The sequence below is a fragment of the Phytophthora infestans genome, genomic scaffold (assembly GCF_000142945.1).
Source record: "Phytophthora infestans T30-4 supercont1.27 genomic scaffold, whole genome shotgun sequence".
Lineage (NCBI taxonomy): Eukaryota > Oomycota > Peronosporomycetes > Peronosporales > Peronosporaceae > Phytophthora > Phytophthora infestans.
This window is the reverse complement of record NW_003303732.1, coordinates 1,883,758-1,954,371: the sequence shown is the minus strand read 5'-3', so window position 1 is coordinate 1,954,371 and position 70,614 is coordinate 1,883,758. Positions and strand designations below refer to the sequence as shown.

The following is a 70,614-nucleotide window of genomic DNA, read 5'->3' as shown; positions in this document are numbered from 1 at the left end:
AGAACCTTGATTACTTCGAAGCCGTGAGTTAAGTAGAAGCGATGCGCGGCGGTATTGGAGCTCAGCACGTGCAAGTACACGTAGACCAGCTTGTCTCTGCGAGCCTGCTTGATGACACTCTCGAGCAGCAAGCTGCCTGCAAAAGAAAACAATGACATCAGTCAACAAGATGCATGGAATGTCAGCAGCTACAGCACAAGAAACAGAGTGTAATACTTCGAAGTACTACAGTACAGTAGTATATAGAACCACACCTAGTTTGGAGCGGCGATATTCATCCACCACGCCGATCGTCAGAATGCACAGACAATAGCGACGTTTGCCCGATATCTTCACCTTTTCCACCTCGCAGCAGACTGAGCCAATTGCTGCCCCATCGTCTGCATACGCTGTAGCAAACTCTTAGCATAAATCCAGCCACTAAATCAACTTCGGTAGCGTACCGAGTTTACAGTACCCCTCGGGTGCATCCGTCACATATTCATAGAACGCGTCATTATATTTGACAGGAAACAGCTTTTCGTTCATTTCGTGCAGCTGATGGACGTTATCCGGACCGACGGGTTGAAAGGACACGCCCCAAATCGACAACCAGGTCTCTCTCCTCTCCTGTTCTTTGGTTCGGTACCCAAATCTATTTCATCCGGAGTACAGTCCATTCGAATAGTGTGAGGTACGAAGTTGAAGCTCTCAGCGTGCAGAAACCCTGCCAACTGCTCGCGTAGTGGTTGCAATGTTTCGGGCGTGCGCAAGTTGGTACTGAGCAGAATGAGCTTTATCCGTCCGCTCAAGGGATCAGGCGCCACATTACTCAGTTTGGGTAGATTCAACAGGTGGCTCTGCAGCTTTTTAGCCACTTTACCGGCTTTGGAGGCTTCCACACGCACACCCACGACTTGCAGCGTCCGACGCAGCATCCTGCATTCATTCAACGCCACAAGAAGTTTGCTACCGGTAGTCCATCCCCTCAGACTCAATTTTATCCACTAATATTCGTGAAAACCCTTATGAACGATGAAATTCATCCAATCACACCTGTTTATGCGGCCTGACACCCGATCCAAGCAACCAAAATCTCATTTTGCAACAAGCGCCACGCAGTTCAAGAGCTCAGTTAGAAATCTCGATAGAAACGATGGACGCTGTGGTCCCCTCCGCTAAGCAGACGACGGCCCCAACGCTGTTCCGTCGCAACCGCATCCGCGTCAAGGAGCTTCTGGGCAGCGGCCTGGAGCACGAGGGAAAGACGGTGACCGTCAAGGGTTGGGCCAAGACGCTGCGTGAGGCTGGCGCCGGTGCCTTCGCCTTCCTAGAGCTAAACGACGGCTCGTGCTTCGCCGGCGTGCAGTGCGTCATCAACAAGGAGGAGACCGAGGGATTCGCTGATGCCATCGCGTCAGGCGGTGTCGGTGCCAGCTTCAGCGTGGAAGGTGTTGTAGTCAAGTCCCCCGCGAAGGGCCAAGAAGTCGAGATTAAGGCCTCTAAGGTTACGGTTTACGGTGGTATTCCCGACAGTGCCACGTACCCCATGAGTAAGAAACGTCACACGCTCGAACATCTGCGTGCCCACGCGCATCTGCGTCCACGCTCCAACATCCACGGCGCCGCCATGCGCGTCCGCAACGCCATGGCCTTCGCCACGCACGAATTCTTCAACCAGCGCGGCTTCCTGTACATCCACACGCCGATCATCACCGAGTCGGACTGCGAAGGTGCCGGCGAGATGTTCAGCGTCTCGACGTTGCTCAGCCAGCACCCGGACGGCAAACTACCGCTCACTAAGGAGAACAAAGTGGACTACACCAAGGACTTCTTCGACCGTCCGTCCTACCTCAGTGTGTCGGGCCAACTTAACGTGGAGACCCACTGCTGCGCCCTATCGGACGTGTACACGTTCGGCCCCACGTTCCGCGCCGAGAACTCGAACACGTCGCGTCATCTGGCCGAGTTCTGGATGATTGAGCCCGAGATCGCGTTTGCCGACCTCAAGGACGACATTGACCTGGCTGAGGACTATCTCAAGTTCTGTGTGCAATACGCACTGGACCACTGCACGGAGGACCTGGAATTCTTCAACAAGAACGTCGAGAAGGGCCTGCTGGAGCGTCTGGCAGCTACTGTGGAGTCCCCGTTCGTGCGTATCTCGTACACGGACGCCGTGGAGCTGCTACTGAAGCCAGAACACTTGAAGAAGGGCAAGTTCTCGGTCAAGCCGGTGTGGGGCACGGACTTTGGCTCAGAGCACGAGCGTTATCTGACCGAGACGGTCTACAAGAAGCCCGTGGTGATCTACGACTACCCCAAGGAGTTCAAGAGCTTCTACATGCGTCTGAACGACGACGGCAAGACGGTGGCGGCTGCGGATGTGTTGGTGCCGAATGTGGGCGAGATCATTGGCGGATCGGCGCGTGAGGAGCGTCTGGATGTGCTGGAGGCTCGGATCAGGGAGTCTGGAGCTAACCCAGAGGACTACAAGTGGTACGTGGAGCTGCGTAAGTACGGCACGGTTCCCCACGCCGGCTTCGGTCTGGGCTTTGAGCGCCTTATTCGCTACGTGACTGGCATTGAGAACATCCGTGACGTGATCCCGTTCCCAAGATGGCCGGGCAACGCCTCGTTCTAAGCAGATGGCTACAGTGTGAGGCTTGTGAAGGCGTAGGCGACCTGTATCTGTAGTATTCAGGTCTTTGATAAAGACAAAGAACACGTTTGCAAACCTACAGTTTTAGTCTTGTTGTTGTTCTATGGGTGACGGAAGAGTGTGATGCACTTCTTGCCGACGTTGAAGCGCACAAAGTTCTTGCTCTCGTACGTGAAGGCTGTTTTATACTCGGAGCCCACGATGCAGTGCCATGTAGGGCCGTACTTCTCCTCCATCCACGTCTTGATGTGCTTCGCGATCTCTTTTTCTTGCGTGAACTGCTCCAATGCGACGTGAGCTTGCGCTATCGCGTCGTTCTTCATGTCCCCGTGTTCGTCCACTACATAGAAACCATACTATTAGTCATATTTACATTGCATTAAGACCCGCCTCCTTACTGTCCGTCTCCATCTGCTTGCCGTTCTCGCGCGACATGGTGCCCGTCTTGCTCAGCAGAAAAGTGTACCCATTGCTTTTGGCGTCGCTTCATGCTATTCTCGTACTAAGTACGAATCGCTCTGTGATTCCTTTCAGCCAATCAGATATCAGTCGACAAGTGAAGCGCGAGGCCGAAGCCCGCATCGTCCGTGAGAGACTCAGCAGCTATGACCCACGACTTGTCGTCGCGCATCGAGTACTCGGAGAAGTACGTGGACGATACCCACGAGTACAGGTGCGTTGAGACTTCCACGTGGCGCGCTAAAGTGACTTTGAAAACGATAATCGGCAAGCATCCACGGTCTTTTTGTTGACTCTTCCATCTTGTTGCCGTTGCAGACACGTCATCTTGCCGAAGGAGATGCAGCGTAGTCTACCCGATCGCTTACTTACAGAGACAGAGTGGCGCCAACTGGGCGTGCAGCAGAGTCGCGGATGGGTTCACTATGCTATTCACAAGTACGTTCCGGGGTTTCCCAGCATTTCTAAAGATGCTAAGCCTTTCCCTGTGCTACGTTTGGTTTGGTGGTTGCAGACCGGAGCCGCACATTTTATTACTTCCGACGTCCACTGGGTACGGACCCTAGTACTGGCCGAACGTCGGACCTGGAGAGTGTGAGTAAGCATAGCCAAGGATACAATACTGCTCAAGGAGTTCAACTGATGTTGTCGGCATTGGAAACGTCGGTCACAGCCTGCACCTATACTGAGCAAGCGCATGTGAGTCACAGAAACGCAGCGGTATGATGGCGGGCTGCATCTGGTTGTACACTTGGTACGTTGAGGGATTAAGCAGATAAACAGCGTTCAACGGGGTCATAAAAAAATGGAGAGATAACAAGACGTTTAACACAACATTTATCAGTCGATCAGGCCAGAATTAGAAGGTACTTGAAGAAGTTTGCACCTTCCAGGTCAGGAGCCGGCCAAACCTCAAAGGAGTGTTCCTCAAGTGTCACTACATGTAGAAGTGAAATACTACCTGGTACGCAGGATATAATCGTTTGGAATGGCAGCGATAGCTGTCAAGACGACGATGCAGTTCAAAAATTGCCACAAAACCGGTAGTGATAGTACGAACTTCCGTCTTCGAGAGTGTGGGTTAGAATTTAAAACAATACTGTACTGCTCATTGCCGTCACAGCCTGAAGCCATGTTTAGCCACTTCATGTGACTCACAGAAATTTGCCTTATAATAGCGAAATGCAACGAATTATGCAGAAACTACCTTCTTTAATTAAGCAGATAAAAAACTTTTATAGCTTTTTAGACTTTATCTGTAATATTAATACCGTATCAATGGTATTTATTTCAGAGAATTCACATTAAAAGTCCTATGAGTTGCAATCATATTTTCACCACTTGATCGAATATTATGAGTGGGGAGCTCCTGTGAATGCATTTGTTAAGATCGCACGTAGCTCTAGGGAATCGTGGACAGAACTGAACTACACATACGCTAATGTAGGCCCATTCAGTACTGATCGTCCTCTCGTCGCTTCCGTGGTCGCAACAGCTTCGGCAATCCGTGCCTCCGTGGGTTTCCTCTTGTTGCGCCGACTGCAACTGTGTAGCTTGCGTTTGTCGGGTGGATTAGTCCCGAATCGTGCGTGAAGAGCGAACAGCATATGAGCGCACCAACCTTTATGGAGAAAAGAATTTGCACGGACAGCTTCGGCTTGCTCTATGGACAGTTGCTGTTGAGTGATGGTCGCTCCTCGGTTGCTCCGGGTGGTGACCATGACGATGAAGGAAGTAGTCGCAGCAACGCTTAGTTACAGGGACTGGAAGTCCAGCAGGGAAAATAGCCGAGTGCTGCCTGCTTTTTGCTCTTGACGGTGCAAGCTGTCGAGTGGGCAAGCACACGGAAAACCCCGGTAATATATTCTTAGGATTAGCAGTAGAATAGGGCTGGCGGCTTGCCAGCCAATGGTCCGTCGAAGTCCGGCTTCTGGACGGGAGCATCCCGCCCTCGAGGCACCTGAGCCTCAGGTTGAAGCTGGACGCAGTCCTGGCTCTCCCTCCACACTTGACACTCCCACTTGATCTTGTCGAAGCGCAGCTTCAACATGATAACCTTGTGGAGCTCACCAGGATGTCCCTGGCGTCTTCTAACTGCGCTGCAGCATGGCTCTTCGTTCTTGGCATCGCTCTTTCTCCTCCTTGTCCTTCGCATGCATGAACTGATAGTAGTAGCTTGCATTCACGCACGGCGATGATGTTTGGTTCCCACTGAACGAGCTGAGCCTTGCTGACAGTCGATGCACAGCACCTTCGTATCATCACGGCAATGCTCGAACTTGTCCTTCGGCAGCGGCTTCGTCATCGCGTCGGCGATCATGTCGTTGGTGCCAATATGGCGAATCCGTTGCTGCTCGTCCTCCACGAGGTGGCGCACCTAATGGAACTTGCTCATAATGTGCTTGCCTTGCTGTGCTTGCCAGGCTTGGCAGTCAGATAGATGCACGACTTGTTATCGCCAAGGATCTCCAGAGTCGCAAACTCCCAGCGTAGTTCTTCACAGAGTCCACGTAGCCACTGTAGATCTCTAGTACCTTCATTCGTAGCAATTTACTCTGCTTCAGCTGTGCGTCTGTGTGCTGATATCTTGCTTTCTTGATCCGTAAGAAACCACGTTACCGTTAGCGAACGTCACGAACCCGCTAACAATCTTTTGGTCACCAGGGTCATTAGCGTAGTCAGCATCGGTGTAGCACGTAAGCTTGACATTGTTCCCAGTAACAATGTTCATCACTAAGCCGTAGTCTTGAGTACCACTCAGGTAGCATAGCACCCTCTTTCCCATAGCATAGTGTATGTGAGACGCTGAACCGCAGTCATGAGCAGGGCTTCATATCATCGGCCTTTTCAGGGTATCTGTGATCCTGATACTGAGTGTAATCGTGCCAGACTGAAGATTTCCTGGTATTGACACTGGATCATGGCGATATCAGTATCATATCAGATAAATGATACTGTAATCGGATATTAATTTATAATTATCGAGCTGCGCTTGCGCTTCTTGGTTACCCCGATCTTACATGTAAATAGTGTGTGCTCGGTACTCCGACCGATTGGACTTTATAATACACAACCGTTTTCCACCCGGTCTTCGTCAAAACTGGTCCGCAGCTCGTTTACTACGTAGCTGCTGATACTGAAAAAGTGCTCCTGCCGAGAGAGGCTTTCCGAGTAGATTCTAGCTAAGATAGTTAATTCAGGAAACGAGCTCTCGTTCGGTCTGATCACGCCAGCATGTCGACATCGTGATACAGTTGTAGCACGGAATGCTTACCAGACTATTCTTTTTTGGCAAGGCCAATTTGCAAGCAAATTTTGCATGAGAGAGAAATGGAAACTGCGAAAATACGGGTTTGGCTACAGCGAAAAGCTAAAAATGGCGATTTATAATGTTCAGACCCGTCTGTTGGTTTTACGGTGAATCAAGACAAACAGAAATATTTGGTTTTGCGTATTTTTTATTTTGTGTCATCAGTGAATACTCCATTTAATATACGGGACCTGTGATCCTGATATTACAGACTACGCTGTATTATCGAATTCTGATATCAGGTATCATCGAATACGATATTAAAATTTTAATCTGGTATCTCTTATTGATATTAAGCCCTGGTCATGAGCGACGATGAACAAGATCCAGAGGCCTCAACGCATGAGGGTGATACTGCTTACGTCGCACAGAGCTCATTTCGGATTATCTCAACACTTTTACAGAAGATCACTCTCCAATCTGCGACGCAGTGGGAACATCAGTTTCCCGAGGCAGAGTATAACTTAAGGAAAACTTGGTGTCAACTTCGAGTGAGAGCGCGATCGAGATGAAGCCGCCACGGCCACCGCCACCGGACAGGGGACGAGGCAACTCGCCGCAGCCCAGTCAGCACGGTGGGGATGCAGGGACAGCTGCAGCAAGACGGGCAGCAGAGGACCTGGAATGCGGCCGAGAGAGATCGCCCGGGGAGAAAACACAGAAACAGAGAGAAAAGAGCGAAGACTCAAAGGTCGCGATCGAAGAGGCGCAAATGATTTAGTCCCAGGATTCGATCGTGCCAGAAACGCAAGAAACAGAGGATGACGACATAGAGATGCAAGCCAGCTCAAAGCCCAGTGTTGCACCGCTGACGGAGGAGACACACCAATCTGTGTCTCAACAAACAGACCTGTCCGAGCAACGTACAGAGGTACCCCAGGTGGCGTCGGAGACCGCAAATGCAGCAACATCCGAAATGCCCAGGGAGGATCACCACGTCCAAGTTCAGCAGACCGAGCAGGCAGGAGGGGAACCCCGACACTCAACCGGATCAGACCTGCCAGCTCGGCAGGCATCCTCGACCGTCACGGAGGAGGAGAGAGCGGCGGAACCGGACGAGATGTTTCAGGCAGTTGTCGAGCTGATTAAAGCGAATCCCAGAGAGCAGCCGAGAGACGAATGGGTCATGACGATCGTGGCGTTATACGTAACTGTTCATAACTCTGTAAGTATTGATGACGACAAAGTTCCGCCCAACAAAAAGCGGTATCCCAAGTTACATGGTGACGAGAAGGCGTTGTTGTACAACCTCTTCCGAGAGATGAATGTTGTGGTGGCCGGATCCTACTCAGAAAGGAAAACCTGTCTCACATCCGTGGTTCAGGACCTGCTGAGTACGCGATGGACGTTTAAGAACATCATGTACAGCAGGATCAGTAAGGTGAGATGGGCCAGGACACCACCGATGAATCAATGGGCGGAGAAGGTGAAGTCGGGCACCAGGGCAAAGGTAATGCCATCGCCATCTGCTAGTTCTCGTGGAGCGCAGCGAGATCAATACGAGCCCTTCATGTTCAACCCATCCTGCTACTCGCAGCAGGAAATCATGAAGCTGCGACGGCTCTGTGAACAAACGCACGTACATCATGGAGATCGTCGTCTACGAGAGGCGACGGATGAGGAATGGAGAATTATCGTAGGCATTGCGGAAGGAACAATCGCGTGCCGCCGGATGCCGGACTTTCTGAGCAGTGTGTTTGACTCGCAAGAAAGGCTACGGCTGCATACTACCATCCAGCAGCAAGTCGAAGGGGAACTAGTGATGCAACTGCGAGGTCGAGCAAGGGTGAACGAGTGCAGGCAGTAGACCAGGTTCATTAAGGAGGACATTTTGCTCGATGCGGCTAAAGCGCGGATCAATATTCAAGAACTCCAGCTCATGCTCAACTTAGCAAAGACCATCGCGTACAATGACCTGAAAAGAAGTATTCACATCTACTTCTTCGACAGAGCCACGGCGGTGAAATACCAAGAGGTACTGGTCCCTTTCAGAGGGGTCATGTATTCTCTCGCCAACACGCACCCCGCAGACACTGGCTCCGTTTGAGACCGCCAACTCCAAAGTGACGGAGTCAGACGTACAGCGCAGCAGGAGTATGAAATTGAGATCCACAACATCACGCGGTTTACTGACATCGGAAGACTATCAGCCTATTTGAAGAAGAAATTAGCAACTGCGTTCGAGCTTGTCGATATGGACTCCAAATTCGCTACGAACGACCGCGTGGAAGTTGAAAATCAAATCGGCAGAATGCCCTGAATACCTTCGGGAAATTGTACGTATCGTCTGGTTTGGACGAATGCTGATACTCAAGCACCCTTACGCGCTGAAACAGCTTCAGTGTTTCCGGTGCGGCAACCTTGGTCATCTGATGGCCCGCTGCCAACTATCAGCTGAAGAGTTGAGGGGAGTGGGAAGCCGAGTTGCAGTGGATCAGCAAGTAGCTGCTCTAGACAACTTAGCCAAGGCGTTCGAAAGCAAAGAAGACATGCAACGCAGTATGGCTGCCCGCTTGAAGGTGCGCCAGCAAGCGTATAAGCACGAGGAAGAAGCACTCAAGCCAGAGAGTGAGCCAGACCTGACCGGGTCGTCAGTGGCCGGAGCTAGCCCTCCAGCCAATACGCAGTCAGCGGAGGAAAGCAAACCGCAACGCCGAGCGCCGGGCGGACCAAACCACTCGTCATCGCCTACTCAGCAGTGGGTACAAATTCCTCTCCTAAAAGGCAGAACCCTGCACGCTCATCCAGCAGCCCTGCAGAATCGAGGAGTCCGAGTCACATCCCATTTCTCGGAGCTATTTGACGCAGAAGAAGACGAGTCAGAATCGGAGGGTAAGACGGAGGAACGCCCCCCCGAGCATCCAGTGATTGAGCTCTCGTCCAGTAGTGAAGCCGAGTCTGAACGGAAACCAGTAATTACCGCAGCGGATAAAGCGAAACTACATCTCGTGAAGGCAAAGCTGCCGAAACTGCCGGACACTTCTCAATTATTGGCCCTGAAGCAACGGCAAAGAGGAGTCATAGCCAAAGTCCTGCACGAAATGAAAGAGTGTCATGGGGACAAATGGCCGGCATCGCTGGACTCTCTGGCAGAAGTAACCACGTTTGAGCATGTAGAGCGTTATCTCGGAATCAAAGAGGTCACCACACCAGCATCCGGGAACTGCATGGCCATGGCGCTAGCTCAAGGCATAGCTAACCACAACTTAGCTGCGCGAGCAGACACTATGGAGACATTAACGGCAGCAATCAAGCGAGGGATCTGTTGGTCGGGACAACTCAACTGCATGGATCAATTTGACCATTTCACTCGGACACAAACGCTGGTGAATATGGAAAGAGGGTGGGAAGGCATGGATCCCAAGGAGTCAAGTAAGCAATTTCGCTGGTACCTGCAGGAATATGCTTTGTCCTCGTCGAGAATCCACGACTCAGTCCCGCGATATAATTGGGGCTCCAGTGAACTGATGGCCACGGCGGCCAACTTTCTCGGCAGGCGAATCTTTGTTTTGGCGTACGATACTGATGACAAAAAGCTCTGGTACTGCTCGGAGTACCGACCGAGCACTATGACCAGGGGAAGGAAGATCTTCGAGACTGGATGACAACGCCCTTTGCAGTTACAAGCGTGCCTACGAGCAATCCGGGAAGCCAAACAAGACACAGAGAAGGACGACCCACTCGTGCTCCGTTTCTGGGGACGTCATTACTCGGCGTTCGTCTATTCGGCGTCGCTAGCAATCCCAGTGCCGGTAGACTCCTCACATAAAGAGAAGCGCCCTGTTCTAGAGGATGCAGATGATGACATGACCGGAGGCGGTGCCTTGGTAGGGCAAGTAAACCGGGAAGCGCAAGATACTGAGGATCCATGGGACCCCACCATGTGGGCAGGAGACTTGACAGAACTCCGTCAGCGGCTTCTGGGATTGTCCATCCCACATGATCTCAAATGCGAGATCCACCACATCCTGGAAACTGCTGAGCCGGAACGCTATGATGAACTGCTAGCGTTTCTTGTCAATACCGCCTCTCAGCTCACGCTGTCCGAGCGCAAGTTTCTCGTCAACTCCGATTTGGCAGACGAGTCCAATGCAGCGACAACACAAATGCTCCAAAAGTATCAAATCTCCAGAGTAGTGCTCCGTCAATGGCAGTTGACCGTCCAGCATGAGCCCAATACAGAGCTGGAGCGGGACTTAGTAGCTCAGGATGCTGCTGACGTGGAGACGGGTTCTAATTACACGCCATCCAGTGCAAGTAAGCCGGACAACTCCCAGTCTAGCCAAACCCAGAGTTATCGCCAATCTCCGAAAGTGCAGGCGAAGAGGGCTCACACCCTCACACCAATGGAGTGTGAAGTCATTCGCCAAGAAGTCCGAGCGAAAACAGACCGCGCACAGCAAGCTGTAGCCCGCCCGGCAGCTCTCTCGGCGAGGGAGGAGTCTCTGGCTGAAGCAAATCCACCAGTCCGCGAGGTATGGCCGGATCTGTGGCAGCAAATGGTGGTCATCTGGCCATCGAACGCGCAAGCTCCCTTCCCGTCAGGGAGCAGCTCGGAAGAGGAATGGATTCTCACAGTGAAAACGGAACCGACAAAGCTTTTGCATATGGTGCAGAGATTCGCATTCCCGGATGAATTGATGGCGAGTTTAAGCGACAAAATACTCATGGAATGGACAGCGCAATGGAGACGAGATTGTGTGCTGGCGAGTCTCATTGCGTACCGCAGTAGATCAGACGACAGAGGAACACTCAAATGGCTAGATAATTGGAAAGCACGCTTTGCTAGAGCACCGCCCCACAACTTGGCCCCGTTAGTGGACAGTCGCGATGACTGGGTCAAGTTACGCAGCAGGGGCTACGGACAAGATGAGATCCTTAAACTATGTGACGTAGGCAACAAGCGCCGGCTGGCCCAGCATCTCATGTGCGCCCTAATTTTTGAAAAAGAAATTAGAGCGATAACAGCACGAGAATCGGACAGTGAGAACGGTGCATCGATGCGGCTCCAACGACACTTGTTCGCACTGCGGACAGTGTCGGAGTTCCATACTGCGTATTCAGCTGATAACAAGTCGGTGGATTGGTATGCCCTCGCGCGCTACTTCTCCACGGCCCTGGAGCAAGAGGGGCCAGAGCGCGGCCACCCATATTAAGGGTGGCGAGGAGCAGCAGCAACCTCAAGCACGGGATAAGAGTGAGGTGGCTGCTGGGGACGCCTACGGGCGTCTACGTGCACTGCGCGAGCCGGGGCTCGATGCAGGGAGGAAAAGAAAAGGAAGGGTAGGGGAGCAACGGTTCCAGACCCAGAACGTGAGAGGCTTCAAACAAGAGAGCCAAATGAGTTGGCTTCGAGCCTGGCGAAGAACGCCAGTCCGAGCAAGACCTGTGGCGTGGTTGCTGCAGGAAACCCATGTTAGTACTGACGAGGAGGTAACAAGGCTGAAGGAGTCTTGGCAAAGGCTGTGGGGTCGACACAACAATCAGGACGCACCTCAGCTCTCGTATTGGAGTGTGAATGCATCCAAAGTAGGAGGTGTAGCGATCCTCCTGAACCCTGACCACGCAGAATTAGCAAAACCATGGAACATAGCAGAATGGAGCGCCAGAGCCATCGCTGTACGCGTCGCTGGACAACTGCTAGTCAATGTGTACGCTCCCAACGCCCCAACGGAAAGGGAATCGTTTTTTAACAGAATTCGAGGTTGGAACTGGCCCAAAGATGAAGTTGTACTTGCTGGGGATTTTAACTGCGTACAGAGTCCGCCTCTAGATCGCATGGGGGGCAGATGCAGCCCCAAACCGGAGAGCAGGGCTCTACGAGATCTAATCACTGACCTCGACCTGGAAGACGCAGTCACCCTGGAAGGCGAAGCAGGAACTGATGACGCGGACCCAGACCCGACGGAATTTTATACCTATTGAGGAGCGGGTAGCGCCAGTCGGATCGATCGCTTTTACGTTCCGTCAGCTTGGACGGCAGACTTACAGTGGGTGGAAGCTCGAGAGCCAGAAGCACAGTCTGATCATCAGTGTGTATGCCTGCACCTGCAGCATGACAGGATACAACCGAAGCAAGGAAACCGGTCAACACGGCGTGTCACGTACCCCATCAGGACTTCTAGACACACTGTGTTGCAACGGGAACTCATGAAGGAACTAATAGAGCAGGGAGTTGGCTATCAAGTCACGAGCAAGTCATGGGACCACGCGGCCGAAGCTTGTGTACGCAGCATTAGGATTATCCAAAAGCGCGAACGCAAGCGTCGAAAACGAATGAAACAACGTTTGAAAGCCCAAAACTGGGCCCACCTCCTCACCAGGCGGGACTTCCTACAAGCAAATGTAGAAGATGCTCGTGAGGAACAGCTTGTACGGCTAGGTCAGCGCCTGGAACGGACAATGGACCAACTGCGTTGGAATTTTAAGCGGATCTCCAGCTGGGAGAAAGATCAATCCATTGCAGAGATTCATCACCTCCATGGCGACCGATTTCACAGAGAAATGAAGATAGCAGACAAATTTGGCTCTGAATGGAAACCAATCCTCGGAGTTGTTTACAGTACTGTTCCTCCAAACAGACTGCAGGAGGAATTCGACAAATTTGTACACATTCCTGGAGATCGGCAGATAACACCGCAACAAAATGGAGAATTAATGGCTGAAATCACGATTGATGAGGTTCTCGGGGCCATTGCCGAACTCAATCGACACAAAGCGGCCGGCCCAGATGGGTTAAACAATGACTTCTTCAAGGATGTTCAGCCGGTTCTTGCTCCAGCAATGGTAGTGATAGGTAACGAGTTACTGGCAGGAGCGGAACCGCCTCCCTCCTTCCTGGTGGGTTTGATTATTCCTCTCAGGAAGAAAGGAGACTCGGTAGATGCAATGGACTTCAGACCAATCTCACTTCTACAGACCGCGTACAAAGTCTTCATGAAAGTAATGGCGGGCAGGATGCAGAAAGTTATCGGTAAACCGATCGGCGACTCACAACAAGGATTCGTGCACGGCCGACAGATGATGAAGACTGTCATGATGATTCTGGCGGTGACCGCCACGGCTCGAGGAGAACCGGAACTCTCGGCATTGTTAAGTCGCGTAATTCTCCTTCTCGACTTCAGGAAAGCTTATGATACCGTCTCGCGGGAATTCCTGTTTCTGGCGTTACTAAAGTTTGGATTTTCGGTAGAATTTGTGAATCTCTTACGGCGGCTGCATGATGGCACAACGGCAAGATTTCTTGTAAATGGAGAACTCTCCGAATCGCAGGCAGTTGTCTCGGGTATCCGTCAAGGTTGTCCAGTAGCCCCGTTACTGTTTATAATTGCGGCGGAAGTATTAGCACTGGCGATGAAGCAGGACACCACACTGGAAGGGCTGGAAGTCCCAGGAACAGGAGGACAGCGGCACTTATTCTCTGCGTTCGTAGATGACTCGACAGTATTCCTGCAGCATGCCCACCAGATCCCTAAAGTAATGAATATCGTAGAACGCTTCGGTCAACTCTCGGGTCTGCAGGTGCAACCAGCCAAAATTCAGCTCATCTTCTTAAACAAGGCGATCGAAGAACACCAGTTCTTCGGCCTACCGGTCCTTAGACGAGGTGACACCGTCCGATATTTGGGTTATCAAGTGGGCACAGGGCCGTTGACAGACATCAACTGGGCAGGCAGGATTCGCAACATCCAAAGACGGTTAGCAACGGCAGCGAAGTTGGGAACAAGCATCGACCATCGGATCACCATCCTGAACGTCATTATGCTTCCCTCGGTTCTATTCACAGCAGCGGCCTTCGACATGCCTAAATGGGCAGACAAGCAACTTAGGAATCTGCAAAAACAATTTCTGTGGAGGCATGCAACGGCAACAGAGAGTACTCGTCACAAGGTCGCTCCAGGCCTAGTCTTCGCTCCTAAACAGGCAGGAGGAATGGGACTCGTCTCAATCCCGGTGGCGTGCAAGACCCAGAGGGTAAAACAAACGATCCTCTGGCTAGTCCAACGCAAAGACTTATACTGGCAGGCGTGGAAGCATTGGATGTTCCGAGGGACATCACTTGCTTGGAAGAATACACTTACGCCCAGAAACAAGCTCACACGACCCTTGCACTCAGCGGGAGTATCACCAGGAGACAAATTACACCAGCTAGTCAGTGTATGTTTTCAACCCACCGCAGAGTTGGAAGGCGAGCCTATACTGGAATACCAGATAGCGCTGAATGAACTAGAACTAGAATCGATCAGTTGGACTGCAGCGGGGACGTGGATCATCGAGCTACCATGGGAGCTCGGGTGTACACAACGCGAAATGAGTACACAAGAAGAACTCTACTGGCCGGCGTACACGTGGAATGACAACCCGTGGATTGTCGATAACGTAGGCAGAGCCCTGAGTACCAAGACGTTCAACCGAATCCAACCTTGCACGTTGGAAGAGCTTCAGATCACACGAATAAGCTCGAAAACGTACTTCCTCAACATACCGGTCGCTTGGGAGGAGGAGCACCAACAGGCAAAGCTACGGAGGTGGGGTCTGGCGATCTTGATGAACCTACCCATGGGAGCAACATTGGCAATTACGAAAGAGCTCACTTTACGACACCCGCCAGAACTGGAAAATGAATATCGGTGGGAGTGGCAACCGGACGGCCTTGCAATAGGCACGGTCGTCGTGGGGTCGGCGGCGGGAGCCAGTATCACCTTGGAACAGCAGAGCAACGGACTGGCTTGGACTCCAGTTGGAGCAGATTACGGAGGAGAAGGCACATCAGCAGACATACGAGTGCTCCAAGCAGTGGGAGCAGCAGGAAAGGTAGTGTTTTATGCTCACCCCAGCGTCCACAGTTGTCCGTGGAATGTTCAAGAAAATATCGCGAATAACCATGTGCTGAAAGCACTTAAGCAGCAGCCGTTTAAACGGTACCGCAATGAAGTAGAACAGCTTCAGCGACCAGTAGAGCGACTTCACGAGGTGGTAGCCGGAAGCACCTGGCAACGCGCAGCGATGCACCAGACGCCAAAGTAAGTCTGGGCCCACAGAAATCAGCTAACGGAGTATCAAGTATGGGTAGCGTATCGAGTTGCGGTACGGCAGCTCAACTTGTACCACGAAGGCAAGAAACATGACAGCAGTTGCAGAAAACTAGCAGCATGTCAAGGGCAAAAGGAAACGATGGAGCACATCTTCTGGGAGTGCTCCTGCGCCCAGGCTTGTTGGGTGAAGCTCATCCAGCAGTGGACTGGGGAAGCATGGGAGCCCCAAAACATCGAGAACTTCCTATTGAGCTGCGCGAACAGGAAATCGCCTCCCGTATCGCCCTCATTAGTGGAGAAGATGCAGAAAACATACCCGGACGACATTAAGCACATCATACTGGAATGGAAACGCATCTGGCATATCCTGTGCACAATTTGCCTTACCAGCCTGTGGACACAGCGCAACAGGGTCGTCTTTCAACAAGCCCAGGTGACAGAGGATTCCAGTGCGACAGAATTTTGGGGGACGGCAATGCGTCAGCTGAGAGCGCTGGGGAAACGTGAATGCCGACAACCGGAGACTCAATTGCGAGGAACTCATTTACTTCTATGCCTGCGGGTACTAGACCAAAAACCACGAGAGCACCCGAGACAGCGGGTGAGCCCCGTACAACTACCGGACTTGCAAGAGGAACCGGCGTTGCTAACCAGGCTTAGGAAATACCAGACAGCTAGTCGTCGTTAAGACCAAATAGAATGTCTGCCTCTCTCTCTCACACTTTTACAGAAGATGCTGCTGTTACTGCGCTACACAGTGCTGACACATCTGAATACAACCGTCTACGCACGTATGGGCCGTCAGAACGTCGCAAGAGCGTCTGCACTTGCATTTCGCATGAGGCGTGCTCTCGCCGTCTACGAAACCTTAAGATTTCAGAGCTCAGCTCTACTGATTCCACAACGACTTCTTCATACGAAGTAGGAGATAGTGGTACCTATAGCCAGGCGCTAACACACCAAAAGCGATCTGGTATTGACATGCAGATAAAGCCAGAGGTGAAAAGCGTGGCGCAAGTCCAAAAAGATGCATACTTCTACTACAGAAGAAATATGAACTTGTTAGTTAAGATTCCAGACGAAATCAAATTGGAGAACAGAAAAGCCAGTCTGGAGAAGAAATAAAAAAAACAATTATGATATTTCAAGGTTTTCAGCTCAGATGGAGTGGGCCCACCCGCACATGTGTACTACGGCTGATAAGATTTTTGGAAGCTTGGGGATTGATGGTTTTCTGGATTTGACGGTATTTACACAACAAAGTCTCGACTTTCAGAATGAATCACTCATATTGAACACATTTGACCACTAGTTCGATGACGACACCGGAAAAGAAACTTTGTTTGGTGTTATTTTCACATCGAGGCGTCTTTTTCGAAATCTCTCCATATGTATTTGTGATCAAAGAGAGATCGGTCTCATTGGAGGTACCGATGGCACCTACCGCATCGACTTTAATAAGTGTTACTACTAAAAAAGTTTTTTATATATTACAGCTGCTAACTCACGTATCTTATTCACGTTTATTAAATATTGTTGGACTCTTGTTGCACTATGCAGTTTTTGCTCGGCGTATGAAAGAAAGCGTTACTGGCATTCATTTTACGTTGGATGTACGTGTTTTGCGTACGGAGCATGAATTTGCCTACAAAGCGTTGTTCTCTACAGCTAAGCGATTCGTAGCTGATTACTTCATCGATTCTTTGGTTTTGAAGTACGGAAGTCAAGATCATGCTTCCTACATTGCAACATAGTTTTCCTCCATCTGGCCTGCCATAAAAAAGCTCATTGTTATCTACACTGTAACAGGGCAGTGGCCTGGAGTGAGCGATCGGCCTGTGGTGGTGACGCAGTGCGGATCCAGCAAGCCTGTGGAACCTTTGTGGGACGGGACCAAGTTAGAGAAGGGCGAGGCGAAGTCGGCGAACCTGGATGGAGTGCGAAGAGTCGCGATAAGCAGAGGGTTACAGTCGGTGGATCGCTCGCGGACGGCTCGAAGGCCGATGAGTACGGCCAGAGTGCCGAAGTGTAGGACGAAGTGAGGTGGGTGAGCAGCTGCGGACTGGCGTGCGGCCAAACGAAGATTGGCGGCACCAGGATGGTGCGAGCTGTGTGGCGTGCGGCCAAAACGAAGACTGGCGGCGCCAAGAGGGGGAGAGCTCAGTTCGGAATTGGCGGTGTCGAGCACAACCAGTTTGGAGATCGCGGGTGCACGGGAGACACCAGCGACGCGACAGAGCCGTACGACAGAGTGCGGCACTAAGTGCGAGACGTCGGCCAAGACTGGCACGAGTAGACGGACGAGTAAGCGAGTAGTGTGGCACTGAAGGGCAGTGACAGCACTGTCGAGTGCTACTGAGGCGGACGAGTAATCCAGGGCGCTGGGTTCTAGGCGGTGCGGGGCACTAGAAACATCTTCGTGAGCAACCGGGGCTTGCGAGGTTGTGCAGTGTGACGTGCGGGTTCTAGGGACGGCGCAGGACGGTTGCACGGACGGCCGAGGTGGTTGAGAGTCTCCAAGGAGACGAAAGCGAGAAGCCTCTGTTGCGTTCAGCAGCGGAGCAGCGAGTCGAGTCCGTACAACGAGTTGGATCGGTGGTCGTGCGGGTGTTTGTGTGCACCAAGGGCGGCGACTACGGGTCAAACGAGTGTACGGTTTTATAGGGTTGATATTAATAAATAGGGACAGAGTCCCGGCGCGGGTGACCGAGCCAACAGGTGTTATTACTAGTCGATATCGTACGAACCTGGGCCACAAACGCAGCAACGGCACCAGCTATACGACACGCCGTCACGTAGGCGTTACAAGACTTGTTACAACACCTTTTCAGAAAAGCGCTCGAAAAAGCTGGCCTATTGAATGACTCTGGATTCTACAGTTCTTAAGTCGAGATGAATATAGACCTCCTAGAGCAAGCGCGTTCCGAAAAACAATTTACGACAATGACTGAACGTATAGTTAAATATTGGAGTGACAAAAAATAACAAGTGGACGCAGATTGGTTTGAAAGCCAAAATTGAGGCTATGGGGTATCTGGTTTACCGCTTTTGCTGTGCCTGGTGTTTTACCGTCACAAAACTTCATCGAATCTCACAACAAAGTGATAAAAACGGTGTGCCCTCCGCAGCAACGTGCAGCGACATCAGTGGTATTGGATGACACTCTCCCAGCGATCCTTTTGCTGAACAGTGATAAAACGATGTCCTGATATATCCATTTCTGTGAAGGTAAGATTTAGAAAAGTCATAAGATGCTTGCCTAAATTTTAAGTTGTTTTAGAACCTACCCCCAGCGAAATGGCTGAACACGCACGAGTGTATTTTCGTGAAAAAAAACATAGGAAACAATACCTTCGTGGAGGCACCAACAAAACTGAGCTTAATTGTCTTCAATACATGGGAATACGCTGTATACCCTAAAAGTCAGTGCGGAGTTGAAGTCACCGAAGCCCGAGTCTCCAGTTTTTTTTAAATTTTCTCCAACTTATTTTATCAGTATAATTTTTAATGTATGTATGTCATACAGATACACTGCGCGACAAAATCTTTCAGACACTTGCATCTTTATCAATACCTTGGCTTCTAGAACGAGTTGAGACGTGCTATTTAGATATGTTTAACCAATCCGATAGGTCTATAGCTGGCATATGACACGGAGCTAGATTCCCGAGTATGCCGGTAGGCTGGCAGTCCAAAGCTCCTGATTTTAAACTGTATTACGCCTTATTGCACGAGGGTTTAGCACTTCCTGATGCCCCAACTTCAGAATTTCAGCTGAACTTGACCCCTACAGTACCGTCGGATCAGGTAACAATGTGTAAAATTATGAGATGCACAAACACATTTTAACCTTTGTTTTCTTACAGATTCTACACCTTTGCCAGGTCAAGATGGTGCTACTCCACTTCAAAACGGATATTTTTAAAAATATGAAAACAAAAATTTGATTAGAAAAAAGTAACACTAAAAAGGAAATTCAAAGTGGTGAAAACGCAGAGCAAAGTGGTTCTCTCAGGTTGAACTGCAGCTAGGTGCCGTACTGCATGTCCTCCATGCGCTCCGCGGCAGCAACGGCATGCTGGCAATGCAGTGCCATCCTGCTAACAAGGCGCAAGTCGATACAGCCGATGCCGCGCCTCGCCGCGCGCTCCAGTATCTCCATCCGAGCAGCCGCAACCGTCCCACGAGGACGCTCCGCAACCAGCTCTTCACGGGACAAGGCAAGGTCGGCCTTGATCTTGGCCTTAAGAACGCTGAAACACCCTGTAGTACCAGCTCAAAAGTCGATTAGCTGGCCTTTTAAAAATATATTGTAATACAGTATACTGCGTACCTTCAATGGGGTTACACATTGGAGAGTATGGAGCCAGCCGTAGAAGTACGAAGTCGGCTCGTTCAGCGACGCGTTCTTCCGTTTGGTTATGGGCAGGGGCGTTGTCGAGAACGACAACGATTTTCTTGCCCTGGAAGTGCTCTTGAAAGATTGGCGAGGACTTGACTTTATTGTAGATTTCCTCAACAAAAGCAGCGTTAACATCCATGCGGATGCTGCCCCTTTGTAACTTATAATGCACCAGCCCTAAATCCGTTGAAACGGCGCACTGTACTTGCAGGTTGGCGCCCCTGGATGGCGGTAAGACGATCGTCGCCCGCTCGCCCCTTCTGGCACGCCCTTGGCTACGTTTACAATACAAGTTATAATTTGTCTCATCGTAATATACGATGAGGTTTCCTGCACTCATGTGCTCGCGCAGCTCTTCCTACTTCCACAATTCGACGTGCTGTGGTGGCGGGGATGCCGTTGTGGGCGGCCACAAGCATCCAGTCTCCGCCCGCGCGGTGGCTGTCGAGGACACGTGCTCTGGCAAATGAAGGGTGCGGGGCTCCGGGCATCTTGGAGTAGGAAGAGGCTTGGGGCTTGGGAGAAGATTGAAAAGTGAGAGCGAGGAGTGGCAATGAAGTGCTCGCGGGCACGTGGGTTGATCCGCTTTGAGCTGCGAATAAACCACTTTGAAGTACGGAGTGCGTTTACTCAACAAATTTGTGAAGTGACATAATTTCTAATGTAAAAGTTGAAAATAAATTTTATAACGTTTTGGTTACTTCACCACTTTGAAGTGGAGTAGCACCATCTTGACCTGGCAAAGGTGTAGCTGTTCGGTCACGATATCGCTGTAATTATATAGGATTTTGAGTACTGGCTGGGTTTGCAGTCATGTCATTGCAACACTTGCCCTGATGAAGCAATATGACCTGCAAATATCAACCGCTCCCATGCCTATTCGGAAATAGTGGGGGTCAACGAAAAAATGATATGTCTGAGCAAGGACGACTCTAGATATTTCGAAGTTGCAAATTGGAAAAGCAATTCGTTCAAAGCCCATCCTTTCCAATTGGTTCCAGTTCAAGACAGCGACGGAAACATTGCGTTGAGAATTGTGCCTGGCCGAGTTGTGAATTGGCAAGATTAAATTGAGCCAAAAGGTGTCTACAACTGGGCGGTTGAGCTCAGCAATCGTGCTAGGGAATTATTGAAAGTGGATCAGTTGGTTGCGCTGATTAACAAGTGCCACCACGAAAGGCTTAGCATTACAGCGCGGCTTTTCTAGTCAAAGCGTGACTCACGCATCGTGGTGATAACCATAGTAGTTTCTAATACCACATGATTTTCATCATACACACAGAAGTATCGTAATTGCATTGAAAATGCAAATTGTACTGAAAAACATCCGATTTTGTATAGCAGATAAGGAGGGAAAATCACCACCAGCAATGTGATGTCCATCACCAAGAACTTAACAACAGTCACCAGAGATTTGACTTGCGTCACCAAATATTGAATGTGAGCAAATCACCAGCCGTTTATTTATAATCACCAGGAAAATGCTTTTTTTTCATCAGGAATTGTAAAATATCACCAGAGTAAGCGTGCAACTAGATGGTACTTCAAGAAGTAATACATTAGGCATTCGCAAATGCAAATCACAGTGCTTCACCACTAGATCTAAATTCTACGTCGCTTGGTTTGCTCGCACGACTCACGCAGCTATCCTGTGCTACGTGGGGACCTCGGTGGTACATTCGATGAAATGGATCGCCGCATTGAAGAATTTTGCTTAAAGTCAGGAAACTGAGATATATCATTTTGGTTAATAGCACTCATGATATGCGGGACGCCCTCCTCGACAGACGTAGTCGCCTCTGCAATTAATTCGTCAATCAGGAGCGATGTGAAGCTTGGAAAAATAGTGTCTGTCTGGGTCTCACGACGTAGACGACCACCGCTGACATCGATATTACGCTGATCGGTATAGATACCAACGCACGAGAGCAAAGGCGGGACTTGTGACTCACGACGAATACTATTATTAACTGAAACAGTAGCTGTTGGTAGGTCGTTATCGGTGTGAGGAAAAAAACTTAAATCATTTGGGACCAGAAAACGTCACTTCGCGGCAAAAAAATATGTGGTCTAGGGTGAGGACCGCGCACTTCTTCGGATGGGTGGATTGCTTGCGCGGTATAATTCGAACATCCACTTTCTCCAGCTCGTGTTGTGGCGCTCAGTACCAACGTCGAGACGGCGTTGTTGACTTCTACAATCGCTGCTTACACGTTGACGCTGATTTGTCACAAAACATCGTTCGGGTGTTGGCTGTATGTGTTCATATTATTCACACATACAGCGAACTTACTGCTAAAACGACATCCGCAGGGTCGCGCTCTAGCGTCTACAAGCCATCCACTTTCCGGCATATTCTTCCATTGCATTCGTAATACGAAAATAGATTTGCATGCTTTGTTTGGCTTTGCCGGATCCTCGTCGAAGAATGTCATCCGCTTCCAAGCTCTCTTCATTTTCATAACGCTGACATGGGCGGTGAAGTACTTGTACGTGCAGGGCTGGTAGATACCCGCTTGCAAGCAATGGAGCCCTGAGTTCCTTCTTTTGTAATGTAATCTTGTACAGCGACTTCAGTCGCAATGATACTGGTGCAACGCTATCGAGAGATTGACTGGAATTTACAAAACCCAATAGCGACTTATCGAGGTGGTCGAACATTTTAGCAGGTGCATCCCTTTTAGACTTGTTTATCAGTTTAAGCGCTCGATGATACTGCTCTTACGGATTATTAGTGCCGGCATATCCTGGTGGTGTGTGAAATGATTGCCAACAAGAGAAACGCGGATTTAAATCCATTGATCGATAATATGATCCGCCACAGATTGACATGAAGGACAGAACGTTGCAGCTGCTCGCCGTGATGCGCGGACGTAGGCTCGTTTAAAAACAAAATCTCCCTCGTAGCGACTGTAGTGAAGCTCATTGAGGTCGCGGAAGTCCATGTTGATTGTGACTGGATCTAATTTGGCGTTTTTGACATAGTCTTTCACGTTTATACAAACGTGAAGCCAGCACATAAGAATTCTACAGTCTGGGATCTCAGCAGCACAAGCATTATACGGTGCGTTAATAGCGTCCATCATCACAAAGCGTGACGAGAAATGATCCATAAAGATACTCCAAATCACTCGCTTCAGAATCGAGCAGCACCAAGCAATAACAGGACTGGCTCTCTGTGATGTACAGAAGTAACCAACAGCAAAGAAAGCTCCGTCACAATCTGAAATTCCAAAAACGAACACCAGGTAGCGTTGTTTTACGATGCTGTGGGTGCTACCAACGTACAACGTTGTGTAGCGTGGGTCGCGTTGAATGGAAACGTAGTGATCGAGTAGTGAATAGCATGCTAGGCCAATTTGAAAAGGCGAATTATTGACCCATTTCCCAACTTTGGCTCCAATCCAGAATTCATTTCTTCTGAGTCACATAGTACCAAAAGCTTTTCACCACGACACCGTACATGTTTTTCTTGCATGGATCAATAATAGGCTGCATTGAGTCCCGTTTGTGGCGCTTACGCCACGTAGACACAAAAGCTCGAACTTGTGTATCTAATGGCGATGGACCCTCCAGAGTATCATTCTGTACTCTATGACATCAATTTAAATAATTCAACAGGTCGAATGGATGCATCCTCGCCCAATCGCTCCTCAATTAGTGATTGAAAATACGAACTCAGATGACGACGCTTAGGCGACTGCTGTGCAACATCGGTGTCGCCCATGATGTGTTTACCTTCTACGAAGACGCACGCTAGTCTGCTCGCATCACACATCAAATTATTGTAAATGCATTGGCACTCCGATTCAACAGCTTTGCAGCGGGAAGATTTGCACCTCGTAATAACACGTCGCATTTCATGACTAGACAGAAGATTGCCATCGTCGTCGTTGCCGAGATAGTCCAGCTGGCAGCGAGCAGGATTATTCTTTTGACGAGTAAAGCTTGGAAGCTTCAGCCGGAACTCTCCTAAAGTTACGTTTGCGTCTCGTCCAGCGCTAAAGAGTGATATCCACGTCTTGGGAGCTCTTGACACAGGTCTTGCATCCCTTAACGCATCTCCACCCTACGCATTAGCAACACAGAAAATTTACAAAATGCATTCGCGCAATAAACAGCATCTTACAACGCACATTAGAATTCAGCGATGGTAAATACCGACGCATTTAAACGGACGAAGCTGCAGTGAGATCTGTTCGGCGCGTTTATTCTTCTAAACGAATCGACGGCTGCCCCCTTTCGAAGCCTATTCATACAATGAGTACATAGCCGACGATGCCATATTTAGCTGTGTGCTCGGTGCGATCGGGAAAAGAAGTGCTCGCGAACGCTCGTTAAACAGGAATATACATATCGGCTCCGTACTATGCATGCCTATCATGCTCTCGTTACATATGCCTGTCTTATACGCGGCGATGTGCTGCAAATTATAATAGTGGTGATTTCGTCTGAATGTATGATGAGTGATGAAATTCAATCTTATGGTGAGAACTACAGACAACGACGGTGAAACTCAACCCCCCACAAAAACTCGACCCCCCCCTTACAGTGCAACTTTAAACTCAAGTAAAAATGTTATTTGTAATTTTAGCCAATAATATACTTTCAAATACATTGCTGGACAGCACGCCATGCTGGCGCCGTTTAAACAATCACGCTATTGCTGTTTCTGCGAAGTGATGGACTAACGTCGTCGGCAGAACAGCTACACCGTCAAGCAGAGACGGGAAGCGCTCGAGCGGGTGGCTCTGGAGGGATGTAAGCCTACCGCTCGGGCGCTTAATATTCCATTAGGTACGTTGAAGGGCTGGAGAAAGAAGGCAAAGCTGCTGTTTGAGTTTAAGGGACCTCAAACTAGCAGAACGACAAAAGGACAAGGCGCAAAGACTAAAATCACATTTGAGCACGAATTGGTCACCTTCATGAAAGACGTCCGTCGGGATGAAGAGGTAAATTTGTTTTGTTATATTATTTATTGCAGATTCTAACGTGTATATATAGTATTTGTGTACTGGAGGCATGATCGAGTATATGAAGATGGAGCAGGGGGCTTGGCTGGAGCAGTATTTAGCCGATAAATCATCTCCTGAGCGCGCATTGAGCGCGTTGATGCGTATGTGCCAGCGGTTTGCAGCTCGGTAAGCATCTCGTTTTCCAATATGTTGATTTAATCAAGCGTTTTAGCAATTTATCCTATTTTATTTGTGTTTTTAATCAATATTTATTGCTTACATATTTTTTCTTAATGTTATAGCCATGGTTTTTCTGTTCAGAAACCGCAAGATACTAAAAAGGATGAAGATGCACTACAAGAAATCCATTTGAACTTTGCCATAGAGTTTTGGAAACAGCATGCTCACTTCCAGCAATCCGCCATATACAATGTCTACGAGACAGCAATATATTTTGACACCCCACCCCACAAGATTTGGGCCCATAAAGGCCGCCGTGGCTCCACAATTAGAGCGTGGGAAACATATCTACGGAATGTGTTATTAAAAGCTTTGAAAAAGCAATCCCAAAACACCCTGTCGTGATGGTGTAGAGCAAAATAATACATGTTTGCTTTTTTACGGTGTTTGTTTAAATTGTTTTTTCTACTTTTAATAAACTGTTGGGTCGGTTTGATTTTGACCAATCGCAGGTGATACCACGAAAGGGGTCGAGTTTTTTTGTCTTGTTGGCCTTTCTAAAAATGACTTGAAAATGCATGTCTACGGGGGGTTGAGTTTCACCGTCGTTGTCTGTATAGCTTTTCTAGTGGTCATATTCGTTTTCTTGGTGTCAAAAATGCGCACTCGCAGATAAGCACACCCCATTTTTTGCCAGGCTGTTGAATGTGGAGCTGATCAAGTTACCATCCAGCAATAAGTTTGCTTGTCAGCCAGCTGACATTGCTTGGAACAAGCTATTGAAGGACAAGCTGCGAACAAATCGGGGTCAAGTGATGATACACCAGCTCAAGATAGCCGGGAAAGCGCTTCAAACTGACACCTCCTACACGCTAGGAGCTAATTACGTTAACCAAGGCAGCGGGGGGGGGGGGCTCCCTCACAGCGTCAGCAAATTATCAGCGGCTAAGGCCAACATTATTCCGTGAAGGGGCGGCCTTGCCTCTATCGATGGGCCGCCCGACTGCGACGAGACCAACATGGACTAGGAAGACTTTTTCAATCTGATTCGAGAGTATCATGTGGAACTCCAGGTACTTGTGGGTGGAGCTGCGGACCTGGCCAGAGACATCAAAACTCTGGAAGCCACGACACAGGTCACTGACGGTGAGCGTTAACCCCCCAACGCCCAAGCCGTTTTTTGACGTTATTTCAAATCATCCAACATAGTACTCATCCAACATGTAAAACCGTGCAACACTTGACTTTACTATAGTCTCGTATAATTCCGAGCACCTTTCTTGTACATGCACAACAAGACAATTTCTGCAAATCCCGTCACCATGTTGTATGTACACCAGATCAAAGTTGTATATACACCGGCAGACTGCTTGAATATGGCGTACATCCAGCATGATGGAGGTTTCAAAAAAAGGTGTCGATGTATCTTTTATCAAGAGACTGTACGAAGCCTATCAATCCGGTGCAAAGCCGGGAGGTTTGAAGACAACGAAAAGCGAAACCAAACACACATCAATTGAATACAGTAAGAAAAAGCACATATTGCAGCACTACGTTCATCCACCACCAGTTATCGGCTCACTCAGTCTCGCTACCTTCCCTGTCGTCGTCGTGCGCTACGCTGTCGCTGTCGCTCCCCTCGCTAATACCTTCCTCCTCCTCTCCATCACTACTTCGGCGGCGGCGCTTACCCTTTCCTCCAGCCTCGCGATTCTGGAATCCTCGTCCACATCGCGCCCTGGGGCATTTGGCTCCATTTGCCCACTTGTGATGCCAGATCTGGTGGCAGCTCAGAGCGTTGCCAGGATAGTGGTGCGGCCAAATACGAGTACACAGATACATGCTGTACATAACGAGCAACAGTTAGTAGTCGTTTCAGCCATATCGAATTCGTATGTACCGAGCTTTATCAGAAGTGCTGCAGGCATCGCAATAGTATTTGGTGGCTCGACGCTCTCCCACCCGGCGCTTCAGAATTGCGCACACTTTGCATTGGCGCTGCCGGCGCTTGCGCACGCCTTTCACGATCTGGTACTCAGGACATTCCCGAGGTTCGTGGCCAGGTGGCAAGGGTGGAAGCTCGTCGCCAGCTGCGGTCTCTTGTGGTCTTGGCTGTCAACATACAGCATGTGGGTCATACAATATGTCAGCATTATCCAACATGATACAGATACAACATCAGGACTTACACTTTCATCGAAGTCGTACTTGGTCAGAGCAAGCAGCTGGGCATGAAGCTCCACTAGGAATTCTGCGTGCGACATTGGAGACCCACCATCTCGCTTATGTGCCTCACGAAAGATGATATACGCATTCACAATCGCCACATCCACAAGCCCCAAGAATATGGACTTGTAGTATTTCTTGCACCAAGTCTGCAACTGCAACGAGTAACGCTGGAGGCGCAGCTGGTCATGGACATCCACGCCCCCCATCCATTTGTGATAGTCTCGAATCATAGCAGGACAAGGGACATCAGTCCGTCTGCCGTGTGTTCCACGTGTACGCCTCTCTGATAACAAGCACAACATTGATTAGATGAATAGGAAACAGCACTCCTCTTGCATATACGTACGACACTCCTCCATCGCACGGCTCGATCCAGTCCCCAAGAATTGCACGGGTTTTCTATCCCACCACACTAAAGCCGTCATTAGGGGGCAAGCTTTTGCCACTGCCATTCTTGTTGTACCGTGCGGTATGCTTTTGGGTCGGTCTCGATTTTTTTCAACAATTTGCTGAGGATAGCCCACTTTGTCACCCATTATCGTGCCGATACTGTAGACATTCCTATGTAGTAGTTGAAACGCCAGTTGAACTGACGTATAAAATCGATCCGTCACTACAATGTGATAGACGTCATCTTCGGGTGGTGGCAGGACAGCTTCCAAGTTTCGGATAACTGCTGACGGCCCGGTGTTCGGATCTGCAGATCGCTGACTGTCTGGAACGTTGCCTACTTCATGGACCTGCTGCGCTTTGCCACAATACACCTCAAGCCTTCTTGTTGTAGGATACAGCATACAAGCATACAGCATTAGATACAACATGATAGACTTGGTCAAAAAAAAAACCGCGAGTCCGCAAGGACTCGCAGTCATCTCACCTCATACAGTAGGAAGTATCTGCACAACACGTCAGAAAAAGCTTTGTGCCCCACTTGTGAGGCTTCGCCTTGAGACATTGACGCGTAGGATTGTTCCGGTTCTTCAGAGGTAGAACGCCCTAATCAAATGATATGATCGGCGGCGTTTTGTAACCCAACGGAAACGTTTCTTGCAGCGTTTCAACGATAGACCTGACTTTCCAGGCGCGGTCAGTTGCTGCTCTCGTGTCTGCGTTGTTGGTGAAGTGAAGATTTCCCATGATGTGTTCAAAGCGGTTTCGCGGCAAAAAATCGTTGAACGTCCCCCGTGGGATAGTACCCACTGCATTAGTGCCCCAATGATCACGTAACCTGCGGCGGTGAGGGTTCAGCATTCTTGCCATCAGTAATCCAAGCGCTTGCAGTATCTCGTGCGGCTTGACGTCCCGCTTCTTGGCCTCGCGATGCAAAAACCACTCTTTGGACTTCTTGGCAGGTGTCTTCTGCGAGCTGAACATACGCTCCACTCGTGAAGTGAGGTTCTGCACAAAGTAGCGATTGGTTTCCTTTGCAACTTGTCTCCACAAACTCTTCGGCATGAAAAAGAAGAATAGCTTGAGCGGTGAGTGTGTCAGGGCCAGTACCTCGCCGGTTGGTCCATACTCCCCAGAATATAATCCTGGGTAATGTTGGTCAGGCGGGAAATTGTCTGGGTCTACATGTTGTATATACATCATATATCATGTTAGAATATGTTGGAGGCTACACCCCTCATTGTCACGAACCTAAGTTCCACCCGTTAGCTCGCATGGCAGCCATGTTGGCATCGTCCATCACAAAATCAACCATTTCCGGCTTCTCTAAGACGCTCCACTGCTGTGTCGAACCAGCTGCTTCTCCATCAGCACTCATAGTATCTGATCCAGCCTCACTATCGTCCTCATCACTGTAGTCTTCACCCGACGCAAAGCCCTCACCTTCACTTCTCGCTCGACTCCACTCGTCATCATCATCGTAAAACGTAATCTCGGTCTCTGTTTCCTCGCAATCAGAGTTCAACGCATCAAACTCGTCAGCGAAAGCGGGGGCAGCGATAGGAGAGGCTGAGACCGACGTTCTTTCAGGTGAAATTGGAGCGGAACACAGCGAGGCTGGAGCAGAAGTCGGCGAAACAGGGGTAGAGGTTGCCGCGTCGGGGACAGGAGTCTGGGAAATGGATGCTGAGCTTTCACTATGATACGCACAACGTTAGTATACATAATCAGCATCAAAGACTTTGCCACGTACCAATCGTCTTCTGGTGCTGCAACTGGACATTCAGGAGCTGGACATTCAGGAGGCGGGGGTGGCGCAGGCGCTGCAGACAACGTTCGAGGCGACGGTGCTTCTGACGTATCTTGAGGATCGGTGGAACCCCTGTCGATAGACAATATATGTTAGCTGCTGTTCATGTTGTTTACATGTTGTCGATAACGACGTTGTAGGGAAAGCATAGCGACGCTGTATCCATGTTGTATGTCCCAAATGTTGTATGTACCTGCGCAGCGTACAACAACACTTCGTGAGAACATGTAGTATCTGACAGCATAAAACATGGTGTACCTCTCTGGTGTCCCACTTGGTTGGCGGCTCCTCTTCTTGTTCGCTTCACCAATCGCCTCCAATCTCTTCCTGGCCTCGGCCAAAGCGATGCTCCCTTGTTCCTCGGCATTCGCCGAATCTTCACAGCGCGATTCGGCAGCTGCTGTCCTCGCTGCTTTTGCCGCTGCCTTAGCAACTTGCGACGCGGTGGGTTTTCGTGGCTTCTTGGTCGGGGTCGCCTTCTTGGTCGGGGTCGCCTTCTTGGTCGGGGTCGCCGCGGCCGTCTTCTTCTTCTTCTTCTTTGGCAGCCGTGTCTTGACTGGGGAGTCTGCTGCATCCAGTCGCTCATCGTCTGCATCAGCATCCGCTTCCTCGTCGAACCGATCGGGATCATAGTCCTCATCATCGTCGCTCAAGTCCCTACTAGCAGCCAACCGTTTCTTGCCGGAGCCTGTTAACGTCTTTGCGGCGACAGCACGTTGCTGTTGCGAGATCAAACGTCGCTGCGCACGCACGTAACAGGCATCTTTGCCGATCGGAACCGGAAGCAGAGGACGAGCTGTCGCGCTGCGTGTAGGTGCTGGATCTTCTCCGAAGTCAGCATCCTCCTCTCGTTCGCCAGCCAGGTACGCCGCATGCTCCTTCCTGATGCGCTCTCGGTCGTGCGCAGTTCGGCCATCCAGACGTTGCCGGAACTGCTGGCGTTCGCGGTGTGTTTCTCGAGGCGGGGCCATCGTGCACACGTGTCTCTCCTTCAGGTCTTTTCTCGAAATGAGCTCTCAGCCACCAACCCAGGGGAGAATCTGTATTGTTTATTGCCAAAGAGACTGATCTCAACAACCCCAGCCCTGTGCATTCTCAAGTTTGCCCATATTTTGCAACAAAATAGCCCAACTTTTAACATGTTGTACGTACAACATGATTCCTGCTGTACGTACAACCGTTGGGCGTTGGGGGGTTAAGTGCAGGAAGCGCACAATAATACATGTTCTGCTTGATTTTGTTTACAGTACGTTTTTGTGGTACTTTCGTTTTAAATTCCGTTCACCTCGTATACATCACCGACGACACGAATTTACATGTTCATAATTCTGTAGTATCACTTTTAAAAACTCATTTTTGGCATACCGATATGTCAACTTAGGGTAAAAAGCAAATAATCCCCGTAATAATCATCGATTAGCGACAAAAAGGGTGGTTGATTATACAGTCTTTTGCCCAATAAAGAACAGGTAAAATATGATAATCTTTAATGCTGTAAAATTTTGAAGCTGTAGCCACATGGATTGTTGTGTACTGCATTAGTAGATTAAGGTTTAGGATTCCACCAATCACAGCTTGTAAACCGGGGACACAGGCGAAAACCCACCGCAAGCGTGGAATCCAAGCTTTCCGCGCGTAAAGTTTAATTCATTCCTGCATTCTCTCTCAAGCAACGATATCGCCTGTGCTCACACGGAAGAGGCCGTTTAAGAAGCGCATTCGTCTCACAAAAGAGCAAGAACTACAAGTGTGCATGCGTCACCGCTCTATGCCAACCGAGTCGTACACGACGATAGCTACTTGGGCCAAGACCCAGTTTTGTCTTATTGACGCACCTTCAAAACAAGTAATCGGGCGCGTGCTCAAGTCCGAGAGCTCCCTCCGCCAACTGACCCACGAGTGTTTGGCTCGCAAGAAGCGCCGCCCGCTACACCAGCTGTGTCTTGACCAGTGTGTAGTCTAGTTCCTTACTTTTGCGAAGCGTACCAGCTGGCCCTGTCGGGTAGCATGATTATTGGCTATGCACGTAGACTGCTCGGACGTATTCGCATCCCGATGACATCGCGCCCATGCCTCGGATGGTCGTGGCTGCGCCATCTACAAACTAGGTATGGAATTCGCTGGAGACGCTCTAATGGGGAATCTGGAGAAGTGGATCTCACAGCGATAGCATCTGACTTTAAACGACTTCGCCAAGTTATTAGCCTCTACGCATCGACAGACGTCTTTAACATGGATGAAACCAGCTTCTACTACGACAATGTACCGCGCGGATCGATGTGCTTGAACAAGGCTTCAGCCTTAAAGCAAAACAAGTCGCGGCTTACTCTAGTTATGTGCTCTAATGCTACTGGCGACAGCAAGCTGCCACTGCTCTTTATCGGAAAGTCCGCTAAGCCACGCTGGCTCAACCAGAAACCTCAAGACATCGAATACGAATCGTCTAAAAAGGCCTGGATGACAACCAAATTGTACAAGACATGGTTACTAGATCTGGATAATGCCATGCGCGCCTCTGACAGACGTATTTTGCTGTTAGTCGACAATGCTTCCTCTCATTCTGAAACAGGACTAGAGCTTAAAAATGTACGCGTCGCTAAACTTCCGCTAAACACTACGTCAAAGCTACAGCCACTTGACCAACGTATCGTATACTGGGTCAAGCGCAATGTTTTAGCGAAGAAAATGCACTTCGCGCTGGACGATATTGAGAATGGCACAAGACAGCCATACAAAGTTATAATGCTTCGTGGGATTCAGTGGTGTGCTGAGGCGTGGCATGAGCTCTCACCAGAGACGATCGAGCATTGTTGGCGCCACACTGGTTTACTAATAAAAGCAGACGTTAGCTTTATTCTCTTTTCAGTTCTCGCCGCTCGAGCTTTTGCCTGTTCAACCGAATGACCTTGTGCTTTGTATATATATTAGGGGTTCTTTATTAGGGCAAAAGACTGTAGTTCCTTTTTGCGTATTTATGAAAACCACCTGATCTTTGCATCGAATAGTACCTGCTATTGGTGCACAGTACCTGCTATTGCTGTACTCACACAAGCCGAACTAGAGAATTGGGCTGGTAGCGCACGTTTTGAGATACATGATCTTTTTATATCTCTAAATGACTAGAATAGAAATGTGCTTTCGGTGAATTGACTTCTGCTATTAGCTATGCATTAAGATCAACTTTAATGTGTTTATGTGAGGCTTCGTTAGATTAAAGGCACTCGTTATTTTGCCCGAATAGGCAACACGCGACAGGACATCCGTGCCAGAATTGACCCGACAGGCATGCCCGAATATGCCCGACTTAGCTAGAGCCGGAGGGTCATCTTATGAAGTGTCCTCGAAAATATACGTATAGCCGGAAGCTCAATGAGAGCATGTAGAGAGAAGAACACACGTGTGTGGCATTCTGACATTTTGCTATAGCATGCATAACATCCAGGTATCCATCAAATGAAATTGTTGCGAACATCCAGCACTAGTCTGCATTAGAAAAATGAGCTAATAAAAAATTTGTTATCGTTAAATGCACATGCACAGATATCTAAAGTGCAGATACTGAATCTCCTTTTTACTCAGCAAACTAAGACATTCGGCGCCACAAAATATCTCGAAGGCTACTAGCATGTAAATCCCACAGTTGTAGTTATCGACTTGCACTCCGAGATCACTTTGGTAGGCACGGGTTCGATATTTTCTTGGGACGAAATCAGGTAGCATCGCCACCAACTTCTCGGCAAGTGGTCGAATGTTGACCCCGTAGGTGGAATTCATCGGGTCGTAGATAAAGACTTCTTTTCGTGAAAGATCCATCATGATTGAGCACCAGTGATTCTTTCCACATATCACTGGGATCAAAATTTTCTCTGTGGTCACGTCAAGGAAAATATTGTGCATGGTTTCAACAGAAGCGTAGCCATTCATGACGTTCCCAGTGAGGCCTGTGTGTACCGCAATCACTTCGGCCCTTGATGCGAACAGATTCGACATCAACATGTCAACTGAGTTGTCGCCCAGCGCAGATTTCCCAACCAGTTCCAGTGCTTCTGCCTGCGTCAGTAAACAAATGCACGTCTTAGTAAATAGTATTAATAAAGGCGTGTCATACAGAACATTCATACCTGAGTCGAAAGAAGCGGGATGGACTTCAGCTTCTCAATAAGATTGGGGTCTTGATTGACTTTGAAGCACGAGGGCATATGGAGAGGGAAGTCGACCGTTTCGATCCAGCTAACGGCCTTCTCCACAAGTATAGTCATCATCTTTGCCTTATGCCACATTTTCATCACACCCAGTGTCTTTGTAGAGTAGGTGCCGACACCAATAACTTCCACCACCACCATTTTTTCACCCAAGTTACCCGCACCCTTGTCCGACCGCTTTTTTTGGAGAGCGGAAACTTTGTCGAAACACTTCTAATATAATCGGCACGAAATATGCGCATGTTCGACTCGTTTGGTGTCACCTGCTTAGCTGGAGGTAGCGTCGCTAACATTCGAGCAATCGGGGCTTTAGGACTTTTGGTAAACTCGAACAACTTGAATCTGGATATAAGTGCTGCTGCTGAATCGTATGATGGCTGGTTGTCAAATGTGTACTGTAAGTTTGCCAGGCTAAGCTGTGATGCGTACATTTCCGAGTCATCTTGGACACGCGCGACCGCCTTACTTCGTGCACCCTTCTTAGCTTTCGCTGACTGTTTTGGGCGTCCACGTGATCTAGGAGGACGTGCAATTTCAAAGTCGCTATCTTGAGCAAGTTGCATTGTTGCCGACGGTTCGTTTGAAGCAGCTTCTGAAACTGGTAATTGAGTGCTCATATCACCCGTCTGGTTACCCGACTGATTACCCGACTCACCCGACTGATTACCCGACTCACCCGAATGGTTACCCGACTCTGTGACTTGGCCTGATTGACTGAGATCATCCCACTCACTATCCAACTCGACATTTGGCGAGACAGACGAGCTGTTAACTCTCGGTTCAGGCGTATGGTTGGTTTGTCGAACCTGCAGCCCTGCCAGTTGGGTAGAGGACTGCGACGAAACAGACGGTAGGTTCGGTACAGCATCTTCTGGTCCTGACGGAATATATTTACGGTTTGAATCCCAGGGACGCTCATCGACAATCATTACCCGACGCACAGCAAATGATTCCACAGGAGACGCACTGTCATTGGTGCTTTCGAAATCAATTGCTGACCGGACAGACGAAAGTAGCCAACGCTGATGCATTAACTGCGTCGGGATAACTGTTTTCATCTGTAGAGCTCTACGAAGAAAAAAAACGTGGCGACATGGTATAAGGCGCGTACTCATGAACAAACATGAGCACGTCCAATCACGCTTTAATACAGAGTACTCCGTGTATAATTCATCAAGCGCGTCGTCATCTTTGCAAGTGCTCTTCACGAAGTATACACCAGGGCACCCTTCGTAGAACGTGTACGAGGCACGACCAAGCGCGTACGAATACTGAGTATATATCAACTCACACGCGTGCTCGCTGACGAGATTCGCAACCAAAATCATCTCATTGTCGTAACCGGCGTGCTGCACATTGACTTTCTTGTAGACCTCGTCCATGTATCTCCTCTCTTGCAGGCTCTGATAGTACATGATCGAGGCAATGCACTCATCCACAGCCATGAATGAATTCACCCACTCTTTCAGCTGTTTCCAGGACGCCTCCAACCTATTGTTGGTATTATTTCCAAGCGTCACCGTGTTTTGCCGCTTATGAGCACACCACAAATCTCGGCATTCGTCCCAATTCTTGACAAAGTAGGCAATAAACGGGTGTCGGTCACGCCTCGGTAGTGTTTCAGCATCGTTTGACTGCATACCATGCTCTTCCAGGTCTAATCCCGACTCTTGATCAAGTTGCCCGTCTAAACCCGACCTGTGTCCGACTTGCCCAACAGAATTTGGCGCCGCATAGTCTGAAATCTGCTTCCCCATTTCGACTAGATGATCCATATACTGGAAATGTTTCACGTACTCGGTCTCCGTCTTTGCGTAAACCAGTAGGCTTATAACACCTCGTAGCTGCTCCTTCTGCCATGAACTGAATCCGTAGTCGGACGATGCGATTTCTTCTCGCAAATATTTAAGAACGTGGAACTGGCAGAGCAAAATAGCAACGTTGGGGAAGGCCTTCTTCAACACTGACAAATCGGTGAAGTCCTTGTCAATAATGATACACTGCAACTTTGTCCATGCAGGGTTGTTAGCCGTAAATTTCTCGAGCGCTGTTAGCAACGTCGGCCATCGCTCGTTCTGTAGCAGAGAGTGCTGCACAAATTGACCTTTTCCGAACGTATCGTGGGCCATGAAGGAGAAGACCTTGTACTTCGAGCGATTTGTCCCGTGCGCTGCGTCAATCAGAAGGACTTCTGGAAATTGTTTGAAGAGAGACCGCATGTGTTTCGTTTGAAGAGTCATGCACGTGGCAATTTTCTACCATGACAATTGCACAATTTTCAGACAATAGTTAAAACCAATTATAAATGTAATAGTACCTTTCCATCCACTTCATCAACGAATATACGACCGACATTCCCGGGCCGGTCACCAAACTCTGACATCCACGTCTTCATCCGTTTTGCGCTGGAAGATGGCCCCTTTCCGTTTTCACGATCCTTCAATTTGCGAACTAGATTTTGGACGTCCTGAGCAGTTAAGTTGCTGTCCGAATTTTCCTTAATAAATTTCAAAATACTCGTCTTCTTAGCGCCCGCCTTTCGGAGTTCATCGACGGTTTGCAAGGTTTTGTTGGGGATGGAAACGCGAGTAGAAGAGTGCCCCGTGAATGCATATTCAGATAGCCGGTGGTTATGCTCCAAACGACACTTCGTTATCTTGACAGCAAACCTCTTCGAAACTTTGTCGACCACTTGGACGCACGTATTGATCTGTGGGACGTTAAAGACACGAGATGAGTCATTAGCGCTTAGCGCAATGATTATGATTCCAAAGTGGCCAACCAATTCCCAGCATGCCCAACTGAGCCGAAACTTGCCCGACTCAGCCAGAATTGCCCAACTCAGACAGAAATTGCCCGATTCAGCCAAAATGAGAGTGTTTTGGAGAGTTAAGCCAAGGTCTTACCTGTGCATTACAGCCTTGGGCCCGAGTTTCTTGCCGTGGTCGTTCGCTAGTCGCTGTCGAGAAATATTTGCCATGATGAGTACAAACAAAAGTCCGAGCGTACTGTACCCACTCAACGGGAATTCGAGGTGCCTTAGATCTCTGTACGTCCATTTTTGCGTTTCGATCAGCCGCAGTGGTGTTTGTCCGCATCCGAAAGATCTACAAAATATAGTGAGTATTTATGTGCTTTGAAGATGGCTGTTAAATGTGCAAAGTTACCTGGAACGATTGCGCTTGGTACACCCTGAGATAGTCATCAAAAGCTTTCCACGACTCGAATTGGGTCTGTTCTGGAGGTGGAGCGATAACAAGCTGTTGCCCAGCTCCATCACTCGCGCTACTAGATGTGCCGAGCATCTCGGATCCATTGGGACCTGGAGACGGCTGTAACTCACTCAAGAATCCGCTTGACTCATTCCCCTCGCTGCTGTCACTCTCGTCCGCAGATCCCAGTGGGCGCTTTTGCGCGCTACGTGCCTGCGCCGCCATATTCCTCCCGCTGGTGCCGCGCGTTTTGACTGGGGGGGATTTGTGGTTCTGAGAGGCTTTGGTATTTACCAGGTATACGCTATACGCTCGACGGATGTAAAAAAAAATCAGCACATCGGAGAGGAGCAAAAGATCGGCTAGGTGTAGGTTTGAAGACAGTCCCCATTCGGGCAAAATACTCACTTCCTAGATTAAAAGATCAACCAAAATATGAAAAAGGAGCTGCCAGCTGTTGCATTTCCTGCTAGAATTTATCAATCTCAGTGATTTTACCTACGTGGATTAGTAAACCCCGAGTCATCGATTCGAAGCGATGATTTTATACGTCCGCTCATTATATGTGTATGCATTATTATTAAGGAGCACACACCAAAGCCGCCCCGAATTAAATCTATTGGGGTAGCACTACCAGGATTAATCGCACTACCAAGTTAATCTTGGATTGAGCAAAGTTTTCGATTCCCAGGTGGGCGATTTAGTGATTGAATTTATTGCTACGTCGATCCTCGATTTTTGCACCCACTGCATGTCAAGAAATCAAAATTCGCTGGATCTGTGCTCTATTATGGAAAATTAGAGGGTTGGGCTGGTAGTGCTGCTGCGCAGCGCTAGTAGCCCTGGAAAGCCAAAGGCTTCGCACCAACTCCCTTACCACCAGCGGGGTCTTTTGTTCTCTTAAACGCTACTTTTAATAAAAACTTACAAATTCGTAGTCATTTCCAATCAGCCGGGAGGATTCGAGTGTTTTATTCTTCTTGCTGCTTTACATTTTGCAGATTTTAACACCTTATTTTTTAAACTAGACTCGAGCACTTGTAAATCGGTTGAATTTTACCGTATCTGCTCTAACAATCATATACAGATAAGATACATTACCACACTAAACTCCAGCACATCCAGAATTTGTAAATCTGTTTAAGAAGGTAATACGATTTGAGTGAGGATATCATTTTCTATCACCGGAAAGATTGTTTCTTTCAAAAGCTCACAACTACAATTTCACAGCGAGCTCACCAGCTGCGGCGACCACCGCGCGAGGGCACTTTATTTCGTCGCCGCGGCGTTGAGTGAGCTGCTGCGGTTAACTTCGCTCTACCTACATTATACTCTACTCTTCTGCTCGTCTACTTATCGTCCACTTATTTACTTATCTCCGCTCTGCTCGGGGAAGTTTTGGGCCGGTCGAGTCCACCACTACTGACGCCCGCGGCGGCTGGCCCGATACGGCCTAACGACACATACGAGCGGACTTATCACTTCGCGAAAAATACCGAGAGCTCCAAAATCACCATGTCCGGGATCCTCAGCGTCTTGATGCTGCGTCAAGTGGCAGTAGCAAGGCATTGAAACCACTGCAGCTTCTATTGAACAAGGGCTAGAGGTGGACGGATAATGCCGCCGTGGGCCTCGACAGCTTTGATTACAGACCTCTTTATAGTTGTTAAGATCTGCAAATACGATAATAGTGATATTCTAGCACAACACCTAGCCGTGTAAGAAAAGCTGAAAAAAGTAAATTTTCAAAAAAACATCTCTTGCATTTGTAAAGCAAGCATTTTTTTTTTTCGTACACCAAGGTTCTATAAGTTTATACCCATGCCAAACCTTTACTTGGAGTGAAGCCTGTGAAGTTTATACAAATTTGTAGAAAATAAAACGGCACCCCTCTTGTCCAGGTTTTATCACTCAGTTATTGTCCAGGTATACCGGCAGGTATTGTCCAGGTAGAGTTTTAACGGTTTAAATTACTCTCATTTTCTTCTTTTGATTCCTAGCCACCAGTTAGGGAGACACGTGGCAGCCCCCCCCCCACGCCCCGAGGATGGCACGCACGAACAAGACTGCCCAGATCAAGGCGAATATGGCAGAGCAAGAGCGTGTGGCCGAGGAAGCTCGTCAGGCTAACCTCGCTCTCTTGCGTGCGGCGCGTACGCGCTCAGAGAGAGCACACGCCAGAGAAAGTATGGAGACATCTCGCCCTAGTCCAACTGAAGTAGCAGAGGACAGCAATGCTCAAGAGCGAGTGGAGGAGGCAACAGAAGACGTCGCAGATGAAGGAGGAGATGGCGAGGAAGGGCAGGGAGGTGTGGACACGTCGAGTGAAGCAAAGAAGCCTACGGGCGATGAAGAGGACGATTCGGTGGAAGATGAAGAGGATGCAGAGGAGGAAAAGGTCGCTTCGGGCGAAGGGGAAGAGGGTGAAGTGGAAGAAGATGAAGTGGAGACGGAACCAACGAGAAAGCGTCGTCAAGGAAAGAAAAGAACCGTCTCCGATGTCGAAGAAGAAGAGCTGGTTCAGGTCCCTGTATTTAAGGCGCATCAGGATTCGTGGGCCTCGCTGGAGCAGTCTCTCAAGGAATACATGGAGGCGACGCGCCAAAAAATCGTGGTGAAAGAGGTGATCAATATAGCCCGCAGGAATGCTGATCTTCGGCGCCAAGTGAGGTACCAAGGGCTTCCTGACTCAGAGTTGCCTCTCGTCCCTGCAGAGATGGAACCTTATCAGCGCAAGTTTATCTGTACGCATGGGTGGTCCGAACGTGACAGATCAACGGGAAAGCGGACGTCACACAAGCTGAGTACTACCGATTGTCCGTTTCAGATGCTGGCTCAAGCTACCAAGCGTAGTGACGGTCAATGGGGCGTTGTGATGAAGCGTGAAGTGTACGCCCATAATCATCGTGTCTCCGAAGACATTTACAGGTCTTATCCAGGTATTCGCCAGGTTCCGGCGGACTCACCTTTGATGCCAGGTATTGAGCTGCTGGTTGAATCCGAAGCCGGGACCACAAGCGTGTACAACTACATTCGAGAGAACTCAAAGCACCGAGTCTCCATGGATGATGTGCACAATCTACTTCGCCGGCTGCGTAATCAAGGTAAATGTTTGGTTTGATTACATGTCTTGTCGTCTTGTTCCCCTCTAACTTGATGCGTTCGCAGGTGTGGAGTTGTCTGATAACGATGCCGTGGCTGAGATGATTATGGACTTCAACAGAGAGTCATCGGCAAATGTTTCTTCGGTGCACGAAAGTGCACGTGGAGATACCGGTGTGCTTTCCTTCACTAGTGGGCATATGCGTGCGATGTTGGACAACTTCCCCGAGGTGATTCAAATGGACTGTACGCACAAAACCAATCAGTAAGTTGCATGGTAGTAATTGGACAGGTTTATCCCAGGTATGACCAGATTTTGACCAGACTTTGTGTATGGTTAGGTACAACTACCAGCTTTTTACGATGGTTGGTATGGACCAGTTTGGCCAAGGCCAGCCTGTCCAGTATTCGTTAATCGAAACGAACGGTGACTGGCATATAACAAAGTGCTTGGATCATTTCAAGCGTGCGAACGAACACTGGCGGTTCGTCCGTATTGTGATCGTCGACAAGGACATGCGCGAAGTCAAGGTGGTTCGCAAGAAGCTTCCCGAAGCTCGTGTGCTGTATTGCCACTTTCACGTGATCAAGTGGTTGCATGAGACGATCAGAAAATCTAAGTCATACGGTGCTTACGACGAGGATGTTTTAGCGCAGATGAAACACGCCATCACCAACATGACTTACTCCAGGACAGAGGAAGACTACCATATGCACCGTGAAGAGTTTAAGAGCCTCGCTTGCCGAGATGATCGCACCGATCTGTGGGAGTATTTTGACAAAAACTGGAACGACTGCTGCGAGATGTGGGTGATGGCGTATCGCGTTGATCTGCCTCACTTCGGAAATCACACCAACAACCGCGTGGAGAGCCTATTTGGTAAGCTCAAACGGCATCTCAAAGGCCACTTTACAATGAGAGCTAGTTTGAAGGTGCTTTTGGACTACCAGCGACGCAAAGAGGAAGACTATCGGTCCAAGGTCGAGATGCCTGGCACCTTACGGGACGTGTCCTACTCAGAAGAAATGAATGTAGCGCTGGGAATGACAACACGTTGGGTGGCGGCAGCGATCAATGCTCAATACGATGTTGCTACGGATGATGCTGTTGCTAACAACTACACGTTTACCGACAATGGCACTACTGTCACTGTCAGCGGTGGTAAACGTGAGTATCTTATCGAGAAAGAGGGTTACTTGTGCGACTGTGAGTTTGCTCAGACCATGAAGCTTCCCTGCAGACACGTCATGATGTACCGAAAGCGCTGTGGCAACCCATTCATTATCCCGCTCTCGACAATTGCGCCAAGGTATGTTGACTTTGCGTCCAGGTATTGGCCATGTTTTCATCAGGTATTAACCAGGTATGTTTTTTGCAGGTGGTTTGGTCAAAGCCGGCTCTCGCAACAGGAGTTGACAGAGGTGGCGGCACCGTTTGTGGCTAAGATATACAAAGCCCATTCACAATCTGCTGGTGGAAGGGTGAGTGAAGCGGAGAAATACAGACGTGCTCAGCAGGCACTTAGTCGCATCAGTGGTGAGCTTGCGAGGTTCGAAGACGATGCCTTCGCTAGTGCGATGTCGCAGTTGGATCAATGGTGGTACAACATGAGGAATGGACAACCCACGGCAGAGCATTCTGCCCCCAATCGAGACGGTGACAACAGACATGATGATGACAACTCGGATGGAGGAGCAGGTGAAAGTGGAGCAGGGGTGGATTCTGAACAACAGCAAGATACTGAGGCTAGCGATGCGAATGCGGCTACCAAGGATGATTCCGACGACGTACCGCCCACTCAGGTGGCTGGTCCTGCGACTCAAGCAGCAGAGATGTCTACGACCGCAGCCCAACCACCAAAAATCAAGCTGAATGGTAAGGTCAGAAGGGCCGGGCGACTTAATTTGAATCGTTCGGCGATGAAAGTGAAGGCGGCGTTAGCACTAAAAGAGTACAATAACGGGATGAAACTACGCGCTCTTTTAAGAGATAACGACGTCTGCGATGTGGTGTCTACTCTATGGATGATCATGCCTGGAGTTCGCGAAGTTGGGTCTTTCCTTACTACCTTTCCAGTCAACAAGAATGGTGAGGGAAGGTCAATTCAGTGGCGCGTCGACGGAGATTACGTGCCAGATCGAGTGCGATTCCGGCTAGTCGAATCGCTTGTTGATGATGCGTTGGATAAGTTGAGGGGCGGATTGGCGCTAGATGAAGAAATTGAGTTGGACAGTGACGGTGAACGAATGGGCAGCATCGAGAGTTACGTGGTGTCAATTGAAAAAGCTGGTCAGTTCACCAGAGAGCAACTGGAAGCTATGAAATCCTTGTGGGGGCTACAAGATACTTGTCGCAATGCTGTTCTTTGCTGTACCTGGTTGAATAGCACTGTTAAACCCGCGGTCAGTGACTCCGCTTCAGCGGGTATTATAATGGGAAAGATACTGGAGTGTTGGCCGTATACACCGCTGGTTGGGTTCGGATTCGACCTGACGTACAACAATCTCTTTTGCTTTCGAGATTCCGCTTGGCTAAACGATAATGCCATGCGTGCTTTTGCGGTTTGTCTCGCACGGTACAAGAACAATTGTACAGTCGTCATTCCGCCCCCCAAAAAAGCCAAAGATGCCAAGAATGGAACCCAACCAAAGGCCACCAAAAGTCGTATCTCTACAAGCACGCTCGACAAAGTTGGTGAAAGTGTTGCCTCGCACCAATTCGTGCTTCTTCCTATCAATTTTGGTGGCACGCATTGGGATGCCTCGTGGTTGACCGAGACACCAAGGTTGTCAAGATGTACGACAGCATGGGCGGTAAGAGAAACAAGAAACGGTTGCAGAAGATGGCTGAAGAAATCCGTACTGGGCCTCTACGTGACGATTCCTACAAAGCTTTGGAAGTAACCGAGCCGGTGCAAACGGACAGTGACAGTTGCGGTGTGTTTGTGTGCCGGTTTTTCTGGACTTGCGTGAGCAGCGAATCCCCCAGCGATGTGTCCCCAGCTGGTATTACGAAGCTGAGGTGGGAGATGCTGCACGCAGTCATGAAGTTGAGGCCGCGCTAGTTATTCGTGCATATCCGTCAGTGCAACATGCATGTAGACACTAACGATTTTAATACATGGTCAATTCTTGGGCAAAACCTGGACAATGACTGTATGTGGCAGAAGTCGATAATGGTACATTCGTGGTACGCCACCATGAGCGTGAACGCCGACACACCGCAGCGGCCATCACTCTAGAAATTTTCTAAGTAGCGCACACATGATTTGCCCAGGTTTTAAAACCTGTAAAATACCTGGGTAAACGGTGAAGAAAACGATTGGTTGCGGTGAGTTCCGACGTCGACTGCCTACGATCATTTCCACTTTAGCCTAAGTCGTGCACACATGAGTATCCCAGGTTTTATACCTGAAAAATACCTGATTCGGTCATTTAAGATTCCGAATGTAAATTACCAAGTCTGATTCCGTTCTCTAAAAGGAAACCTGGGCGAAACCTGGCTCCCTAGCTGGACTATCCATGGAGAATCAGATTTCTGAGTATTTTTTCAATCTGGGAAACCTGGACGCTAAGGTCGTCCAAAATAAAACATTCTCATCTGAAATTTGTATCGAATCGATACCTACTATTGGTGTGGGCCCATAATCTCGAATTAATCCCTATTGCGTAGCACTACCAGCACGTAAGAACCAACGGTATGACCATAAGGATGGCAATAATTTATGGCCATTATGTATGGATTCGCGAAAAATGGGACGATAACCATAGCAGTCGATACAAAGTACATGTACAAGTGACACGTGCAAAGTTCTATTCCCAGTCACTAAAAGCAACTGGCCAACCGATAACAGTGCATTGAAAATGTATGTCTGTTGGTGATCGTCGATGAGCCTCTCCATCACACTTTCTGTTGTGTATATAGTGCAAATCAAGGATTATGGGGTATCTCCTTGCGGACCCCTGATCGAAGTTACCGTCGGTAACTTCGATAACTTACCGACCACCAAATGGGTGGCCGACAGCTTGGTGACGCCCACTCGGTTTTTATCTGACTGTTCGAGCGTGGAACAAGCTGAGAAAGAGAGTGAAACAGATTGCTTGCACAGTTTAAAGTATCGTAAAACAGGGGTTCTTCGGTTGTAACTTCTGTTGCCGCCGAAAACGTTAAAGGCTGTCGTAGACATCGATCCCTTACAGTATTCTGGTTTCAACAGATGAAATGCCGACATGGTCTTGAACGCGATTTCTTAGTCGGCCACGTTACTTGTCACCAGGGCGGACTATTATGTGCCAAGCAGCTTTGCCGCTCTGAACCGAGTGCGTGTGTCATCTTATTCACAGGCTTCATTCTCCATCCATACCGCCACGATTTGCAAGGTGACCTCATCCGATACCGATGATTTTTATCTTCACCCAGCGAGACCATTCACGATGTGTTAGACCACTTGCATTCCTTTCCCACACACGCTGGGTGCAAACCTCGGCTGCATGGTACGCCATGCAATTTGCGCTGTTGTCGCACGGGAGGTGCCGTACGATTTCGCGTCTGGCGCAACTTCGACGTCAACTCCTCGTCGCGATCTTTCGGACTGGCTCGCATGGACCGGCTAGAAGCTTCAACTCTTGCAGTGGTTGAAGTATCACATATTAAGACGGACAGGCGCTCTGCTCCTCCACAGTCGTCATTGTCAACGCCGCAGCGGTTTTTGTCGATTTTTTTTTGTGTGTGTGCCTCTCCATGGGTCTGCTCCTCTTTTCGTCCACGCCAAGAACTGGCGAGTTGACCATGGTAGGAAGCGGAATGGACAGCGTCAATAAGACTGTGGCTGCCCACATCGATCTGATCCGCCATCGGAGACCTACGCTTTCCATCTCGGTGGTCCCAAACTCGCCGCGCGTTCCTATTTATTGTGTAGATAGGGTGATCAACGTCCGTGTTGGATCTCATTCAATGACATCCAGACAAACCACAAGCTCGCGTGGCAATCACCCATTCCAAGTACTGTAGGCCCCTAAAGCACCACAACCGAATATCACGATGACATTCCGAATGCCAAGATGGACTTGCCAACGGCAACAGCGAAAAACCTTTTGTGTACCTTTCGCCTTGCTTTTCCATCTTGAAAAAAAAAGCCTTGGCAAGGTAGGAATTTCCACTACGCATTAGTGGGCAACCGAGGCCCGCCGCAAAGATTTCCCAATAACAGGCCGTGGTCCACAGGTCAGGTTGTGATACACGGAAGTGGAAACCATGGGTCTTGCAGTGCAAGCGCCGATTTCGGTCCATCCGCACGTCGTCCGATTGCGTGGGCTCTATTATCGAAGAATAGTGTCATGATCAAGAAAGTCGTTCAAGCCAAGTGTCAGAGTTGAAGTTAGAGAGAATTAGAATTTTACCGCTTTTGCAAAAGACAAGTCTGTCGGTAAAGCGAGGTGTCATTTTGTGGATTTTTTGTGGAATACACTAAACTGAACTCCGACGGTCTGCGCCGTCTGTCGAGCCTTTCATCGCGGTTTCACCTCCACGACAAGTGCAGTACAAACGTTGCAGCCGCCGGCGGAGACCGAGAGTCTCCGACAGAGACACCGACACACAGGCGCGTCGGTAGGCGAAAGACGCTCACGCCACTTCCGAGTTTACCACGCAACGCGCACTCTCGCGGTTTTCGCCTCGGGTTTTTCACCAAATTCACAATATTTCGTCCATGGGTAACAAGTTGGCATCGTCGGGGGAGCAGCGAGTGTCCCGAGTCAGCATATTCAACAAACCCAGACGCCGGTCGCAGTCTCCGGGCGGTTTTGGCAACTTAATGTCTCCGTCCTCTCCGTCACTGCAACAGCCGAGTCACCACAAACACAAACGTCGTTCTCGTTCGCAGAGTGAAGGTGTGACGAGCGATTGTGGCACGGCGGTCTCCACAACCGATTCGCAGCTGCCACGAGGTTCCAACTCATTTGATAAAGCCATGACCCCTTCGTTGCCACTGGACCCTACCACCGAGGAAGAAGAGCTTTCCAAAAGCTCAAGTAAAGTGAGTGAAAAAGTTGCCGACCAGGCTCGACGTATCCACGAGGCTGAGAAAATTTTGTTGGAAATTGCCAAAGAGTATGCAGCGAAAAGAGCCGCAGGACTGGTGCCCACTAAGCCTGTTCCGGCACGGACATTGCTGTGGGAGGAGATGGAGAGACGCTCACAACGTGTACGGGCAGGAGTCGGCCGACGAGGCTCGTGTCTCTTTGGTCGAGATTCCGAGGAAGGACCGTGTGGCTGCGCGAGCTACAAGAAGATGAAAAAGTTGCCGGACGGACGGGAAAACACCGGAGGCGTGTGTGAGTGTTGCAAACACGGAGCTCCGTGGCATCGACTGGCAGGAGGAACCATGACCGCCACTGGAAGCGGCGTGATGGGGATGCGCTCGTCGATGCGTTCACGGCGGACAAGCAGCCGCAACAGTCGCAGCGGGAGCGCCCCGCAACAGGCACCGATCGAGAGTTCGTTGTACTCACTCGGCAGTGATTATTATGATGAGTACGACGACGAGTACGATGAGGACGAGAGTGACGAAGACGACGAGGATATTGCCAATGAAGTAGCAAGGCCATATGGCATGATGGATGACCCGACGCCGCCACTCGTGCACACACCCGCTCGTAGCGAGGGTGACGCTCTGGATCGGAGCTCGCTCTTCTCGAACGGAGACAGCTTCGGACTGCCGCCGAGACTTTCGAGCACGAGTCGTCATCTAGATAAGCTGCTGGGCGCCATCGCAAAGTATCGTGCGATGGGCCTCTCTAAAGACGAGATCGAGATTAAGATTCGAGAGGACTTTCCGCCCACAGAGCGACTTTCGTACAGCGCCAATACTCCTCGACGAACCCGATCTAGTGGATGAGCACAAGGAGACTGTAACATTGTAAATGACTGTAGATAGCCTGCCCACGCAAATAGAAACCACAGTTTTGAAAAGGTGCAACCAGTTTCTACGAGCATCTTCCGACCTTTTGCCAAAGCTGGATGGATTGCATCTTGCAAACAGCTTGAAGTGAAAACGATGACTCAACACTCGCACTGATAAATTTCGGCCTCCGAAATCCTGTGCAGGTCCAGTTGCCACTGGAAAGTTGCGGCCACAAAAGCCACTGGTCTGTAATTGCCACCACGCAAATAGTTAGACTTCAAGATGTTAAACACACATAAAGTACTATTACTGTAAATGAATCTCAATAAGTCAGTCTCTTCTCCCTGCTGCACGAAGAGAGAGCTCAGATACGTGATCGCTCGCCTTCGAGCACGCGACAAGAGCTCTCTACTGTGTCGCTCTACATTTTGATCTTGTTGTCAGCAAGTTCCAGCTCCTGGTTCTCGAAGATGGAGGTCACACGCATGACAACAGACCATGTGATGGCCTGGCCTGGAGCCATCCTCGTGAGACGCGGGAGCACACCCTTCCACAGGGCACCGACGCCCTCTTCCCGGGCAATGACCTTCATGGCGTCAAAGAAGCCCTTGTACTTGAGCTCCTGTCCGGCCACAGTTTCCTGGGCCATCAACCGCGTCTTCAACACGTCCATAGGCGTGTTGAGCATGGGCCCGAGGGAGCCCGCAATGAGACCGTTTATGAACGTAGCGTACGTGGGCAGAGTCTTGCCGTCACCGTCCTGCTTGTCCCATACGTGGTGGTTGAGCCACGCAAAGGCCATGAAGTTGAAGGCCTGGTTGCTGCCCTGACGTGCCATGGTGGGGATGTTGCCCTTCCAGAGCGCACGGATGCCCTCGTTGCGCACAATGTGTCGCGTGCAGTCGATGGGGCCGCTGAAACGACCGACGCCCACCTCCTTTTGCATGCGAGTCTTGATGACCTCAAACGGGGTCACAATGATAACCGACTCGATGCAACCGGCAAGCAAACCGGCCGTGAAGTTGATCGTGGGGGTGATGGGCTTATCTTTGCCACCTGCAATCTGTTCCTTAAACCAGGCGAAGGAGCCAAAGCGCAGAGCGTACTTGAGCACCATATTGGTCACGAAAGGCGAGAGGCCCTTGTAGAGTGCCAGGCCGCCTTCGGTCTTATAGATTGTCTTGCCGCAATTGACCATGCCCTTGTATTGACCTGTGCGGTCCAGTTGCAGACGCGTCTTGGTCACATCCAGAGGCTGCAAAATGCAGGCTTCGGCGACACCACCGGCCATGCCAGCCATCATCTTGACGTATACGGGCACGTGGCGATTCTTCATCTCGGCACCCATGGCGTCCTTGAGCGCACTGGTGGCCAGGACCTGATCCTTCGTGTTCTTCTTCTGCATGTTGACCAGCGGAGTGTTTGTCGGCAGCATGGCTAGAGACGTGAAGTTGCTGAGTGAAACGGCGAGGTAGAACGGAGCACTGTGCTGCAGCGAGGCAAAAGGAGAATGGCTGAGCTTTTGCGAAAAAAACGTGAGCAAAAGGGGAGGACGAAGGAATTGCCTGTGGGTCAACACCTGACATCCGTGGTGCCTGAGCTGGCCAATAGTGGAGTCAAGTCTACTTGTGCGAGACAGTTTTTCCGCAATGATTGCCGCATTTATTTGGTCTTAAAACGACGTCGAAGTGCACAGACGGGGCACTTTCACGGCGAATACGTTGCGAGGCGCATGTTGACGTGTAGGTTTGTGTTGCGGCTGTGTAAGATTCGCAAGGCGGGTTTTGGTGCGGGAAATTGCGCTTCCGATAGGGGGTTGGCTTCATGGCGAGAACGGCATCACAATCGTAGCAGCTGTGCCCCGCCATATTGTCGAGGAAGCTCGGAGAGCGAGGAATTCGCAGCTCCCAGCAATCAAGGTCGAAGCCGGCGATGGACTTGCAATTGCGACAGTCGGGCGTAGAGTTCAGTGGCCGATTGCTCCGAATTGCTCACGGCGAATTCTGAAGCGTTTTTTTCGAAAACAGCATTTTACCCATACAAAGTTCTTGTACTGTAGGCCGATTCAACGTAGCATTTCGCCTATACACGTCCGTCGCATGGCGAGCACGAATATTTTCTCTTGGCTTTGGTAGGCTCTGAAAACTTCAACGGACGCAACTGGAAGTTTCAGTTCTAGTCCAGGTCGCGACGGCAGTGCGTCGACCCTGCATCCAAACAATTGACCAATAAGAGACGACGACTGCTGGCTCAACTGTTAAACGTCGCTGATTCGCAAGGCATCTCTTCAACAAAGAGGACGGGCTGGCCAGCTTCCAAGCACGTGATGACGATCCGCTTTGCGTTTACAGCAATACTTGAAGAGCTGAGTCCACTACCGGTACATATATCGTGACTAGCAAGAGCAACAAGAAGGGCGAATGAATACTGTCCCAACCGAAATGTCCTTTAGCACCCAAAGCAAAATGAGGCCGTTGGCTTTCCACCGAAATCCGCTATGTGACTGTCTATTGATTTTACTGCACCGGCTTTCAAGGTTAGCGTTCTGTGGTGACTCATCTCCGAATTCCAGAAGAATGAGGCAATTAAAATTTAGTGCGTTTGCTCCACTTACGCTAAAAGCATTCAAGGATACGCAAATAATATGAAGCGATGTCGATGTCCGCTGACACAACAATCGTCACGCTTTGACAAAGCCTAGTCGACTCCTACAGCTTAACAGCAGGCTCAGCAAGTGCACGCTGGATCAAAGGTGCGACTTGCTTTCTGGAGGCGCCCGTGTTGAGTTGATTGAACGCAGCGACGTGGTCATCGCGATGCGATTCCGGCAGCAGCAATACCTCCACTTGCAGTGAACCTTCGCTCTTAATAAAATCAACGCATTGCTTAGCTTCGTCTTCGGCTTCCTGGAAGAAGAGCAGCTGACGGTGGCGTTGTTCGTCTGGCGTCATGAACACAGTCATCACTACCAGGAACGATAGCTCGTTCTGCTTACAGTACGCAGACAAGCCTTTAATCAAGGCAGCAGCTTCCTTAGTCTTGCGCACAAAAGCCTCCAAGTCAATCAACACGGCACTGATACCGACTTTCTTAGCGACACCTGTTGCCGTCTCGAACGTAAACTCCTTGTAGTCCACTTGAAGACAATTCTCGAGCGTAAATTTTCCCCAGTGCGCAGGATTAAACTTCTCTGCCTGGAGCCATTTAAACAGAACTTCTTTCTCTGCAAACGCCGTTTCTTCCAGTTTCTCTGCCGCCTTGACGTCTCTCGGCGTCACCTTTTTCGCATTCGGGTCGAAGTTGATACTATCTAGTGCAATTACGCCCAATAACATCGTGGACAGGAGATTAAGCGCATCATTTGCCTCTGACGCCTTCAACCTCTCGGCTACGAGAGTACACGTTGATGCCACGAGTGCGTTGCCATCGGCAAAAGCCACTTCTCTCTTCTCGGCGTCTAAATGGCGACCCAGATCCGAGTGGTGGTCCACAATCTCCACCACCTGGAGCCCGGCAACATGCGGGATCTTCTTATTACTGAGTGCATTGTGGTCCATAAGCGTGACTTTCACTTTGCTCTTACAAGTAATCGCCCATGGGAACTCATCCACAAACACAAGAGCGTCAGTGTCCACGCCCAGCTCCTGGAACAGCGCAGTGACGTCGCAACGCAGCACCAATTCCTTCCTGGGGATCGGCAATACGGGTACATGCAACGTCTCATGATGTTGCTGATAGTGCAAGAAGGCGTAGCTCAGGGAACTGACGATGGAGTCGGCGTCCGCGGCCTCGTTACCCATGTAAATGTGCACCGAGGTGGGCGATTGCGTCAGAGCTGAGCGCGTGGAGCGCAAGAACTCGTTGAACACTGCAACGCTGGAGTGACGAGCAGCAGACGAGTCTGCATGCCAGAGGGACGAAGCAGAGGACATGGCGCGGAGGTGCAAACGGCCACGGAATGTGCGCAGTTGCATCCAAGATGTGGAGTGACTCGATGCTCTCGAACCGTAGTTTGGATATCGCTCTATACATGGTTCACCCTTTGTGCAGCATACCGCAACTATGTGGTGTACCTAAAAGTTCTCTGGTGACTGTGCACTGCTAAATCTAAGGCATCGTCCTTCGCTTCCGAGGTAAAGGCTTCTGTCTTGCAGCATCGATTTCTCGCCATCTACTGCACGTGTCGACGTGAAAAACCACTCGTCGTAGTCCTCTCTGGCCTCTCTATCTATCAGTATCTGTAAACCTCTCTAACGCTTGTGCTCACCTCACATCGTTCTATTCTCTGCAGGCACCACCTCAACTGTCATGGTAGACGCCGACGTCCTCGCGGGCGAAGGCGCAGAGGCGTTGAGTCTTGCCGACCGACTTCTATTGTTGCTGACAATCTTCCTGTTCCTGTTGCTAAGCGCCGTGTCTGGGCGCGTCCTCTACAGTCAGTATGCAGCCAAACGCAAGCGTCTCATCAGTACTACCACCGCCGCTGAGACTCCCGGGACTGCTCCTGCAACCAAAGCACCATACTCGGCTGTACCCCAAGCACCTCCAGCCCCAGTGAACGTTGTGGGTGGCTCCGAGTCTGCTCTAATGGAAGAAGAGGGCGCTGCAGCCGCTTCGACTGGCTCCGAGATGCGCCATCGACTGTTCCTGCTGCTGTTCGTGGCCTCCACGTTGCGTGTCTGCTCTCTAGTCACTGAAGTGGCTACACTGGAAAAGGTGACAGCAGTACCGTCTACCTCGGTGTACTGCAGACTACTCGCGTTGTTCCTGTGGCTCCCCTCCATGCTGTTCGTGTCCATGTATGGCCTCGTGTTGCTCTTCTGGGCTCAATTATGTTACGCCTGTTGGGGCAAAGCCCATCCATGGCCCAGAAGACTGTTCTTCCTGTTCAATGTGCTGTTATACGTGGGATTCGCGCTGCTTTTCGCTCTATCGAGCACGTCTGCAGGACTGTGGAGAGGCTGCGACTTGATGCAAGGAGGCGTCTACTTCGTGGGCCTCTTTGGCATTCTCTACTATAGCATCCGACTGATCGATTTCTTCCGCAATCAAAGTCCAGACGAAGATTTCTTCTTCGACTTGTCGTCGGCAGCTATGGGCAACAGCTCTCACAACCGCCAGGGACGTTCGTCGTTCTCTTTGCCACCCAGTTCGCCCAGACAACGGGTTTTACGGAGGGTACGTCAGTTATTAAGAGTTGATTATGCTTTTTATTGTGATTGACGATCTCAATTCTACTCAGATTACGGCAGTGTGCATCCTCCTCTGCGTCCTATTTGCAGTTAAAGCGGTGTATTTGATCGGGATGGGTACAGGGTACATGGAGTCCGAAGAGTCGCAGTACCGTACCCCAGTTGGTGTACACCACATCGCCTACGAATTCACGATCCACTTCTCGACCGAGTTCGTCCCCAGCGCGCTCTTGCTCTTTTTTACGCGTCAACAGAAGAAATCGACGCCCCAACGGCAACGTCTTCGCTCGTCGTCCGCCACTTCAGCGTCCGCTTCCTTGTCTGGCGGCAGCTATGGGGCGAACAATTCACGCGATAAACCTCCGACGCCCAATTACGCCTATGCCCCGACTCGCGGCATTGCGGCAAGTAACGCTTATCAGGAAGACGCTCTCCCGATGCTTTCCGGTTATCAGTATCAGGTAAGCTGTACCCCAGATTGATATGCTGTATCGTAGTTTCTAAATGGCTTGGTGGTGGTAGGCTAATCAGCGCGCGTACGGGTCAGCCAGCTCGACGTCGACTTCGACTGCAAACTTGCGCTCGAGCAACAGCAGCGGGGCTTTCTTGCTTGACAATATTAGTGGAAGTGCGTTCGGCAGCGCAGGCCCCAATACCGGCTCGAACGCAAAAATGGCATACCGTTGATCGCTAGATAACTTTAGTAACTATCGGGTAATAAGTGAAATCGGTACTACATAGTAATATCTAATACTGTAGTATTAATAGTACACTGCGCGACAAAATAAATAGACACTCATTGTTTTGCCCAAATCTCAAGTACTTCCTACTAGGAAGTACTTCCTAGTAGAGGCAGAGCCAATCGCCATAACCCCAACAAGATTTTTTTAAGGACAAAAATGAGGACCAAATTTCAGTGGCCCTGATTGATGTGTCCTGCAGATTTATAGTCAAATGCAAGGAACAAGATAAATGTTTGTCATGTCTTCTTCGTTATCCTTCACGAACTTGACTCAGTGATAATCGAATCGGCTTCACTACGCTACTTGAAATCTTGCACTCCTAAGACTGATTTCACTGAAGTTTGTCCTAAAGTTTAGGACAAATTGCTGTTTGCTCGGCTTGTCACCTTGACTACTGGCTGCAAGCGCAATGATCGTCGGCGATGCCTGTTCGTTAAGCGAACGCTTGGTGCTCGTCGATTCGGAGGATCCAATACTCTGGATCGCTTTCTGGATGGAGGCGGTGCTCTGTTTTCGTTTGACTTGGTTGACTTAAGATGGTGTGACCCCTTGCATGGGTCTGGCAGCTTCCTTTCACGATGAAAAATTTCGAAACAGGACTCGCCGTCACTCCATCTTGCTGCGCGACAAAGTGAAACATGGCAGATATCACACTCAAAGCTTGTTTTGTACCCTTTACGCGTGTGATTGCCATTTTCACTGTCGTGATTCATTTGACAGCAGATAATGCAGCATCTCTGACGTGCACCCTGGATCCGGACCTGTAGTTGAACGGTTTGATTGGATACATTATTATGAGCAGATGAAGCGACAATTGTCCCGTACCTCATGGTGATCATTACTTTTAGATAGCCGAAGATGAATCCACTCTGTGGATGACTCGAAGTGATTTCGTTTGTTGTACGCGAATGAAAGTTCCAATGTCGGTGGACCTGACCGATTCTCCTTGTCTCGAGCATCGCTAAGTGGGCGCAGAGAGCCTGCCTTCTTTGAAAGCACAACGGCAGCTTCTCGGCAAAATGCGGCAAAACTGGGGAGATTTTGCTTGTGTTTCTGATAGGCCTTGTAGCTTGTACATAGTCCTCGATTCATCAAAAAACCGTGTGACTGAAAGAATCACAGTTAGAACCCATATTCTGCGCGCGAATCGTGAGCTGCTAGCTACCTGGAATAACAGAAACGACTGGTAGGCATTGTACACTAGAGTCATGAGCAGACGAAGCCAAATTGTTGCACTAGGTGTCAGTCGGAAATGCTTGGACTTGACATTCTTCAGATATCTTGAATAGACATCGATCCCCCCCCTTGACACGATTCCACAACGCAATTAAAGTTGGCATGATATGCTTGGCTGGAGGGAGTGGGTTTTGCCGCTCGTTGATAAGTTTCACTAATGCCCTCCATAACCCCAGGGTTTGTACCAGCGTGGCTTGATCAACACAGTGTCCTAATTGCTCAGTTTCAAAGGTCTCACCACCGGCTATAGTGGCCCTGGATTATATCCAGGGCCACTCTTTCTCGTATATCCAGTGCATATACGAAAAATTCGAGCTGTAAAGCGTTCTAGCGTGGCCCCGATTTTTGCCATACTAAAATTAAGCCAAGCCGGCTAAAAGACTGTAAGAGTGTAGGAGAGCCTCCCAACAAGAGCGTTGGGTGCAGCGTGGCTCTCTTAACATCACACCACACAGCGAAACAATGGTTTCATTGCGCCAACATCTCAGTATCTTTGAGAAGAATGAACTACGTCGTCACCATCTAGCCAACCCCAAACTTAAACACGTTGACCTCCAGCAGTGGATTGGTGTGCGCTTCCACGGTGGGAAAAATTATGAATCAGCCTCTCGACTGCACGCCCAACGACAAGATTATGAAAAAGCGAAAGCCCCAACATGCATCTATCGAGCCTGAGCTCTTAGCGTTCGTCCACACCCAAGAAACCAAAGGGCTTCTTTCTGATGTTCTTCAAGCCAAGGCAAATTCCCTCGCCGGAAGTGACGCTACACATGTTGCTCCGCGACAAATCTTATGGACACTAAATATAAGGATTATTATCACTACCGACCGTAAATACATCAACGTTTTCATGACTGGCCATAAAAGTCGTTAGGGCTGACTTGGCTCACGGAGTAACAGTGTTTTTTTTTCATTCAGCTGCTTGCATAGGTCTTCTTCTTAGCAAGGGTTTCGACGACCATATCACAGAAAAGTTGTAGAGCCCAAAAAACTTGGCAATCACTAGCAATAGAGCATTATTTTGTCCCTCAATTGCACTAGTGGATCTGCCACCAAAGAGCGCATATCTACTTCCATACGACTCAACACCTTCCAATCAATTGTAATTACTGGAGTCTCTTCCGGTGTCATGGAACCGTTCCCAAATTTGGCCCAACTGGTTGGGTGAATATTACGAAGATACTGACTTACTGTTTGGTCCACCGTCTTACCATTTACTTTCACTTTGCGGGGCAAAGGAAGCGCTACTCGTATTTCTTCAAGCACCGAGTCATACTCCACTAAGGTTGTTGTTGTAATTGGAACAGCATTGACCTAACGCTTTTGATATTCGAATCGACCGCTCGAAAATGTCCGCACACGTTAAGAAAATATGCAGCGCACGAAATTTGAGGTTGATATCAATTCCCCGTTTTTGGAGCCGTAACTGCGCTTCACGTTGCTTTCCTCGGTCTGTAAATGTGACGGGGTCACACAGCACCTTGCGCTAGAGGAAGTTGGCTTCCGATAGTTTACAAACTCTCAGTGAACGGCAGTTTACAGGTCCCCTCTTTATTCAAAAGAAAGCGAAGTGACCTAATTAAGGTAGAATGTAAATTGAGTATATTTATAGGTAGATAAAGCTTGGGTTTAATACAAACTATAAGTCACCTGTACAAATGTAATGTCATCAACCAATGGACGACCTTGGTACCTAGTACCAAATATCCCGAAGTATGACGTGCCACACTTCATGTAGCCAGGGTACACTTAGGGCTACATACCCCGTTACACCCTCCCCCAGTTACGTTCGGTTTACCGACCAATCAGAATGAAGAGGCATTCGTCACAAATTTTCATTTTCAAAGTCGAAAACCATCGACTTGGGCGGCGGAGGCTCACTTCACAGTTAGAGCCTCGAGCAGCAGTCTGTGCGCTCTTCTTCTAGGTCTCCACTTCGACCGTTTACTACGCCTCGTGGCACTGCAAAGAGCGGTGCGAAGACACGCTCCAAGGCTGCTGCCGGAAAGGCGCAAGCCAAGAGCACTAAGCCTCTCGGCAAAGGCTCGGCACTTAAGGAGGCTACTCAGGTGGCCTCCGAGGCGATCGGTTCATCGGGCGACAAGGCTGTCGGCAAGCGAACAAGCAAGCGCCGCAGCCCGTCGCCTTTGGCCTCTCCCGACAATCGTCCGAGCCCTCGGTTCGTAGAACGTGAGCTCGACTCTGGCAGTGAGGACGATGCCGAGTACGCACGATGCTCCTGCGGGCTCTGTGGGAATGCACAGACCAGTGCCCAGTGAGCACAAAGATGACAGCGTGCAGTCGCTCGCTAGTGATCAAGGTGATCACAGTCCCAGGACTTCTGTGCGCTCCGAGAGTCCGGCCGTCAAGGCTAAAGGCGCTCCCAAAGCCGGTGGCGATAAGGAAGAGAATCCTCGCAAACGTCTCTCGCTTGTCGAGGGTCTTGCGCGTGCTAAGGCCTCTAAAGACGAAGGCGCCAAGCCCTCAAAGAAGCGTACAGCCTCTAAGTCTCCACTCCGCGAGGAGAAGGAGACTCGTCGCTCCTATCGGAGTATCTTCGACTCCTCGGATGAAGAGGAGGAGAAGGAGGAAGAAGAGGAAGAGGAGGGTGCTATCGTTGAGCCCCGGGAGGTCTCGAATGACCTCGACCGGCAGCAGGAGGATTTCCAAGCTGCCCAGCGTGTGCGTGGGGGTTCGGTGGTGGCACCCGTCAGCCAGGGAGCTGCTATCAACTCAAGAGGGTATTGGCTTCCCGAGGAGAGCTCTGGAGCTGACCTCTTCCTAGAGACTTCACGACTTGTCGTAAGAAGCCCGAGACCCGGGGGGGGGGTCTCTATCCTCTTTGGGGATACCCCTGGATTCTGCCCGAGAACTGTCCCACCTGGAGTTCCTATGAGGACATGTTCTGGGCATGGGTGGAATCTCTTAAGTACTCACCCACGGAGTTACAGGAACTCCATGAAGATCAGTTGCTGTCCCGCATCCTGGACCAGCGTGATCTTCGTGTTCGGTTTGCCCACTTGGTCAGCCAGCGCATGCTGCCAAGGGACATCCTGAAGCGTGCGGCTTCTAGCGCTCACGATGAGCGCGGGTACGGAGTGTATTCAACGTCCGTACACCGTTCGGGAAAGAATCCCCGGACTACTTATGAAGCTGCCTCCGCTTCTGTTCCCAGATTGCGACAGCCTTTGGGCAGTTAATCAGGAGCCATTCAATCGGCCCCCACGAGTTCTCGGAGTGGGCATAACCCCTCCACTTCACGAGGAGCTGTTGCTTACCACGACGCCGTTGCTCCAGGAGGATCCGCTCCACGTGGAAGTGAGCTTCTCCATTCCGGTCAAGCAGGGGCGGAGGTGCCCTCGTACGAGTACGAGTACTCGGCGCCTCCTGAACGCCACTCTCGTCCGAGTGCTCTGGCTGCGGGTCCGACACAGGGCCCTGAGGCTGACCGCCACCGTCAACGTGTCCTCGTGCTTGAGATCGCACTTGGCCCTGGGACTGGCGATGATGCTGCCGCCCAGGCCGGGAATCAGGGCGAGCTCGCTCGTCTTGCGGGCCGCCTGGACCTGTTGGAGCGAGAGGTCGCGAGTCTGCATCTGCGGGTGGATCGCTGGGCCTCTTCGTCCGATCTCGACGAGGCCTTTCGCATGATCCGACGGATCAAGGCTCTGTTGCCATGTCCGTAGCCGCCTGCGGCACACTCCCAGACGTACGCGTATGGTGCGTACCCGGCGTATTCAGCCTACTCGGCGTATGGCTCCGGGGTCCGTTCGTACGGAGCCCCTCCGGCGTACGGTCTTGGCCGCAGCCTTGCCGTTCCGACCGAGGATTGGGTGCCTGCTCCGACGCCTTCGTCGACGTCTGTGACTGGCCCTCGCTTCGAGGAGCTGGTTCAAGGTGGGTCTGCAAGTCAGCAACCCCCTGCGGATCAAAGTACCGCTTAAGACGTCCAACATAGAACGTCGGGTGCGTCGTCATTGACTTAGGCAGGTCGATGGTGTACGACGCACCATGTCTGGCCAGGACTGCAAATGGTCCGATGAAGCGGTGCTTCATCTTGTTGCTGCCGACAGAACTGACGGTGTTAAGAGGTAGGTTCCTCGTGTCTAGCAACACTAAGTATCCCACCTTAAATATACTTAAGTTTCCTCTTCAATGTTTGTCGGAGTACTCCTTTTGTTTATCTTGGGCCGCTGCCATGGCATCGCGGACCCTGCTGACAATGCTCAGCTTGGTATACATAAAGGATTCCACTTGTTTCCGCAGCGAAACTGGTCTCACATCCGAGACCTGGGAGGAAAGAGCTTTCCGAGCCTCTCCCCACTTAAAATCGACTTCTCGAAGAGTGAGAGGCACTCTGGGGTGACGGAAGCCGTTCAAGTAGAACGGCGTGAGCCCCGTGGACGCGTGCACCGCGTTGCTGAGCGCAAACTCAACAACTGGAAGCTGCGTCGACCACGTACGTGGTGCTGCCGCGCACACACTGCGCAGAGTGTCCTCGAGCACTCGATTGACGCGCTCTGTCTGGCCGTCTGTCATCGGATGGTCCGCAGTGGACATCTGCAGACGAGTTCCCAGTAAAGGAAACAGCGTTTTCCAAAACGCAGCCGTGAACCGCGGGTTTCGGTCCGAGACAATCGTCTCCGGGAGACCGTCATAGCGTAACACGCCATCGACGAACAACCTTGCGGTTTGTTCGCCCGTAACAGTGACGGGAACTGGAGCAAGATGTACCATCTTGCTCAGCCGACACACGAACACCAACATTCCGGTGTTGCCGCGCCCGTCGGCGGGAAACCCAAAGCTGAAGTCAATACTCATCGACTTCCAACAGTCAGCCGGTACGGGCAGGCTCTGTAGTAGAGCCGGAGAGTGCACTGCGGGTTTGACCTGCTGACATGTTTCACATGTCTTGACGTATCGGGCGATCCACTTGTACATGTGGGTCCACCAGAAGGCCGGAGAGACCGACAAAAAGGTCTTCTTGCGGCCCAAGTGGCCGCTGGAGGGCGCGTCGTGCGCCTCCGCGAGGATATCGAGCTTCAGATCCTCGTTGTTGGGTACGACCACCCGTGAAGGTTCATTGGGCTTCACCCGGTAATAGAGGAGGCCATCCTTCAACTCATATCGGTGGAGCCGTGAGCGCTGTCGCGACGAGAGCCAGTCGGACTTCGCGCTCGTTCCTGACATGACGAACTTGACGGTAGGAGCGACAGCCTCATCGTCCCGATACGCCATGCGTATCCGATCATATAGATCCGTTGTCACCCATGTGATGTGGGCCAACTCGTAGTCAGGACGCCGAGAGAGGGCGTCCGCAAGCACGTTGATCTTGCCCGGATTGTATTCGACGCGGAAGTTGTACTCCGCGAAGAAGGACAGCCACCTCGCCATCCGTTGGGAGAGGTGAGGCGAATTTGTCGCCGTCCTCAAGGATGCGTGGTCTGTGTAGATCACGAAGGGCCTGGAGCCCAGAAGGTGAGCACGAAACTTCACAAGGGCATATTTCATTGCCAGGAGCTCCTTGTCGTGAGCAGGGTAGTTCCGCTCGGCGGCTTTGAGCTGCCTGGACTGGAACGAGATGACACGTTCATGCCCAGCCGTGTCGGCCTGCAGCAATGCACACCCGATGGCGTAATCGGAGGCATCGCAGACGACTCTAAACGGCTTCGTCTCGTCCGGCAGGGCCAGGACCGGGGCCTCTTGGAGACTGGCCTTGATGCTGTCAAAAGCATCCTGGTGCTCTTGCTCCCAGCGCCAGTCGACGTCCTTCTGAAGGAGGCCCGACAAGGGCTTAGCGAAGCCCGCGTACCCTGCGCAGTACTTGTGAAGGAAGTTGGCCAAGCCCAACAACTTTCGAAGATTCTTTTGGGATCGGGGCGTCGACCATGCCGCTATGGCCTTGACCTTGTCTGGGTCAACCCGAACGCCCAAGTTGCTTACGAAGCAGCCGAGAACTTTAATTTCTGGTGACGCGAAAACGCACTTGTCGATGTTGGCGTAGAGCTTGTTTGCCGCATTACGTCCAACACCCGACGGAGGTGCCCCAGATGCACCTCCATGGCCGTCTTGCCTCCCTCGCCACGGCTATGGACGAATATGCCGTCGAAGTACGTCTGTATGAAGGTACACAAAGGGCGGAACAATTGCGTCACCAGGCGATTGAACGTCGCCGGGGCGTTAGACAGGCCCTGCGGCATGACGAGCCATTCCCAAAGCATACCGCTTGGAGTGCTCACCGCGGTGAGCGGGATGTCACTCTCTCGCATCAGGATCTGGTAGTATCCGTCTACCAAATCCAGCACACTGTACCATACGCTCCCGGCCATGTTGCTAACAACACATCCTTTTGTGGGATTGGTGTTTGGGCCGGCACCATTGCGTTGTTCAGCTTGTTATAAGCGTGAACCAGACGCCACGTTCCGTTCGGCTTCCGAACGCAGAAAGTCGGCGTCGCGTGCGGGGATTTCGACTCCAGCACCATGCCTGCCTTCGCTTTCGCGGCGAAGAAGGCATCAAGGACCTCGCACTGTTCGCGCGGGAGAGGCCATTGCCTCGTGACACAATACTTTGCGCCAGGCACTAGATCAATCTCATGCACTACGCCTCGATCCGGTGGGAGTTGGGTCGGTGGGTGTTTGTTCACCACATCCGCATACTCCGTCACCAAAGGATACACCGGATCCTTGGGGTTCTTAAGGATCTCAGAACCCAAGCGCCTCTGACGTTGCTTGTTGAGGTCTCCCAGGACGTTCTCGTCCAAGACAGAGGAGGAGTTCAGCCCCTCACGAGTGGTCTCAGGTCTCATGAGCACCATCTCGGCAATCTCTCCAGGCTTGAGGTTGGCCAGGAAAGACTCAACCGTCATTTCCTCGAGGTTCAGCATCTCTGCAACCTCTGGCAACGGTTCCAAGTGGACACCAGATGCCTTGACGGGTAAACCGGTCTCGCTATCGAAGATGTGATAACACTCTTCCACCGGCCTTGTCGGAGGAGCCCGGGCCCTGGACTCCGATTCGCTTGAAGCGACGTCGATCTGAACGAAGTTCGGATCCGACTTGAGGCGACGGCGGCGTCGTTGACGACGGCGACCGTGACGTGGACCTTTGCTGCCCACGTCTGGGGATGTCGGCGCTGCGACATCCGAGGCACTCGTGGCCTCGTGTGGTACTATGGTACCCACACAGGAAGCGTGTTCGACGCCTTCCTCTTCAGTTAAGGTCTGGGCGACCGTGTGTGGAACTCTGTTACCCACTCTGAACACGCTGTTCTCAGTGTTCGTGACAGATGCAGCTGTCTGCGGAACTAAGTTACCCGCTTGTGGACCTAATACGGAGGACTATCCCAATATTTACAGCGGGGATCACGGGCCTACTGAAGAAGCCCTTTCCGCTGCTTCGACCGCGTTGGGGTCATTCTTCTTGTTTGCACCTTCCCATCTTTGGGAAGACATTGCCGGAGCTAGTGACGACTATTTCCTTCACAATTTGGATAAGCGTGTTGGCGCACAGCGTGCAAAGCAACAAGCCCGCCACCAGAAGGACCAAGTTACCCAGTTGGCCAACGGCTCCTCTGGGCGCTGCCACCATCAAAACATCCTCGGAGCCGTCATATACGTTGACAACTCCCAAGCATCTGCCAAATGCTTTGGTACCCTGGCAGCCCTTGCGGGCGCCCCGGGTCCTGACAGAGGTGGGAACATGACTCACCAATGCTCTGTCGGACTGCGCAGGGCGGCTGGCACCGATTGCCTTGCCTCGCCAGTCGATCCAGGGCTCGTGCTTCTCAAGCCAGGGCTTGCCCAAGATCATATCGTACGGATCCATGTCAAGAACAAGGAAATGTTCGAGGCTGTCAAAGTCTTCAAACTTGACGGCCAGATCCACTTGAACGTTGGGGACAGTGACGACCTTCCCGTCGGGCAGTCGCACTGACACCGTCCCGTTGCCTTTCCTTTCTCTCAAAGCATCGAACAACTTGTTGCTATTACGAGCAACCGTCTGGCGGCGTGCGAAATTCTTCGACGCCCCAGAATCGATCAAGATTCTAAAGGGGTGATCCTATCCTCGTACACGTCCGTGTACTACGAGCTGCCCGCCGCTGCTCTTCGCCGATTCGAGAGTGCGAAGACTCTCAGCGACTAATTTTTGTGGTACACGCCACCCGCGCACCCCTCACGAAGACTTCGTTTTCCCCCTGTAGGGCGCCCCGCCCCTTCTGGTCTCCGGCGTTCCCCTGTCCCCGGAATCCTGGCTTCTGTCAGCGACCCTTGAGGACGGGCTTGGGGGAAGTCCGCCTGCGGTGTCTCTCCGCGGGAAATTTAGGCTTGAAGTGTCCCAGCTTCCTGCAGTCAAAGCAGCGAATGTCACGCTGCTCGGCGGACCCGAGTTCCATGGGAACTGGTCCGGTGAAGTTTGCTCGACCGTGATTCGGCACAGAATGTCCTGGCCACGTTGAGGCCGGCGTGCGCGCCTGGCGATGGATGTACTCTTCTTGAACAGACACTTGATTCGCCTCTTAGAGGGTGCTTGACTGCACCCAGAACAGCTGAGTGTGCGCCGGGCCTACTCAAAGGCCGTCCATGAGCACAGTCACCTTGATGTGTTCGCTGTGTGGTCTGCCCACTAGGGACGCCGTGAGCTCCCGTACCTCTTGGACGTACTCGTGCAGATCGCGCCTTCCTTGCTTGCACGAGAGGAAGCGCGAGCGCTGCCGTCACTCGTAGTTCGCCGGGAGGAACGCGGCTCGGAGCCGTTCGCACAGCTGAGCTTAGGATGTGAAACACCTAGGCGATGTCGCCTCCCGCGTGTACATCCAACTCGTAGCACGACCGCTAAGGTTGGAGTGCGTAAAAGCAACACGGCGTTGCTCGGTCGAGATCAGAGCCGCGTTCATCGCGAGCCCTACCCCTCGAACCCAGAAGTGAAGGTTCTCACCCTCCTTCCCTTCATACGGCTTAATCTTCAGCCGTTTTGGCTTCGGGTGTGGCGGATTTGTTTCCGCCACCGGAGCCGGCAGGTTTTCCTGCATATGTGCGATGAGCCCTTGCTCGTAAGCGTCAAACGCATTGACACGCTCGAGCTGCTCGGCCGGTGTCGACGCCACCAGGCTCTGCAGGGCCTCCATCCCGAAGATGCCAGTCATCTTCCGAACCGCCTCGACCTGTGAGTCGTTCAGATGAGAGAAGTCGTTCCAATCCATGACGACGAACTTCAGAGAGGCTCAGGTGGTCTACCTGCGTTGGCGTGGATTGGCTACAAGTGCTACCAGGTGTGACGGGGTCACACAGCACCTAGCGCTAGAGGTTGGCTTCCGAGAGCTTACAAACTCTCAGTAAACAGTAGTTCACAGGTCCCTTTTGCCGAAGGAGCGAAGTGACCAATTTAAGGTAAGTTGAAAACTGAATATATTTATAGATAGGCTAAGCTTGAGTTAAATTTACAAATTTTAAGTCATCTATAGAAAAGCTATATCATCAGCCACTGGTTGGCCTCGGACGACCCTGGTACCATGTACCAGATATCCCAAAGTGTGACGTGTCACACTTCATGTAACTAGGGGTACAATAGAGGCTACGTATCCCGTTACATCGACATACTCAGGCACCGGTCCAGACCGGCTGCCACTGGATCAGTGGTTTCGGGTAATAGACATCGCCATCGCCTCGAGATTGATCGAGGTCATGTCGGCAAAGGTAATTTTCCTCCTCTCCCGGTTTTCCGGGAAAGCCAAAGAGTGGACCCTCGGCAAATTTGATGTAGGAGCGCAAGTGTTCCCCACTCTGGAAGCTCTCCAGAGTGACCTACGTCTGGCTTTCGAACCCCCGGCAAGATAAATCCCGTGTCCAAGCTCAATTCTTCGCCCTCAATCAGGGTAAGATGTCGATGCGGGACTATGTTCAAAAGGCTCGACACCTCGCTTCGTGCAATCGAACGATCCCCATCGACATGGCTTCACAGGCTCATGTCTTCGTGTTCGGAATGCGAGAAGATATGACGCGTTCTAGTCTCGCTCGTGTGGAGCCCGACACCCTGGAGAAAGCGTTCGCCCTCGCACTTCGCGAGGGCTATGTGGCGACGTCGTCATACGCCGGCAGCCGACTCGGCAAACGCATCCGAGCCGATGGAGATAGATGCGTAAGAGTGAGAGCGGAGAGAGCCGCTTGAAAATCCTTAGTGCTGAAGCTCTAAGGCGAAGGAAAAGGGAGCTGGAACGGTATGAGCTCTCTGAACTGGAACGACCCGATAGATGATGAAGAGCAGCGCCCCGCACGGATCCTGGCGGAAGCTGATGTGGGACAAGTAGCTGATGCCCATGCTGCGGAAGGCGGAGGCGGCGAAGCGGATCCCCGAGCGCATGGTGAAACCGGAGAGGCGGCCGAGGTCCAGACGGAACGAGCTGTCGACGATCTAGAGGAACGATTGGCCCAAGAGGAAGACGAGAGCTTGTTTGGCACGTCACCGCGAGCCGAGGAGAATCGAAGAATGTTTGTGACGAAGTTGGGGACGCCTCAGGGCGGAGCTAGCTTTTAAGCGCTCCTTGGGATTCTGGCTGAGCGACCGGCTCTCAGAGAGGAGCAGGCACGGTCCAGGGAGGCGCGAGAGACCGAGACGACGAGTTCTGGAACGAGACGAGGAGTGTCTAGGAACGTGTTGGATCGACTGTTGGAGTCCCCGAGAAGTGGAACCCGTAGTCCTGAAGGTGGGAAGACCGTGTATGGGTCACCCCCTGAGAATCGGACCAGCGGACCTACGTCTCCTATCCATTCATATGAGAATGTATCTGGTCAAACACCCCGAACGCACGGCGGAGGCGGAGCGTATGGCACGTCGAGGCCATACTCGTCCTCCAATCCGTTTGATCCGATGTTGCCGCCGGGTTGGAGTCCGATTAAGATGCCCATCTACGCCCATGACTACGCCTTTAATGCTTGAGAGCGGAGGGAACTTTGAATTGGGGAACGAAGCCGACAAACGGGAGATCGTTCCAAGATTAAGATGAAGATCCGAGACTCCTTAGAAACGCGGGACTTGACCCAGGACGCTACCAGAGATATGCGGCGCCTCGCCCGAATACTCCCAAGGATCAATACGCTGAACGTGAGCCACGTGACTATTTTAAAGGGTATTCTCCAGTGGTTGGAACCTCAAACGAGTTGAGGGATGCATTTAAAGTGATCGTTCCATTTTATTCGGACACGGCCCCGAGCGAACGAGCAGCGGCGTTTTGGCGTTCGTTTGTGAAGTGCACGATAGGCATGGACGATTACTGTACTGCACTCTGTATGTACAGTACAGAAATCCCTCACAACTGCGCTTAACGGCTTTTGAACAGTGTCTGAAAGGAAAAAAGGGGCAAGAATGGTGGTACAATTTGAGGGATAACTTCAAGTTGCTTCGCTTAGGTTTTACAACCGGTTCGTCTGTCTGACTCCGGCGCAAACGTGGATTCGTTTTAAACCGGCGGCAAGAAAATGGGGCGAATCTGCCGAAGCGTGGGGTGATTGACTCGAGACGATATGCGACGCTCTGAACTTGCCTGAACCACGCATGAGGTACGAGTTCTTGCTTGAGGGGATAAGGAGCAAGCAGATGCGAGCGGTGCTGAACGGTAACATGATTGGGTCAATTGAACAAGCCTGTCGCATTCTGTTGTCCAAGAATCCTCACTTGCCTATCGAAGAGGACGATGAATTTATTGAGGAAGGAATGAAGCTACCGAGTACGAAGAATGTGCCCTCGACGGATTTACAAGTACTTCAAGAACTACAACAACTGAATCGGAACGTGCAAAAAAAACGGGAATGAGCGATGGATACATAGGCGCCGTGACTCTGACCGATCCGAAATCGGCCAGTCCAGAAATCCAAATGGGGGTGTCGATGCCGAACTAGGACCACTCACCACTCGTATGGGTCCTGAAACTCGCACAGCAGAAGGAGAAGTTGTGTGTGGTCGCTGTGAAAGAAAGGGGTGCAGTCGAGAGACGTGTCCTCGTGCGAGAGGCCTGTGTAATCGCTGTCACCAATTTGGTCACTACTACAAGGAGTGTAACTTGCCAAGGAGGACGGGTGGAAGTCGATATGGAGATCGTCGTGCCACGCAGTGTTTTGTTTTTGTCGGCAACCGTGCCATAGCGTGACAAACTGTTCTGAGATGAGAAGCTGCGCAGTCTCTCGAGAAATGCCGTAGTGACCGAGACGGTTACTGCTCTGGGCACGGCTACACCAACTGAAATGTCCCGACCATGAAAGGGGCAAGAGGAAGGGGAAAGAAGTGTCATTCTTTCCTCTTACCAGATTGGCGACACAAAGGGAGATGAAGGTTTACGAATAAGAGGACTTGGTGGACTTGAGAGGGCTGCCGGGGTTGGTGTGAATAATGGAGTAAGCGCTCGGAACGTTCCCGTTGCGAGCGTGACGACAGAAAATGCGGATATTGAAACTGGAGCGACCAGTCTAACAAAACGGACTGGCTCAAAGCAAGATGAAGAAGAGAACGTCTCTACGGAGCGACCTGCAACTGGAACAGAGCGTGGGAAAGGAGCTACGGAAAGCTCCTCCATAACGATGAAGTGGGAAAGTGGGACGAAGGATCGTTCCAATTGGTTACAGGACGTCGATCAAGGGACAACGGAACGGTCCGAGGATGCGTTGAGGACCAAAGAGGTGTGCGGTGGAAGAACGGAAGCTAAACCGCTGTCCGACGAGTCTACAAGGGACGAACAGGTATTCCAGACCAAGACGGAGGACGGGATAGGCGTCAGAACAGACTAGTTTGCGGCCGTAATCGGATTAGTGAATACACCTCAGAAGAACGTTGAAATTCCCGAAGCTGAGCCGGATTGGGAACGTACTATGGCGACGGACTCATCAAGCGAATATGGCGTCTGTTTACCGACGGGGAGCTGGATATCGAGCGCGATGACGATCCGGTAGTGAAGCGTGAACCCGAGAAGTACGACATGGAACTGGAAGAGCGACTGTTTCCGTTAGACGACAAATAGATTCATCCCGAGTGAAACGGAACGCTAACAGACAAGGGGAGCCGTCACTTGCGGAAATGAGTGAGCAGCTGGAAAATCGGAAGAAGTGCTGGAACGCACGAGGAAAGTCTCTACGGGAGAGATAAGGAAGCCGGAGTACTGACTAGATTGGTACGAGAAGACACTAGAAAAATCTACAGTGGTTAGACGTGCTAATCGAAACTTTAAAGACGAAACTGGAACGATGGAGACTACGTTGTCCGTCAGCTCCATTACCGAGGAGGAGAACGTAGACGTTGCATTAAAGGATGCCTCCGCCGAGCGTGAATTCATACGGAGCGTTTGCGTTGGGTTCAACGAGTCCCCCAACTACGGTTGTCGAGAGCGAAGAAGGAGCGCCGTTACCGTTTAGGTGGCGCTCCGAAATCCGTAAGAGAATGTATGAGATGCTCAAGCAGGAGTGGAACGAGAACAAAAAGAGTCAAGTAGAAGAGAATGGTCCTGGAGAAGAAAGCGGAACGGAGGCTGGCGTTCCCCCGCTATGAGGCAAGTCCGAGGGAAACGTTTTGGACGAAGCGTCTCTCCGTATCCACCTTGAAAAAAATAGGCGGAACGATGACCCGATCGCTCCAAAATCAAGCGGTGAACTGGGCTCTTTCCAATTTCCCGACCGAGGCTTCTGCCATCCGTGACAAGTTGCGCGACAAGCAAGGGGCTCCTTTAATAGAGGGACCCATCGCTGCGGCCGTTGCACTAAAACGATAGAGGAAGGTTACGTTTGGGCTCTCAATCGAATCGTCGGAAGGTGCGAGGCTGAAAATAGCCGGTGAACTACCCGACATCTATGCGATAAACGCGCGAAGAGCCCCGCGACTACGAGGGTCGCCTGGATTGCGAGCCGTGAGCGAAGACGACACCTCTTAGGATGAAGTAGGTGTTGTGCCGGCGGGAAAACGCGTCATTTGTAGCGTAGGGGGACTGAAAGCTGTTGCCGGAGGCTTCATCGACTGTTGTCCGTCCGAGATGCTAGCAGACACTGGAGCTGTGGCGAGTCTCGTGAACAGGCGGGTGCTGAAACGATTTGGTCGAGCGTCGGAACCCTTTCAAACCCTACACCGGAAGCTTAGATAGCGTTTCGGGTCATGCAATTCGTGTACGTGGCATGATTGAACTTCCCGTGACGCTTGGGACGACCGAAATGACGCTTCCGTTTGTAGTGGTTGACCATTTATTCGTGGATACCATTTTGGGAACGGACTCGTTGCGCTCGTTCCGAGCTGTAATGGATATCGAAGGCCAAACGATGACGCTGAAAGGGACAGGAGACGTAATCCCATTGGGTGTCTCGTGAATGGAAGAGACTTACGCGGTCACGACGACCACAGCGGTACGCTTAAAGCCTGATCACTTAGCGCTAAGCAAGGAAACGATGAAAGCTCCCTCCACTGTTTTGGTGGAATGCATCCCTGGGACGGATGAGAACTTAAGAGTGGTTAGAACCCTGTGTACGGTGATGGACGAAACTGCCCTAGTGGAAGTCTGTAACGCGTCTACGGAAGAGGTTGAAATCCCGTCGGGTGCGTACGTAGCGGCTGTGACTCTCGTTTCCAAATCGGCTTTTGGAGTGAAAGTCCGAAGTAGAACGACAAGCGAGATTAGCGCAGTGATTAGTGCTACCGAAAGCAACAAGTGGACGAAGGAGGAGACTGTCGAAGAAGAGAAGGCTGCTGCCATGTAGATCGAAGCGGACAATGATTTTGAAGTAGATTGCCAGGATTCGTCGCTTGGAGCTGAGCAAAGGAGACTGTTTGCCAAGATGCTAAGCGATCTGAAGGATCTATTTGTCGAGACGTCCAAGCAGCCTGGACGTACGGACCTCCTGAAGCTCAGCATCGATACCGGGACGAGCGCGCCAATAAAGCAACCTCCCTATCGTGTCTCGAAAGCCGAAGTAGACGTAATGGAGGCTGAGATTCAAGGATATCTGGAGCTTGGCCTAATCAGACCGTCGAATAGTCCCTGGGCTAGTCCCGTGCTGATGATTCAGAAACCCGACGGCGGAATTCGATTTTGCATTGATTACCGGAAGCTTAAAGCGGTCACGGTAAAGGATAGCTATCCTATGCCGTTGATCGACGACATTTTGGACGTCCTTGGAGACGCTAAGCTATACTTTACTATCGACATTGCGTCGGGATACTGGAACGTTCCGATGGAACGGAACAGTATGGAGAAGACGAATTTTACGGTCAAATCTGGGCTTTATGAATGGCTCGGTATGCCTTTTGGGTTATGTAACGCCGTCCCTGCGTTTGAACGACTGATGGAGAACGTCCTGTTCGACGTAAAGTGGAGAACGTGCCTCGTCTACCTGGACGACTGTGTGGTGTTTAGCCTCGCTTTTCCAACTCACCTAATCCGCGTAAAACATGTGTTGGAACGAGTCCGTGCGGCCGGATTTTATCTGAAAATGAAGAAGTGCCACGGGGGACGTGACCAAGTAGCGTTCCTGGGACACATAGTGACACCTACGGGCACATTACCGAGCCCAGAGAAGGCGAAGGCCGTGATGAACATTGGAAGGCCACATGACTTCACACTGTTCGTGCTTTCCTTGGATTGACGAGTTACTTTCGACGCTACATACCCGGGTTCGCTGCAATTGCCGCTCCTTTGGAACGACTGAAACAGAAAGAGGTTGACTTCAAAGGGAATGAAGATTGTGAAAAGACGTTCCGACAACTCCAACGGACTTTGGTGAAACCTCCTATACTGGTATATCCCAACTTTGACAAGACGTTCAATCTCTATGTAGATCGTCTCATTTGGCGGTGGGGGCGTGTCTAATGCAGGAAGCTGGCAAACGTGATCGAGCGGTTGCCTACGCTAGCAAGATGTTGGTAGGATCTCAACGGAATTGGATCAACAAGACCTGTGGCACTACCAAGATTGAATGCTGGGATATTGTCTGGGCTACGCGAAAGTTCAAATGCTACCTCGACCACGGCAAATTGGACATGTTTACGGACCATCAAACACCTACGTGGATCTTTAGTGACAATACGCGAACGTCGAATGCCAAGTTAGCACGATGGGCTGCGGAGCTGTCACAACTGAGGTTTAAGGTGTATCACAAGGCTGGAACGTCAATGGGGCATGCGGATGGGTTGTCGAGACTTTATCACCGCCCTGAAGAAGGGATAATAAGTACTGTCACGATGAATGATCTCTTGAACGAAGAGCGAGACGATCCTCCCGATGGGCTTGGAACGTTGTCTTTGGAAGTGAGTGAGAACTTGAACGTGACTGACAGTTCAGTTCCAGTCGGGGAGCATGCTGAAGATGTAACCCTACCAGCGAGAGCACCCAGGAAGAACATGAAGAAGAACTACAAACGGGTGCTCCGCCTTCTCTACCTTCTGCTATCGATGTGCTCGGGTTGGACTATGAAAAGTTCGTGAAAGAACACGAGCGAGTACCGTAGATGCGTGCCATGAGAGCCTTTCTAAAGGACGGAGCTTTGGCTTTGGATCCTCAACTCAGCGTGACAGTGCTGAAACCGACTCCGCATCACCTGATGAAGAACGAGGTCCTAATGCGTCTTGTGCACTTAAGGGCTCATGCCGGTCC

The 70,614-nt window shown here is 50.7% G+C and overlaps 9 protein-coding genes across 9 annotated transcripts in view; 6 read left to right on the top strand and 3 right to left on the bottom strand.

The window, feature by feature from the left end:
- PITG_12865 (acetyltransferase (GNAT) family, putative) overlaps positions 1–528 on the bottom strand; it is a gene marked incomplete at both ends in the record, with an annotated part of 589 nt that extends 61 nt beyond the window's left edge. Inside the window, 3 exons of the mRNA XM_002900188.1 lie at positions 1–136; positions 255–389; positions 444–528. The exon at positions 1–136 is cut by the window's left edge and continues 61 nt beyond it. Of these exons, the coding sequence (XP_002900234.1) occupies positions 1–136; positions 255–389; positions 444–528 (356 nt within the window). The remainder of the gene's footprint in view (positions 137–254; positions 390–443) is intronic.
- A 564-nt stretch (positions 529–1,092) lies between these two features.
- Positions 1,093–2,623, top strand: PITG_12864 (asparaginyl-tRNA synthetase; the record flags this gene model as incomplete). The annotated part of the gene is made up of 1 exon (XM_002900187.1): positions 1,093–2,623. One exon carries the CDS (start codon positions 1,136–1,138, stop codon positions 2,621–2,623), a length of 1,488 nt encoding a protein of 495 aa, XP_002900233.1.
- Positions 2,624–3,246: 623 nt separating this feature from the next.
- Positions 3,247–4,253, top strand: PITG_12863 (cyclin-dependent kinase regulatory subunit; the record flags this gene model as incomplete). Its single annotated transcript, XM_002900186.1, has 4 exons — positions 3,247–3,314; positions 3,419–3,538; positions 3,615–3,653; positions 4,241–4,253. 4 exons carry the CDS (start codon positions 3,247–3,249, stop codon positions 4,251–4,253), a joined length of 240 nt encoding a protein of 79 aa, XP_002900232.1.
- A 27,390-nt stretch (positions 4,254–31,643) lies between these two features.
- PITG_12860 (uncharacterized protein) lies at positions 31,644–32,154 on the top strand (the record flags this gene model as incomplete). Its single annotated transcript, XM_002900185.1, has 3 exons — positions 31,644–31,742; positions 31,809–32,055; positions 32,135–32,154. 3 exons carry the CDS (start codon positions 31,644–31,646, stop codon positions 32,152–32,154), a joined length of 366 nt encoding a protein of 121 aa, XP_002900231.1.
- A 9,693-nt stretch (positions 32,155–41,847) lies between these two features.
- PITG_12856 (uncharacterized protein) lies at positions 41,848–42,992 on the top strand (the record flags this gene model as incomplete). The annotated part of the gene is made up of 4 exons (XM_002900184.1): positions 41,848–42,160; positions 42,215–42,318; positions 42,370–42,525; positions 42,723–42,992. 4 exons carry the CDS (start codon positions 41,848–41,850, stop codon positions 42,990–42,992), a joined length of 843 nt encoding a protein of 280 aa, XP_002900230.1.
- A 2,643-nt stretch (positions 42,993–45,635) lies between these two features.
- PITG_12855 (uncharacterized protein) lies at positions 45,636–46,823 on the top strand (the record flags this gene model as incomplete). The annotated part of the gene is made up of 4 exons (XM_002900183.1): positions 45,636–45,671; positions 45,771–45,873; positions 45,940–46,429; positions 46,529–46,823. 4 exons carry the CDS (start codon positions 45,636–45,638, stop codon positions 46,821–46,823), a joined length of 924 nt encoding a protein of 307 aa, XP_002900229.1.
- A 427-nt stretch (positions 46,824–47,250) lies between these two features.
- On the bottom strand, positions 47,251–48,264 carry PITG_12854 (Mitochondrial Carrier (MC) Family; the record flags this gene model as incomplete). Its single annotated transcript, XM_002900182.1, has 1 exon — positions 47,251–48,264. The coding sequence occupies one exon, from the start codon at positions 48,262–48,264 to the stop codon at positions 47,251–47,253; it is 1,014 nt and encodes a 337-aa protein (XP_002900228.1).
- Positions 48,265–49,537: 1,273 nt separating this feature from the next.
- On the bottom strand, positions 49,538–50,761 carry PITG_12853 (uncharacterized protein; the record flags this gene model as incomplete). The annotated part of the gene is made up of 1 exon (XM_002900181.1): positions 49,538–50,761. The coding sequence occupies one exon, from the start codon at positions 50,759–50,761 to the stop codon at positions 49,538–49,540; it is 1,224 nt and encodes a 407-aa protein (XP_002900227.1).
- A 357-nt stretch (positions 50,762–51,118) lies between these two features.
- On the top strand, positions 51,119–52,800 carry PITG_12852 (uncharacterized protein; the record flags this gene model as incomplete). Its single annotated transcript, XM_002900180.1, has 4 exons — positions 51,119–51,913; positions 51,980–52,007; positions 52,072–52,482; positions 52,544–52,800. 4 exons carry the CDS (start codon positions 51,138–51,140, stop codon positions 52,706–52,708), a joined length of 1,380 nt encoding a protein of 459 aa, XP_002900226.1.
- Positions 52,801–70,614: the final 17,814 nt, after the last annotated feature.